The 70,582-nt window shown below is 34.1% G+C and overlaps 1 protein-coding gene across 1 annotated transcript; it reads left to right on the top strand.

Moving 5' to 3' along the window:
• The first annotated feature begins 34,468 nt into the window (after positions 1–34,468).
• LOC143235648 (uncharacterized) lies at positions 34,469–60,529 on the top strand. The gene is made up of 2 exons (XM_076473873.1): positions 34,469–34,540; positions 60,257–60,529. Exons 1-2 carry the CDS (start codon positions 34,502–34,504, stop codon positions 60,527–60,529), a joined length of 312 nt encoding a protein of 103 aa, XP_076329988.1. The 5' UTR covers positions 34,469–34,501.
• The last annotated feature ends 10,053 nt before the right edge of the window (positions 60,530–70,582 follow it).

A 70,582-nucleotide genomic window follows, 5' to 3' on the forward strand; every position in this document is an offset into this window, starting at 1 on the left:
GCTACTGTTCAAGTTTTATTTTGTGTGTGTGTGTGTATGTTGTGTTAAACAAAAACGTTTTATAATGTTATGTTGCTTGAAGAAGTGGTAAATCTGAAACCAAGTTATCCAATAAAGCAGTAATGTCATTTTGTGGGTGGTGCTGTGCTAGCCGTCCCTAATTTAGCAGTGTAAGACTAGAGGGAAGGCAACTAGTCATTACCACCCACCGCCGACTCTTGGGCTACTCTTTTACCAACGAATAGTGGGATTGACCGTCACATTATAACGTTCCTACGGCTGAAAGGGCGAGCACACTGCTAAATTTGGGACGGCTAGCACAGATAGCCCTCGAGTAGCTTTGTGCGAAATTCCAAACAAACTAGTTCAGATTATACAAAATGTAATAACATCTACAGTATGTTAAAAAAGAATGGGCCAGCTCCGGCAACAAACCTTGCTCCAGTTCCAGAACCCTTAGCTCCAAATCTGCTACAACTCCAGAACACAGCTCAATAAAGTTGCTGGTTCCGCCTGGAGGCTAGAGAGCTAGCTCCGGAGCCATAGCATAACTAGTCCTAGTAGAAACTCATTAAAAGTTAGAATTTTCTAAACAAAAGTCACATTATAACGCCCCCACAGCTGAAAGGACGAGCATGTTTGGTGTGACGGGGATTTGAACCTGCGACCTTCAGATTACGTGTCGAACGCCCTAACCACCTGGCCTGGCCGGGCTTCAAAAGTAAAAATATCTGTTCATGAAGAAGAAAAGTCACATTTGTAAAAAAACCGAACCCATAGCAAAAGACGATCTTCACAGCAGGATAAGGAATACCTGTTGCTTATTGTCTGCTTTATCTTTCATCCTTGAAGTTTTCTACGTTATATCTGATAAACACGGTATCGTCACTGGTTTGATTAGCTATTGGTGTTAGTACTTTATGGAAAAACAGTGTACATATTAATTGTTTCTTAGTCTTTGTTATTCGTAAAATGTTTTAAACGCTAAATATTATTTTCTTTTATACGCACGTGTATGTATGTATGTCTTTGTGTATGTACATATACTGCTTTGTCACTTCTGTTCAACCAATAAGAATTAAGGGTTTTGTGGTGGGTAGTTTTTAAATCTTTCCTGGTCAGAATTGCAAACTTCGTATTGCTGGTCAGTTAGGTCTCGGACGCCATGATACCTTTAATAGTCTATTTGTAATAATATATTAATAATATATTAATCGAAAAAAGGACTTAAAATAGTTATCCTGTCAAATTTTGTAATTTTATTGATAACAAAGAAAGATGTGGATGACTTGTTTCTATTACAAACATAAACTGGTTTCAGGTACATTACTCGTCATGATATTAGATTTAATGCCCATGTTTAAAAATTTATATCATTTCCATATTTGTCATTCTTCGAGAGAATATTTTGTTTCTGAAAGTGTTTTATCTGCATTTTCTAAAATTGCATCTTTTTCAGTTGCAGTTCAAACATCTTGTGTTCGTTTTTTATTTGTTTATGTTTTCATTGCGAGTAACCAGTTGCCACATTAATCCTTTGAGTTATTCACCAGAGGTGGATAGCGTTTCCACACTGCTATTTGTCCCCAGAGTTCTTGGGTAGCGCTTTTACTGATTCAGGTTCCATTTTCAACTGGACAGTTTACTTTAAAATTAAGCACTTACTTGGCTCCACCCTGATTCGTATATTCTCGCGCAGTATGGCATCTGTGAATCGGCTACGTGCCAGTGAATTCACCATTTCATGCGTAGCATCTAGATGAGATAAGTGGGCAAAGTCTCGACCTTCCTCCCTACCCTGGGCTTAGAGTCTTCTTTAAGCTGTTCCTTCTGAATGGACACTCCAAATTTTTTTTGATAGGGCCTGGTAGTTGTGGGTTAAACCTGTTAAAGTTAGAACAAGATATTCACTAATGCTCTAACTGTTTGGTTTATAAATTATTTCAAGATGTACCTGATATACCCACCTTGGTTCCTTTTCATCATAATCTGTTGGTTTCTTGATGAAACAGTGTAAATGGACAAACATGCAAAATTCCTTAACTTGATGAAGTTGTGATGCAGCTGGAGTAGTCCAGGAGGGACCTACAATCATGGACGACACAGGATCAGTAGTAAAAGTTGGTAGACCAGACTAGTTCACATATTACATATGGTATATTTAATTATGTTTAAGGTTGGATTATTGCGCAAATGTAATCACACGTGTCACTACTTTTATCTTTAGGTATATTAGTTAAGTTTCGATATGCCTAACTTTGGCATTGATAGCCTTTTCATTTTGTCGATTCTGTTATTAAAATTCTTTTGTATTTCATGAGTGTCCGTTTGTAGTTTCCGATGTTGAAATCAATAACATAAGCAAATGGAGGTTACCACTAAGTACGAAACCAGAGATTGATAGCAGGAGGGTTATACAAACAGGGAATCATGTTACTTTGAACACATGTCGATCTCGTGTTAGTCGATGTTAAGAATCGTACCATACAATAAACGTGATCGTATTAGAGTTCTGATTTTTTATCTCTTTCTTATACGTACTGTTTCGTTACTAACAATTCTGAGCCTTTATACACAAAATAGCGCCTTCTTTCGTCAGCGAAAAGTAAATTGAGGAAATAACATGTTTTTTCTTCTTCTAACTAACACATGATTGGTGGCGGAATAACTTTCATGAGTGATCAAAGAACAGAACATTATTCTTTAGTCATGCTTAAGTTTAGTATTTATCTGTACTTGATTCATTCTGAACAGAACAGAACATTATTCTTTAGTCATGCTTAAGTTTAATATTTATCTATACTTTATTCATTCTGAACAGAACAGAACATTATTCTTTTGTCATGCTTAAGTTTAATATTTATCTGTACTTGATTCATTCTGAACAAAACAGAACATTATTCTTTAGTCATGCTTAAGTTTAGTATTTATCTGTACTTGATTCATTCTGCAGGCCAAAGATAATTCTAATATGAACGCGTGTGACAGCAAAAGTAAATCCTATGTTTTTAGGCTACTGTTCAAGTTTTATTTTGTGTGTGTGTGTGTATCGTGTGTTAAACAAAAAAACGTTTTATAATGTTATGTTGCTTGAAGAAGTGGTAAATCTGAAACCAAGTTATCCAATAAAGCAGTAATGTCATTTTGTGGGTGGTGCTGTGCTTTATCGTCCAGTTTGTGACAGAATTTATGCGGATATTAATATACGGAGCTTTAATTTGATAGAGATTACTTCTGTGTGTGTGATGATGTTTTTCACAACATTGTTTTGTATAAAATATACTGTTGTTACTTTTTAATGTCACAGTAGATTTCATAATTTGTTTGTCATGAAAATGTAGTACCTAACATTGGTCTATTGCAGATACTGTTGGTCATGAAAGTATAGTATCTAACACTGGTCTACTGCAGATACTGTGGGTCATGAAAGTATAGTATCTAACACTGGTCTACTGCAGATACTGTGGGTCATGAAAGTATAGTATCTAACACTGCTATATTGTAGATACTGTTGGTCATGAAAGTATAGTATTTAACACTGGTCTACTGCAGATACTGTTGGTCATGAAAGTATAGTATTTAACACTGGTCTACTGCAGATACTGTGGGTCATGAAAGTATAGTATCTAAAACTGCTATATTGTAGATACTGTTGGTCATGAAAGTATAGTATCTAACACTGGTCTATTGCAGACATTGTTGGTCATTGAAGTATAGTGTCTAACATTGGTCTATTGCAGATACTGTTGGTCATGAAAGTACAGTGTCTAACACTAGTCTATTGTAGACACTGTTGGTTATGGAAGTATAGTGTCTAACATTGGTCTATTGAAGACACTGTTGGTCATGGAAGTATAGTGTCTAACATTGGTCTATTGAAGACACTGTTGGTCATGGAAGTATAGTCTCTAACATTGATCTATTGTAGACACTGTTGATCGTGGAAGTATAGTGCCGAACACTTGTCTATTGCAAACAGTGTTGGTCATGGAAGTATAGTGTCTAACATTGGTCTATTGAAGACACTGTTGGTTATGGAAGTATAGTGTCTAACATTGGTCTATTGTAGACACTGTTGATCATGGAAGTAATGTACCTGAAACCAGTTTATGTTTGTAATAGAAACAAGTCATCCACATCTTTCTTTGTTATCAATAAAATTACAAAATTTGACAGGATAACTATTTTAAGTCCTTTTTTTTCGATTAATATATTATTAATATATTATTACAAATAGACTATTAAAGGTATCATGGCGTCCGAGACCTAACTGACCAGCAATACGAAGTTTGCAATTCTGACCAGGAAAGATTTAAAACTACCCACCACAAAACCCTTAATTTTATTGGTTGAACAGAGTGACAAAGCAGTATATGTACATACACAAAGACATACATACATACACGTGCGTATAAAAGAAAATAATATTTAGCGTTTAAAACATTTTACGAATAACAAAGACTAAGAAACAATTAATATGTACACTGTTTTTCCATAAAGTACTAACACCAATAGCTAATCAAACCAGTGACGATACCGTGTTTATCAGATATAACGTAGAAAACTTCAAGGATGAAAGATAAAGCAGACAATAAGCAACAGGTATTCCTTATCCTGCTGTGAAGATCGTCTTTCGCTATGGGTTCGGTTTTTTTACAAATGTGACTTTTCTTCTTCATGAACAGATATTTTTACTTTGAAGCCCGGCCAGGCCAGGTGGTTAGGGCGTTCGACACGTAATCTGAAGGTCGCAGGTTCAAATCCCCGTCACACCAAACATGCTCGTCCTTTCAGCTGTGGGGGCGTTATAATGTGACTTTTGTTTAGAAAATTCTAACTTTAATGAGTTTCTACTAGGACTAGTTATGCTATGGCTCCGGAGCTAGCTCTCTATCCTCCAGGCGGAACCAGCAACTTTATTGAGTTGTAGCAGATTTGGAGCTAAGGGTACTGGAACTGGAGCCAAGGTTTGTTGTCGGAGCTGGCCCATTCTTTTTTAACATACTGTAGATGTTGTTACATTTTGTATAATCTGAACTAGTTTGTTTGGAATTTCGCACAAAGCTACTCGAGGGCTATCTGTGCTAGCCGTCCCTAATTTAGCAGTAAGACTAGAGGGAAGGCAGCTAGTCATCACCACCTACCGCCAACTCTTGGGGTACTCTTTACCAACGAACAGTGGGATTCACCGTCACACTATAACGCCCCTACGGCCTGGAGAACGAGCATGTTTGGCGCGACTCGGGCGCGAACCCGCGACCCTCAGATTACGAAGTGCACGCCTTAACGCGCTAGGCCATGCCAGGCCTAATCTGAACTACCAAAATAAATATTCATACAGGTATGAACACATACACCAACTAATAAACTCTCCAAATATGTTTTCAGAATTACTTAATGTACTATTGCTATCGTCACGATGTGCAGAGGACAGTGTGGAAATTAAATAGAAAATGTTTCCCTTTGTAGAAAATTCTGTTTATTTAGATTAGAAATCCATGTTTATAGAGTGCTAGGTAGACTAATATCCCTGACAAGTAACACAACACTAACTGACACAACAAATAAATTTAAAGAGTAGAATGGGGTGTTATTATGCTACATTTTAATGTTTCTGGTATTACAGGTGATTGAAACTGGAAGGGATAGAAATATGAAAAACTGAGTCACAATAAATATTACAACAAAATGTTTGACTAGTAAATATGCTCGTTAACTGAATTCTAACTAAAATATGTTTTTGTGAACTTAATCTTAAAGTTGTTTACAAAGCAAACGGTTCGCAATTTGTCATTGTTTCATTTTATGTTCTTACTGTTTTCCGTTTTGGTTATTTATTTATAAGAAAACTGGTAGCATATCAACGTGAACACTAGTTTTGTTGAAAACTTACGGCTGAAAAGTGTGTAGAACTCAATACGTAATATTTAAACTGAGATTTAACACTTTTTTTTTACTAAGAACCTTTAAACCATTTATCCTTACAGATTATTTCAATTCTAAATAACACTCAAACAAAATGATATAATACTAACACAGAGAGACACAGGGTTTTTTTTATTTCGAAACCGGATTAAAAAAAATAGAGCAACTATGGAGCTAGAACAGAGTTTGTTGGAGCCAGCAAGAACCTGGAATAGGGGGTCATCTTTCAATCTCGTTACCTTCTAATATTATAAGAGAGGAAATAAACCCCCAGATTAACACTCATGAGTAAGAACTATTTTCCAGAATAAAACCATGTTACGTATATTAGACTTACCCGTTACAGATATTCTTAAAAATATGCTTCACATTTCAGAACTTCTTTCAGTCGTGGAGATTTCTTCTGCGATACTCATCGTGCGTTAGATATATTCTCCTTCCCAGAAGCCATGTGGAAATAAGAAGTGTTAATGTCCTTCTACGTTTTTGCTTTTCTCCAACGAAACTCCAAGAGTATTTGGGGATCTGGTTGCAGTTCAAATCACTTACAGCTGAAAGCCTAAGACTTGTTCAAAGGCACCTGTCTCGAACCTTGGACCATTCGATCCAGAAGCACGTTTAACCATTTTGATAATGAATTTGAACAGCCTGCATTATGACAATTTTCTCATTACAATATTCAGGCAGTAACCATTTGTAACGATAATAATTACTTCAGTGAAAGTAAAAATAAAATCCAAGTATCTCATTAGTGGCCTGGCATTGCCAAGTGGTTGAGACACTCGACTCGTAGTCTGAGGGTCTCGTTCGAGTCCCAGTCACACCAAACGTGCTCGCCCTTTCAGCCGTAGGAACGTTATAATGTGACTATCAATCCCACTATTCGTTGGTAAAAGAGTAGCCCAAGAGTCGGTGGTGGGTGGTGATGACTAGCTGCCTTCCCTCTAGTCTTACACTGCTAAATTAGGGACGGCTAGCACAGATAGCCCTCGAGTAGCTTTGTGCGAAATTCATAAACAAATAAAAAAATTGTTAATTTTAGAATTAATTGAACTTTATGATCAATAAATGTTCCTGAAATTGAACGTCGTTTTGTTTAAAAGTTAGTTTGTTTTACAGAAAAGTTAAGTCTATTAAATCAACCTAACAGGTTTATCTTTGGAATTATTTCGACAAGTTTTAGGTTACTTGATAAAAACAGGGACATTGAAATCTTCTGTTCTTACGAATCGTCAAGTGGCGTTTTTCTACCAGTGTTTAATTCAATGGATTAGCTCATTCAAAACATATGTTAACAAGCTGTACTAGTAAATCACCACACACAGTTTGATAAAGAGCCAAAGTCAATAGAAAAAAGATAAAATCAGGTTGAGGTGTTTACATTACAAAAGGCTTAAGTTACTCATGTAATAATTAATCAAATCATATGAAAAAGAAATAACACAAATTATACGGTATACTTTCGTCTAGTGAGTAAAATTATTGCACGTGTACTTGATTTTTAAAAAATATATTAAATAAAACTCGAGGACGTCAATAAAAAAAGAAAGAAATTAAATCTATGATGACCAGTGATAATCGTGGAACGACCTGAGGAAGTAAAACTTATCGAAACTCGTCTTTGGATTCGTAACGAACAAAGTTCATGGAGACTGAATGAGGCATTACGTCTTCAGCAGAGATGATGAAAAGACACGATTTACTTATGTTTAAGTAATCTGTTTCCGGTAATGCTAAATCTAACATGATTACTTTTAAATAACAGTGAACATTAGATAACGAACACGAACTTTATAAATACCAGCCTCAGAAACGTGATCCGTATGTTAGGTTAGTTCAGTCTAATATTGTGTTTGATTCAATTCGTAAAGAAGTCAGGAGTTGAACAAAGTAAGTAGAAGAAACTCGTTTTTTTTTTTATAATTAATATGTTTTATAACACCATTCTTCAAGATAAGTGAGTTAAGAACGGTTCTCGACTTTTAACTTTTGCTTTATGTTGGTCTTTGGTCTTGTATATTGAAAACACGATCAACACATGGCAGGAAGAATGTAAGCATGTTTAACACATGGCAGGAAGAATGTAAGCATGTTCAACACATGTCAGAAGGAATGTAAACATGTTCAAAACATGACAGAAAGCATGTAAACACGATCAACACAGGACAAAAATAATGTAAATACGTTCAACATATGACATAAAAAGTAAACACAATCAACACAGGACAGAAAGAGTGTAAACATGTTCAACACATGACAGAAAGAATGTAAGCACAATCAACACATGACAGAAAGAATGTAAACACAATCAACATATGACAGAAAGAATGTAAAAAACAATTAACACAGGACAGAAAATTTGTAAACACAATCAAAACATGATATTAAAGCTCTTCTAATTGCATTTTGTTAAGACTATGCAGCTCATCTATTTAACAACTAGCTTAAATGTTTTATAAGTTCATTCAGGATAAAGAGATATGCGGTCATCAGGATATTCAAAATATTCAAAACTATTTTGATCCAGATAAAGCAGAGCTAAGCACTGGAATTGATTAGTCATCCTCTTTTGTGACGCAATTACCTTTTGTTTATTCACGCTGAATGTTTTACTTTTGAATTTCGCGCAAAGCTACCGAGGGCTATCTGTGATAGCCTTTCCTAATTTAGCAGTATAAGACTAAAGGGAAGGCAACTAATCATCACCACCCACAGCCAACTCTAGGGCTACTCTTTTACCAACGAATAGTGGGATTGACCGTCACATTATAACGCCCCCACGGCTGAAAGGACGAGTATGTTTGGTGCGACCGGGATTACGAAACGTTGTTCTCTACTTTATTTTAATACCCAAACCAGCCTTCTTGAGATATATTTTCACTTCAAGTGGGTTTCTCGTCATCACGTATATACCTTTTATAATTATGCAATTAAACGTTTTATCATTGTAAGATTTGGACTTTCTGACGACTTTCATACCTTTTTTATCGTTAACGCATTTATTTTATCATTAAACTTAGTTAGATTTCTCTATTTTGAATCATAATTATTGGGTGCTGGTTACTGGCCAATAAGACTTAGAAACATAAATTTAGCGTCTTTTCACACACACACATGTGTACACGTGCATGACAAACATTTGCATTTAATAAGCTAGTCTGAGCATTATGTTTTTTGTTTGTTTTGAATATTTTATGTGCATTTTCATATAGTAAAGCCACTTCGGGCTATCTGCTGTGTCCACTGAGGGAATCAAACCCTTGATTTTAGCGTTTTAAATCCGTAGACTCATCGCTGTCCCAGTAGGAGAATTGCTTATTTTGAATTTAGCGCAAAACTAAACGAGGACTGCTTGTGCTAGCCGTTCCTAATTTAGGAGTGTAAGAGTAGAGGAAAGGCAGTTAGTCATCACCACCCACAGTCAACACTTCGGCTACTCTTTTACCAACGAATAGTCGGATTGACCGTCACATTATAACGCCCTCACTGCTGAAAGGGCGTACATGTTTGGTTTGAGGAGGATTCGAACACGTGACCATCGAATTACAAGTCGAGTGCCTTAACCACCTGGCCATGCTTGACCTTGTTAATTTATATCTTTATTGTTTAGAAAACATGGTGTTTTAGTTAGTTTCTACCTTCAGTGTTTACAACTAAAACCTTTGAGCTGTAGTTATACCTTACTGGTTTAGAAACAACAGTGTTTTAGTTTCTTTTTTACTGGTTTAGAACTAACGGTGCTTTAGTCAGATTATATCTTTTGTTTAGAAAATTCTAACTTTTAATGAGTTTCTACTAAGACTAGTTATGCTATGGCTACGGAGCTAGCTCCATAGCCTCCAGGCGGAACCAGCAACTTTATTGAGCTGTGTTCTGGAGTTGTAGCAGATTTGGAGTTAAAGCGCTGGAACTGGAGCCAAGGTTTGTTGTCGGAGCTAGTCCATTCTTTTCTAACATTCTGTAAGTATTATTACATTTTGTATAATCTGAACTAACAAAATAAATATTCATACAGGTATGAACACATACACCAACTAATAAACTCTCCAAATATGTTTTCAGAATTACTTAATGTACTATTGCTATCGTCACGATGTGCAGAGGACAGTGTGGAAATTAAATAGAAAATGTTTCCCTTTGTAGAAAATTCTGTTTATTTAGATTAGAAATCCATGTTTATAGAGTGCTAGGTAGACTAATATCCCTGACAAGTAACACAACACTAACTGACACAAGAAATAAATTTAAAGAGTAGAATGGGGTGTTATTATGCTACAGTTTTATGTTTCTGGTATTACAGGTGATTGAAACTGGAAGGGATAGAAATATGAAAACTGAGTCACAATAAATATTATAAGAAAATGTTTGACTAGTAAATATGTTCGTTAAATGAATTCTAACTAAAATATGTTTTTGTGAACTTAATCTTAAAGTTGTTTACAAAGCAAACGGTTCGCAATTTGTCATTGTTTCATTTTATGTTCTTACTGTTTTCCGTTTTGGTTATTTATTTATAAGAAAACTGGTAGCATATCAACGTGAACACTAGTTTTGTTGACAACTTACGGCTGAAAAGTGTGTAGAACTCAATACGTAATATTTAAAATGAGATTTAACACTTCTTTTACTAGGAACCTTTAAACCATTTATCCTTACAGATTATTTCAATTCTAAATAACACTCAAACAAAATGATATAATACTAACACAGAGAGACACAGGGTTTTTTTTTATTTCGAAACCGGATTAAAAAAAATAGAGCAACTATGGAGCTAGAACAGAGTTTGTTGGAGCCAGCAAGAACCTGGAATAGGGGGTCATCTTTCAATCTCGTTACCTTCTAATATTATAAGAGAGGAAATAAACCCCCAGATTAACACTCATGAGTAAGAACTATTTTCCAGAATAAAACCATGTTACGTATATTAGACTTACCCGTTACAGATATTCTTAAAAATATGCTTCACATTCCAGAACTTCTTTCAGTCGTGGAGATTTCTTCTGCGATGCTCATCGTGCGTTAGATATATTCTCCTTCCCAGAAGCCATGTGGAAATAAGAAGTGTTAATGTCCTTCTACGTTTTTGCTTTTCTCCAACGAAACTCCAAGAGTATTTGGGGATCTGGTTGCAGTTCAAATCACTCCAGCTGAAAGCCTAAGATTTGTTCAAAGGCACTCTGTCTCGAACCTTGGACCATTCGATCCAGAAGCACGTTTAACCATTTTGATAATGAATTTGAACAGCTTGCATTATGACAATTTTCTCATCACAATATTCAGGCAGTAACCATTTGTAACGATAATAATTACTTCAGTGAAAGTAAAAATAAAATCCAAGTATCTCATTAGTGGCCTGGCATTGCCAAGTGGTTGAGTCACTCGACTCGTAGTCTGAGGGTCTCGGGTTCGAATCCCTGTCACACCAAACGTGCTCGCCCTTTCAGCCGTAGGAACGTTATAATGTTACGGTGAATCCCAATATTCGTTGGTTAAAGAGTAGCCCATTAGTTGGTAGTGGATGGTGATGAATAGCTGCCTTCCTTCTAGTCTTACACTCCTAAATTAGGAAAGGCTAGCGCAGATAGCCCTCGTGTAGCTTTGTGCGAAATTTAAACCAAACCAAACTATTTGATTACATTTTTATTTTCTTCCATTTTCCTTTTCTTTTTTAATACACAATAATTAACGTTTTGAAACCATCTTCAATGAATTTGTATTAATTTAGTATTTTCATTTCTTCGGGAAAGATAGCAGACAATAATACTCAAACCAGCCGTCTTGAGATATATTTTTACTTCAAGTGGGTTTCTCGTCATCACGTATATACCTTTTATAATTATACAATTAAAAGTTTTATCATTGTAAGATTTGGACTTTCTGACGACTTTCATACCTTTTTTATCGTTAACGCATTTATTTTATCATTAAACTTAGTTAGATTTCTCTATTTTGAATCATAATTATTGGGTGCTGGTTACTGGCCAATAAGACTTAGAAACATAAATTTAGCGTCTTTTCACACACACACATGTGTACACGTGCATGACAAATATTTGCATTTAATAAGCTAGTCTGAGCATTATGTTTTTTGTTTGTTTTGAATATTTTATGTGCATTTTTCATATAGTAAAGCCACTTCGGGCTATCTGCTGTGTCCACCGAGGGGGAATCGAACCCATGATTTTTGACGTTTTAAATCCGTAGACTCATCGCTGTCCCAGAAGGGGAATTGCTTATTTTGAATTTAGCGCAAAACTAAACGAGGACTATTTGTGCTAACCGTTCCTAATTTAGGAGTGTAAGAGTAGAGGAAAGGCAGTTAGTCATCACCACCCACAGTCAACACTTCGGCTACTTTTTTACCAACGAATAGTGGGATTGACCGTCACATTATAACGCCCCTACGGCTGGGATTCGAAACTGCGTCATTTAGAGTTGAGCGCCCTAACCACCTGTCCATACCAGAGAGGCGAGGACCTCACTGTACATTCTTTAATGCCTCCTGCACAGATGCTACAGTCGGACCCAAGCCTCGCCTATTAGAAACTCGGGATATTTTTTTTTCTCAAGCGTGTAACCTAAGCCTATCTTCAAGAGCTGCCCTAAGTTTATGATCTCGTAAACGTTAAATACATGTTTGTTTACATTGCCGCTCAACACCATTACCCCATTTTCTCAGTTGCAGTGAAGTTAATGTTTTTTGTTTTTCTGTTTTTTTACCAGATCGTCCATCTAACTTACGAGAGCAGCTTTATTTTTAGCCGAAATGTCATATAAGAAAAGAAACAACTTCCTCAGAACTGTGTATGCAATGTGTTAAGGAACACTATTTCTCTTATGTTCGAATAGCAATTTTCTGCTACTTCGATTGTTTAGTCCTAAAAGCTTTTGTTAATGGCTGTACTACTTAGAAACACTGGTTTAAGGCAAATATATATTCTGTTATGGTAAGAATTCCCTATTCATGTTGTTCTAGCATGATTATAGTTTGGCAGATTAGGCCTATTACATTTCAAAACACTGCATTCTATAACTAGTCCATTACGGATTTTCATGATTTAAAATAGTGTATACTAACAGTATTTCAACCACGACAGACCCGGCATGGTATTAATTTCATTCCCTATGAGATATTAATATCCAATGTAGCTAATTGTGACCTGAACTTACATGATATTAAATTGAAGAGACTAGTTTTGCGGATTAAATGTATTAGTAATTATCTCAACGCTAGAAAATCAATATTATATAAACCTTTTACGCAGTACTATCTCAATTTATGTGGAAATCTTAACTTAGATTGGATTGTTTTTAAATGTCATATTCAACCTAAATACATGACAGGTCTGCTTTCGTTTTATGAAGAACTACTATCGGATTGTTCTGAGATAGGTAAACCTGGTTCAGTATTTCCGGAATAATTATTATGGAAGAACCATTATTTTTAAATCCACAAGTTAAAACATTGGAAGGTAATTATTTTTATAGCGAATTCATGATTCAGAGTGATATAATTTGTATGAAGGATTTTTGTTATGAGATACTGCCAGGATTTTTTTAATAATAATTTATTAATTAAATGTTTACTGACATCTTATCCATATTTGAATTTCATCACAATTAATAGTTTTGAAAGATATTTTCACATATTACGAAATGCTATTCCTCAGAGTTGAAGAGAAGCCATTGAAAACCTTGCATATTCTGTCGCACATTCTATGGGAACGTAACATCATAAGATTTATATCCTTGTTAATAATAAATTAATAAATGTTGCCAATACTTCCTTAACATTTATTTATAAAGATCGCCAAAATCAGTTAAGTAACAACAGAGTAAAACTTGTTTGAGATCCATTTTTCAACGCTACTGAGAGCCCTCAAGGGCGATCTAGTGGAAGAATGTGTATTCCAAGTGTAAAGAAAAACTCACTAATACAAAACTAACAAATATGAATTTAGTTGATCATGACACTTGTTGTCCTTGTAGCAAATTTAGTAAAACTCTTAAACATCTTTACGTGGAATGCAAAGAAACGGTGTCACTTTGGACTTATGTTAAGACTCTTTTTGAATATTTAAAAAAGAAACCGGTTGATCCTGACTAGTTTAAACTAACCATGATATCTGGATGTTATAATATCGAAAACTCATTCCAACCAATTATGTGTTATGCAATCTCATTAGTCAAATACGTTGTATTTGCATCCAGGAAACTAATAAGAAATGGTAAATTAAAGCCAAATCTTTTGCGTGTTACAAAGCCAAACTTAATAATAAAATCTATTTTGATTGGCTGAGATTTAAAGTTAAAGACCAATTACAAAGGTTTGTTCATTGGTATGTGGAAACAGGGGTAGCAAATTTGAATGGAGATCAAATGCAAATTACGTTACCATGAAGCAATATTGTTTTTTGTTATATAAGATTGAGAATTTTTTTTTTTTAAATGAAGATTTCTTGATAAAGTCAAAGGTCTCTATGTATGTTTTGTTGTATATATGTAAATATGTATTGGATTTTACCTCTCATCTTTGATAAGAGTAATAAAAAAAAGGTACTCGACTCGTAATCTGAAGGTCACGGGTTCGAATCTCCGTCGCACCACACATGCTCGCCCTTTCAGCCGTGGGGACGTTCTAACGTGACAATTAATCCCACTATTTATTAGTAAAAGGGTAACCCAACAGTTGGTGGTGGGTGGTGATGACTAGCTGCCTTCCCTCTGGTCTTACACTACTAAATTAGGGACAGCTAGCGCAGATAGCCTCATGTAGTTTTGAGCGAAATTTAAAAACAAACAAACAAACACGATATAATTGCCATATCCGCTGCCTAATATTAATGTTTATTGAGACGTAAGCTAATTAAGATTATCTATTATCTAAATTTGTTCTGAGATAAGATAATTAAAAAAATCACCAAAGTAATCACACAACGTGTTCTGAAAAGAACCGATAATTTTACGTATTTGATAAATAGTAAATTAGGATAAAAACATTTCTTAGCTATATACGGTTAAACTGTTCTAAATTCTCGGGAGAATTTTCAGCATGTAGTTTGGACATTTTTGCAAATCGATGTACGAAAAATTGTTATAATCTTTTGGCTTAGGTAAAAGTTACACAAGTCTAATGCTTGTTTGCCCCTGTGTCTGTGTCATTTTTGTTTTTCCTACTGCCTCTGCATCATACTAATTTCGAAAAATGGCTCATTGACTTGTGCAATTGAGGCTTTATATCTTTGGATCTTATTATAATTCACACTTTCCATCTCTCTGTCTTCTCCTTTTCTCCTTTCACGTTGTTTCGATTATCACTACAATGTTCTAGAGTAGTAAACATGATCCGGGAAGTATCCTACTGAGGTAGTCAAACGTATCACCTTGGCCTTAATAATCAGAAAAAATCTTCATTGCTGGCCAACAGCAAAAGACAGGTTGCTAACTGTAGTACTTAATGTAATTATAATGCACATTTCGGGTTAGATAATACAGATGAAAATACATGTTCAAAAATAATTTGTTTGTGTATCATTGTACTCGTTCCTATTTTTCATACTTCCCTTATACTGCTGAATTACTGTCCGTGGGTTGGACGTATCTGCTCGTACATCCAGTACTCTACAAAAGTATTAGGACAAAAGAATATTTTGCCATTCTTTCCATTTTATTGGGCTAATTCTTTCATGTCATTACAGAATGTAAATTTCGACAACTGTAAGAACCAGGGTGAGAATGCTTGTATTCTTTAGAATTCCCATAGACTTGTATTAAGGGCATGTCATTAGGGTTCTGCTTGAATGGACATATTGATCAAATTTAGGGTCAGAAATAAATGTCGTGGTACCTTATGCAGTGCCTATGGAAATAAGCTAGCAAGAAGCTAGTATAGGGTACCGGCGATGGGCAGTACACAAAATAGCTCACTGTGTAGCTTTTCGTTTAATTACAAACAAACTGTGGTTTGGGGGACTAAAACTTTACAAAATTTTGTTTACGACCCAAAATAAAAACAAAACAATTTTCACCATCTTTTATGCACACTTTACTATTAGATAATATAATACGTGCAAAAATAATTTAAATAGTTCCAAGAATTATAATTAAACGCATTTATTAATTTACTCTATGTGTCGTTTTACCTCTCGATATAACAGACACTTAATGGAAAACAAGATGGCCGCCATCACAGAGAGGTAAGAAATCACTTTGAGTTTTTTCTAAAACATACTTTGAGAGAAAGGTTTCTACCAGAATATTGTGATCACTTATAGCCCAATAAATACTTTAGAATTAGGCCTAACTTTTTCTCTACAATTTTTGTTATTAATAAAAATAATCCACTTATCCAGCAACAGTGGTCTCACCTTAACATACAACCCTTTGTTTTGTTGGGATTTATGTTTCCTTTATTTATTACATTATGTTAAGCCTAATTATATTTTTAACACTGTGTTCCTAATCTATTCCATTAGAGGTTTTCAATAGTATTTCATCATCACTATAACCGACACATAACATACGCAGAACACTTCGCAGCAAACTTTCAACAAGTTATAGCTTAAACCTCAACTGCCTACTGATTATTATCACAAAAAGATTAAACGAAACGTAATCGATACGAATTACATGCCTCAGATGTTGTGAAATAGTTGAAAATCGTAATCTAAGAACCTTACATATCTATGTAAATAATATGCTTACGTTTCTCTGTCCGGAACTTTTCTCGATCAAACCATACATATTTCTTATCATGAGAAAGGCCTTTGTCCGAGAAGTCCGGATTGCATATTGGCTTTTATTTTCAGAATCACTTTATTTATTTTTTTGTTTAGTCAAACATTTCGAGATGACGAAAGTAGCAAAATGCTGTTATCATCATACAAGACTAGTTTCAATTTCAACTTTAGTTTTTTATTTGCAAAGTATTGCACACAAACAATTCTTAATCCGCGTATAATTTTCTAAAAGAATGAACATTATGGTCTGTTTGGGATTTCGCGCAAACCTACACGGAGGCTAACTGCGGTGGCTGTCCCTACTTTAACAGAGAAAGACTACAAGAAAGGCAGCTAGTCATCACCACCCACCGCCAACTCTTCATCTGCTCTTTTATCAACTCATTGTGAGATTGATCGTAACATTACAACACCTCAACAGCTAAAAGGGCGATGGCGATCGTGTTTGAAGGAATGGGGATTCGAATCCGCGATACTTAGATTACGAGTCGACTGCCAGTACACGAACATTACACTGAATACAATTTCTATTAGCTCTTTTAACTTATTTAGATGTTAAACACGCATTAACAGTTCATTCAACACCACAAGCTTATCATTTAATGAACATTTATTCAGATATTTCTGCATACTCAGCTAAGTTTGCAATAGTTTAGCTCCGATTCGTTTCATAGACTACTATAAACACCACATAACTACCTTTTCCTTTACTGCTGGTTTTATTCTTCATTTTTGCGAGTTTCAAGTCGTAAAACTGTGTCATACACTGAACTCTCGCAATAGTTTCATGTTCTGAACTTTATTATAAATAATGTTACTTTATTTTATTGCTTATTTACGCGTATTGTTTATACGTAAATTTACATTTACTTGAATATGTTTATCTGACCACATATTTGTTTCTGTCAAATAGATCAGGATTTATCGATCTAAACGTGTAAACGACAGCATCGGGAAATCTCAAGCCAAAAGCATGAAAATTGTTGAAAGCGTTCAGAAGGTCGCTGGTGTATATGTGTTATTCAGAGTGGGCGTGGACAGCTCACTACATGAGTGGTCGGATAAACATTAATGTTTTGAAGGTCGGTATCATATCTTTGATATTAAACCAACCACATTTAGAACTTATACAACCATGATTTATTTTTAACATGTAGGGTAAGAGGTAGATACATCTCTAATAAGAGGAACCGGCATGACCAGGCGGTTAGGGCGCTCAACTGGTGGTCTAAGAGTCGCGGCTTGCTTCGAATCCCCGTCACATCAAACATGCTCGCCCTTTCATCTGTAAGGGCGTTATAATTTACAGTCAATCCCACTATTAGTTGGTAAAAGAGTAGCCCAAGAGTTGGCGGTGGGTGGTGATGACTAGCTGTCTTCCTTCTAATCCTACACTGCTAAATTAGGGACTGGTATCGCAGATAACCCTTGTGTAGCTTTGAGTAAAATTCAGAAACAAACAAACAAACAAACAAAACAATCTAATAAAAACATGTTAATCGGTCTATTTAATTATGAAGTTTCTGTCTATATTTTTTAAAGATCTACTAATGAATTTAAAAGAATGTAATCTCCAACATTATACCATTATATGGAGGGGAAGAGAAGGTGTTAGCCCTCTATGTTTCTTTTAAATAAAAGCCATTTTTCCTGGATCGTAAAAGTACCTTCTTAATCTATATATGTAACCAGAAAATCACCAACGTACCTCATGATTGATATAGATAGCAACGTAATCTCCAACAACACATCGTGAGGATACACATAATTATGGTTTCACCAACAGTGCATCAGTATTAATATAGATAACACTATTATCTCCAACAATACATCTTAATTGTTAACATATTATCGGAGTTCTTCTTCTCAACGTATAATATTATTGATATATTTATAAATATAATACTAGCACACAGCCCGTTAAAAATAACAATTACCCCCACTCTATAGTATACCTTAATATTAGATTCTATAGTTAACAGACACAAATAACGTTTGCAAAATCAGGTTTGACCCAAGAAAAGAAGGAAATGTTCAGCCGAGGTCGCCAAACGTCGGTAAATTCCTATTAGAGTCAATCAGAATTAAGATCATTAATAAAATGAATTCGTGGCGTATTCACAGAATAATTATCAGGATAAAGTAATTAAATTAATAACTTCTAATATAAAAGCCAGTGACTTTTATGTCATGTTGCTTAGTATTAAAAATATAACCTAATATTTTTGTTAGTTTATGTACTGAAAGCATAAAATGAAATGTGTAGGTAACAAAACTGGAAAAAAAAACTGTTGATATCTTGATTTAGAGTCTTTGTTGATTAAAGAAGTTTGTTGTTTATTAAAAACGTTGGCTATGAAACAGAAAATAGCTTTATTCAAAATTTAAGTCTAAAACTGAATCGATATTTTTACTTTTTGATAAGTTTTATGCACATGACTCTAAACCAGGTGATCCCACACTACGTCTTTACTTTAGGCTTATTATGTCAACACTCACAAAACATATAATGTTTCACGGCACCCACCTCTCACGGTCCCATTTCATCTCATTACTAAAATCATAATGGGCAGACAGTAACCGAATTAATATATTTGAATAAATGCATTTGACCTTTTATAGATTATCCTATTGCACCCCAATTGCACAGTGGTATGTTTGTGGACTTACGACGCTATAAACCGGGTTTCGATACCCGTGGTGGGCAGAGCACACATAGCCATATGTGGAGCTTTGTGCTTAATTGCAAAGTTATCCTATTACGAGAAATCAAGCGTGATGTGACAAACACTGGTTTTTATATAGGTTGTCACCAATGAACATTCCTTCATAATATTCTGAATAAGGTAAAGAAAAACCTAAGTTTTATTAGAAATTAACTTTGTATTTACTGCCACAAATGAAACTATCGAAAAATAAACAAAATCTATATTTGTTTGTTTGTGTGTTTCTTACAGCAAAGCGACATAGGGTTATCTGCTCAGCCCACCGAGGGGAATCGAACCCCTGATTTTAGCGTTGTAAATCCGAAGACATACCGCTGTACTAGCGGGGGGAAACTCTATATTTGTTGTTGTTGTTTTGAATTAAGCACAAAGCTACACAATGGGCTATCTGTGCTCTGCCCATCACGGGTATCGAAACCCGGATTTTAGCGTGTAAGTCCGCAGACATACCGCTGAGCCACTGGGGGGCCTATATTTGTTAGTCTTTTTTTTTAATTTCGCGTAAAGCTACACGAGGGCTATCTGCGATAGCCGTCCGTAATTTAGCAGTGTAAAATTAGAGGAAAGGCACCCAGTCATCACCACCCACCGCCAACACTTTACCAACGTAAACTCACTATTTGACCGTCACTTTATAACACCCCAACGGCTGAAAAGGAGAGCGCCTTAACCACCGTCTCAGATTAACGGGTTAATATTATGTTATTGTTGGATTAGCTGTATGTGGAAGATTATCAAATTATCTGTGTTTTCACCCGACAAAAAAGTCGATATTGCTTTTCCGAGCTGTCCGGCCTTGTCTGCCTTCTGCCTGTTTAAGTTGTCAAACAAAAGGTTGAGAAGGAAGTGGAGTAATCATGGGGAGCATATTTAATCTCTGCTATTTGTCGAAAACCGGAAACTTTTCCGATACACACACACATACAAAAGACAGGAAATCGTTTTCCCCAGGTCCTTCACTTACAATTTAGTTTCCCATTTACTTGGAACAACGATTCTGCTAAATTAAAAATTTCTGGCTGGTTTGGTTACATTTAAGTAAAGGTTAACTTGGTATATCTGATTTATCTAACCTCCTCGGGTCTACCGTATAAGCAACGGCTAATGACGTTGGAAGAAAGCGACTATGATACTCTGTTTGTGTTAGCACCTGGCAAGATTAAAAGCCAAGACGAGTGTTCGGAATTCTAATCTTTTATTTAAACACTTGATATACTGGATTTCACTTATGTTCAAGAGCGTTTGTTTGTTTGTTTGTTTGTTTTTGAAATTCGCACAAAGCTACTCGAGGGCTATCTGTGCTAGCCGTCCCTAATTTAGAAGTGTAAGACTAGAGGGAAGGCAGCTAGTCATCATCACCCACCGCCAACTCTTGGGCTACTCTTTTACCAACGAATAGTGGGATTGACTGGGTTACATTTAAGTAAAGGTTAACTTGGTATATCTGATTTATCTAACCTCCTCGGGTCTACCGTATAAGCAACGGCTAATGACGTTGGAAGAAAGCGACTATGATACTCTGTTTGTGTTAGCACCTGGCAAGATTAAAAGCAAAGACGAGTGTTCAGAATTCTAATCTTTTATTTAAACACTTGATATACTGGATTTCACTTATGTTCAAGAGCGTTTGTTTGTTTGTTTTTGAAATTCGCACAAAGCTACTCGAGGGCTATCTGTGCTAGCCGTCCCTAATTTAGAAGTGTAAGACTAGAGGGAAGGCAGCTAGTCATCATCACCCACCGCCAACTCTTGGGCTACTCTTTTACCAACGAATAGTGGGATTGACTGGGTTACATTTAAGTAAAGGTTAACTTGGTATATCTGATTTATCTAACCTCCTCGGGTCTACCGTATAAGCAACGGCTAATGACGTTGGAAGAAAGCGACTATGATACTCTGTTTGTGTTAGCACCTGGCAAGATTAAAAGCAAAGACGAGTGTTCGGAATTCTAATCTTTTATTTAAACACTTGATATACTGGATTTCACTTATGTTCAAGAGCGTTTGTTTGTTTGTTTTTGAAATTCGCACAAAGCTACTCGAGGGCTATCTGTGCTAGCCGTCCCTAATTTAGAAGTGTAAGACTAGAGGGAAGGCAGCTAGTCATCATCACCCACCGCCAACTCTTGGGCTACTCTTTTACCAACGAATAGTGGGATTGACTGTAACTTTATAACACCCCCACAGCGAGCATGTTTGATGCGACGGGGATTCAAACTCGCGACCCTCAGATTACGAGTCGAACGCCTTCACCCACCTGGCCATCTAAGAAGGTGTCCACCTCCATCAGGTCAGTTGTTCAACATTAGGAACGCATAGCTCGCGTGCACATAAAACTCTTTTTAGGTTCAAAATTTCAGATCTATCAAAGTATACAAATATTTTAATATGTTAGTCCTGAAATAACGTACTAGAACAACGTTTGTCAGCACAAACTGTTCAGTAAAGACCGAAAATAAGATGGCTAGGTAGATAGTCTCTTTTGTCTAATTAACTTAACATTTTACAGATGTTTTTAAATACGAATGTTATGCTTTAACCATTGAATTTTCATTATGCTCAATTTTCTTATAAACACTTTATCACAATTATGCTTAATTGTACTGATTACAATAATAAAATTATAGTAAATATGTGAGATAATTTAATGACAATAAAATAAATCATGCTCTATCCTTTACACGAGTTACAGGCAGAACGTTGTTGTATTAATGGAATTCTTCTCAGATGTTCCGCACTGGCGACGAGGTTTTAATATTAATCTGTTTGTTTGTTTTTTTAAATTTCGCACAAAGCTACTCGAGGGCTATCTGCACTAGCCGTCCCTAATTTAGCAGTGTAAGACTACGTAACTAGGCTATTTGTTAATGTTTCTTATAGCATTAACTAGTGCTGTATTATTGGTTTATTATATTAATTTATAAAATTGTAAGATGTTACTACCTACAAGGACATAGGCTGAGAGTTGAGTATCTCAAGCGACTGTTTTCACTTGTTGTTGTTTTTGAATGTCGCGCAAAGGTACTCGAGGGCTATCTGCACTAGCCGTCCCTAATTTAGCAGTGTAAGACTAGAGGGAAGGCAGCTAGTCATCACCACCCTCCGCCAACTATTGGGCTACTCTTTTACCAACGAATAGTGGGATTGATCGTAACATTATAACGCCACCACGGCTGAAAGGGCGAGCATGTTTGGCGCGACGGGAATGCGAACCCGCGACCCTCAATTTACGAGTTGCACGCCTTAATATTAATCTACTAATAGAGAATTTTAAGTCTGTAGCTTAATTGTTTGTCTGTCAGTTTTAATAGTAAGTAACGATACCCAAGCAGACTAAAACGTAAACATAAATATTTATATAAAGACAGGTTAAAAGGTAAAATTTAATAATATTAAGACAGGTCAAAAGGTAAAATTAAGTAATAATATCAAGACAAGTTGCAAGATAAAATTAAATGATAATTCAAGAGAGGTTAAAAGAAAAAATTAGGTAATAATATCAAGACAGGTTGAAAGATAAAGTTAAATGATAATATCAAGAGAGGTTAAAAGACAAAAGTATTAATATCAAGACAGGTTAAAAGGTAAGATTAAGTAATAATATCAAGACAGATTAAAGTGGACACTTAAATATGTGTCAGTGCGTGTTTATTTCATTAGTACACTTATTAACCGAGAAATAATGCAAGTTATAATGCAAAAACGAATAGAATAACCCGGAAATAAGGCAAGTTATACTGTACTGTACCAGTTTGTAACTCTGGAAACAATGGTCGATAAAACTGGAAATGAAATGCTAAATTTAGTTTAATTAGAAGTTAATAATGAGATAAAAATTTAACCACCAATACAATGCAATTATGGCTACCCCACATAATGCTTACCATAATATTTAAAAAATTTGTACAAAAAACGTATTTTAATACTTGACGATCCCTAAGGTATGATTGTAGAATCTTCCTATCACAGGTATCATGTAGACATGAAGAGTAAGTACGGAATGTTTTTATAGTAAGGTATGATTGTAGAATCTTCCTATCACAGGTATCATATAGACATGAAGAGTAAGTACGGAATGTTTTTATAGTAAGGTATGATTGTATAATCTTCCTATCACAGGTATCATGTAGACATGAAGAGTAAGTACGGAATGTTTTTATAGTAAGGTATGATTGTAGAATCTTCCTATCACAGGTATCATGTAGACATGAAGAGTAAGTACGGAATGTTTTTATAGTAAGTTATGATTGTAGAATCTTCCTATCACAGGTATCATGTAGACATGAAGAGTAAGTACGGAATGTTTTTATAGTAAGTTATGATTGTAGAATCTTCCTATCACAGGTATCATGTAGACATGAAGAGTAAGTACGGAATGTTTTATAGTAAGTTATGATTGTAGAATCTTCCTATCACAGGTATCATGTAGATATGAAGAGTAAGAACGGAATGTTTTTATAGTAAGTTATGATTGTAGAATCTTCGTATCACAGGTATCATGTAGACATGAAGAGTAAGTACGGAATGTTTTTATAGTAAGTTATGGTTGTAGAATCTTCCTATCACAGGTATCATGTAGACATGAAGAGTAAGAACGGAATGTTTTTATAGTATTGTTGTGGAATAATATTAAACAGAAAACCAAAATAATATAATAAAATATTGTTATGATAGATCTTGTGATGTGTGCGTTAAAAACTCGGATCTCGGAAGCTACAACACAGATTACCACCAATCATAACCGTGTAAATTTTTTATAATTAGGCAGTATTTCTATAACTGAGTAATAAGTAAAACAACTGAAATTTTAGAAAATTATATGTTTGAGATTTAACCAATAAGTCCTGTAGTGCCACAGCGACACGCCTGCGGACTTATAACACTAGAAACCGGACGTCTATACCCATGGTAAACAAAGGACGAACAGCCCAATGAGTAGCTTTGTGCCTAACTTCAAACAAACAAATTAATCAATAAAAATTACAAACAAAAAGGAGTAAGTTTCAAATATAAAACAATAAAAAATAAACTTGAAAAAAACCATTGATAACTAAATCTACCAAGAAACACTTTACTAAAATTTATTCACTGATATAATACTGTAATGATAGTTTGTTTTAAAACTGAAATTTCAATAAAATAATATTTTCCATAGATGGTGGGCATTATTGAATGCGGAGTAAGAGTTCTAGAACTATCAGACAATTTCAGAAAAGGTCACAGGCCAAATAGCCTTCCGCGGGAACTAGCAGTTATATCTGACTGAACGGCGGGTATTTCTGCTAGTACTAATAATGAATTTTTGAAACCTAAATAACTATACGTAACAAAATAACAAGTTGAAATATACTTAATTTGTACTAGAATGGACAAATATATAAACTGACTTGTATACACTTTCATAATTTTCTTAATACAGGTTATGTTTTTGCTGTAACAGATGTGTTTCTAAATTTTTTATAATGAACTTAGCAAAATTTTCGGTTAATTCTGTTTACATTCATTCTTTGTCAAGTGAAAAAGTAAGTCAAATTAGAGATTTCTTAACACTAAACAAATGCAATATCTTTATTGTTCATAACATTTATGGAATGCTAAACAAAGTGGACACCCCTAAAATTCCACAGTTGGACGTTCATAACAACATTTACAATATGTTCAGAAAAGGAAATTGGTTCCTCTGACAAGGGGTGTCTGCAAGTAAAAACTGATATGAATGTAAAACAGTTTTTAGAACCATACTTACTTGTTTTTAACGGTTATCTGCACGCAGACACTCCTGTTTTGAGCTGACAGACTAGAGGAAAGATAGGTTAGTCAACAGCACCCACCGTCAACCTTTGGGTTACCCTCATTAGATCGATAGGGTTATTAGTGGGCGATAAGATGGAATTATAGAAAAAAATGCAGAAGCTATTAGTGAATGATAGGAAAAACACAGACGAAAAATTAATAAACAGGAAAAAAGTGTGAAGCAACGATAGGACGTAAACGTTGAATTAGAAGAACAAAGGAATCGAAACCAGTAAAGGACAAAACACAGATCAGTAAGAGAAAAGGATGCATATATTTAGAGAATAAAAAGAGACTTAAAGAGAAACTCCGAGGTATTTGTGTTTATAAGATTAAAATTTCTCTTAGTATTTTCAGTATCTATAACATATCATGGAAACATTTACCAGGAGAGAACTGAGAAAAAGGAAAAGATAACAGCAGAGAAGTGGAAAAAAGGAAAGATTTACCAACAGCGAGCTGGAGCCAAGGAAAATATATATACCAACATAGAACTAAAAAGTAAAGAATAGATATCTCAGAAAAGAACTGGATACAAATGAAAGATATAGCAGAAGAGAACTGGGGGGAAAGTTGTTTCAGAAGAGAACTGGAAACAAACAAAAGATATAGCAGAAGAGAACTGGGGGGAAAGTTGTTTCAGAAGAGAACTGGAAACAAACAAAAGATATAGCAGAAGAGAACTGGGTGAAAGTTGTTTCAGAAGAGAACTGGAAACAAACAAAAGATATAGCAGAAGAAAACTGGGGGGAAGTTGTTTCAGAAGAGAACTGGAAACAAACAAAAGATATAGTAGAAGAGAACTGGGGGGGGGGAGGAAAAGTTGTTTCAGGAGAGAACTGGAAACAAACAAGAGATATAGTAGAAGAGAACTGGGGGAAAGTTGTTTCAGAAGAGAACTGGAAACAAAAGATATAGTAGAAGAGAACTGGGGGGAAGTTGTTTCAGAAGAGAACTGGAAACAAACAAAAGATACAGCAGAAGAGAACTGGGGGGAAAGTTGTTTCAGAAGAGAACTGGAAACAAACAAAAGATATAGCAGAAGAGAACTGGGGGGAAGTTGTTTCAGAAGAGAACTGGAAACAAACAAAAGATATAGCAGAAGAGAACTGAGGGGAAAGTTGTTTCAGAAGAGAACTGGAAACAAACAAAAGATATACCAGAAGAGAACTGGGGGGAAAGTTGTTTCAGAAGAGAACTGGAAACAAACAAAAGATATAGCAGAAGAGAACTGGGGGAAAGTTGTTTCAGAAGAGAACTGGAAACAAACAAAAGATATAGTAGAAGAGAACTGGGGGGGAGGAAAAGTTGTTTCAGAAGAGAACTGGAAACAAACAAAAGATATAGTAGAAGAGAACTGGGGGGAGGAAAAGTTGTTTCAGAAGAGAACTGGAAACAAACAAAAGATATAGTAGAAGCGAACTGGGGGAAAGTTGTTTCAGAAGAGAACTGGAAACAAACAAAAGATATAGCAGAAGAGAACTGGGGGAAAGTTGTTTCAGAAGAGAACTGGAAACAAACAAAAGATATAGCAGAAGAGAACTGGGGGAAAGTTGTTTCAGAAGAGAACTGGAAATAAACAAAAGATATAGTAGAAGAGAACTGGGGGAAAGTTGTTTCAGAAGAGAACTGGAAACAAACAAAAGGTATAGCAGAAGAGAACTGGGGGGAAAGTTGTTTCAGAAGAGAACTGGAAACAAACAAAAGATATAGCAGAAGAGAACTGGGGGGAAAGTTGTTTCAGAAGAGAACTGAAAACAAACAAAAGATATAGCAGAAGAGAACTGGGGGGAAAGTTGTTTCAGAAGAGAACTGGAAACAAACAAAAGATATAGCAGAAGAGAACTGGGGGGAAAGTTGTTTCAGAAGAGAACTGGAAACAAACAAAAGACATATCAGAAGAGAACTGGGGGGGAGGAAAAGTTGTTTCAGAAGAGAACTGGAGAACAAGAAAAGTTTGAACAAAGCTCTTCTCTGAATGCCCGAAACGTTTTAACACATAACGTATTGAAGATGGCGAACATTAAGCCTTACTTATTAGCTTCTTCTTTGTGTCTGTTTGTGTGTATGTTCAGTTTATATTTCCTTTCTCAGTACTTTAATTTGTAGGAGTCACTTCAATTACTTTAACGACCCGCAGCTTTAGAGGAGGAACAGTTATTTGATGAGATTAAGAAGAGACTCGTCTGATACAGTTTAATTATTTACAACATCAGGTCCAAAGTTTTAATTCATTTATACATCCTGATTATGTGATCTAGGATGTTAGTTCAGATAATTAAGATAAAAAAAACAACTAATGGTTTGCTATGGAACTCCGAGTAGCTTTCTGATAAGAGATATTTTCTAAAAAAAACAAACAACAACAACCAGACCAACGTTACATCGACTTATTATTATGAAGTATTTCGTTTATTTGTCGTTAAGTGCAAAGCTACACAATGACCTGTCTCTGCTGTGCTCGGGTATCAAAACTTATTTCTAGCGTTGCAAGTACAGTTGTGCCGCTGAGCCACTAAATGACTTTATGAAATAACTGTGCACAACTATTACTACGTTAGATCGATAAGCATCAGAAACTTAAGAGTTGCTAACATTAAAAGTTAGGAAACGTTTTCAAAACAAACACCTACCAGATCAATTTGTACATAAACACTATCCTCTGTTTATTATAGTGTAATTGATAATACGTTATGAACCAGATCACTCTATTTGGATATAATATTAAGCTACTTGACGTCGCTTGAATTACCTTATTAAACTTTGCGTAATTACAAATGATACATAAACATACTTTAACTAATATTATAAATAATTTTTATACCGCGTTTTGATACAAGTAATCTCAAATATAATAATCTATGCAGTGGTCTAACTGTAAAAGATGTAATATTTAAATTTACAGAAGTTCTAACCGCTGAAGCCTGCAAGATAACCTTAGAACTCTATATCCGAGACCCTAACCCATCTATAGACGTTCCCAGCAACCAATTAGCAACCCTCATAGAATTTACCACGATGAAGACAAACTTCATGTTCAACAACCACAACTATATACAAACAAATAGCCTAAGCATGGGCAACCCAGTATCACCAGTTCTAGCCAATATTTTTATGACACAAGTTGAAACACAAGCAATTAACACAGCATTACATCCACCACCATACTGGTACAAATATGTAGATGACACGGTTGCGGAATTCACATCTACAGAACACACACTAAATTTTTTCAATCACATTAACTCTATACATCCTAACATTAACTTCACATGTAAACAGGAAGAAAGCAATCAAATATCATTTCTTAATCTCAAAATTACAAGACCCGAAACACAATTTAAAACAGAAATCCACCGAAAAATCACCCATACTGAACCATACATTCCTTGGGACTCAGCACATGAAACAAAACAAAAACTCAACACACTAAGAAACCAAATAAACACAGCCATAAAACTATGCTCACCAGATAAAATTAACGATGAATTAGACAAAATAAAACAATACTTCACCAACATCAATAAGTTTCCTCCACAAACCGTTGAAAATATTATACGCACACACCTAGACAGAAAGTAAAATCAACCAACAAAAGTAAATATATCTCACGAATAAAAAAATCACGAAACCATATACTGCTGCATACCATATATTCCTGACATCAGCAGACAAATAACCAACATTTGGCAAAAACTAGTAACAAAATATGACATTCCAGTTAATACCAAATTTATTCAAAAACCAGGCACAAAACTGAGATCTATACTATGTCAAAACTACACTGACAAACACCACACCAACATTATTTATAAAATACAATGTGATAACTGCCACGACTTCTATATTGGAAAAACAAGTAGAAAAATGGAAACCAGATTCAAAAAACATAAAAAGTCACCTTCACACGTTTTCGAACACTGCAAATCAAATAAACACAACATAACCATAGAAAACACTCAAATACTAAATAAAGAAACAAACATAAACAAACGCAAAATTAAAGAAGCCTTACTTATACAACAACTTAAGCCCAAAATAAACCAATGCAAAGGAACACCTTTATACCTATATTAAAAAAATAAATAAAATAATAATAATAATATAATAAATAATAATAATATAATAATAATAATTTAATAAATAATACTAATTTAATAAATAATACTAATTTAATAAATAATAATAATATAATAATAATAATTTAATAAATAATACTAATTTAATAAATAATACTAATTTAATAAATAATACTAATTTAATAAATAATAATAATTTAATACATAATATAAAATTATATATTCAAATATCTAAGCCCGCCCACTACATTCCGACACTCAGTTACACAACCCCTTTCAAACATGTGGTCAGCTTCCGGTCAGTTACCTCTTTCTTTGTGAACCTGACGATGACCGAAGAAGGTTCGCTCCTCTACGTAAAAGATTTTCTCAACCCAAACGAGCCGTTTTTACATAAATATTTTTCGTCCCACATCTTGCTAATGTCGTATTAATCCGCTATTGAAATACAACTATATAGTAATAGATAAAACGTGTTTCCATTATTTTGTCCTTAGAAGACCAAGTTTGATACCAGTGAGAGGCATAATGAGTTAATTCAGTTTAATATATCTGTGATGGGTATATTAAACCAACTCGATTCAGAAGCTGCACAGGGAAAATGACGTACTTTGTCTTAGTCAAAACTTCGAACTTTCAAAACAGATTCTGCAAATTTCTTATGATAGAATATAATGTTAGATTTAGTTCACAACAAAAAAATGAGACCACGAGCTTTCTCTTTGGAGAATGGCCACTGATTATCAACATAGGAACTTTGATCTCATTGAATTTAACGTATTATACGGCCAAACTACAACTCAAAGTAGTCTAAGTACTCGTCAGGATACAGTTCTAATTTGGATACAAACATAAAGCAACATTTGCGCGTGTGGCTTGTTTTTATTTAGGTTGGGCGTTATTAATGTATTCTCTCTTCTTTCATATTTAATAAAAAGATGTCTATCAGCTACAAGGTTATTTTGTGCAGTGAATGTTTATAAATTTAACACTGAAGTTTTGTGAATTCAGACGCAGTAATTAAACTTCATTTGTATTGTTTGATTGTACACATAAAACACAGCGTGCACGAATATACTTCTATGACCTACTTTTTTAAGGGAGGAAACACTTTATAAAATAAGAGAGGGCAGGTTTGGAGCAACGCGTATCAGCAGAATAATCCATAGCTGCCTATAGTGTATATCAGGTTTCATAAAGAATTCTGATCAGCGGTGTATTTGATATCTCAAAGAAATTCCAAAGTAACCACTCTGCTAAATGGAAAAGGTTTATGTTTTTTATAAACATTAATGTGTTTGATTCTCTATCGTTGATACAGATAGATGTAGATCAAACGAAGCAAGTTTGTCTGATAAAACATCGTCTGTGTTTAATTTTTCTTTAACGGAACCATGAACATACTAAGCCTACTAAAGTTTCATCTTAGTTTTAGTATTGCTTCTCCATTTCGTTTGTTTTTCTTAAAGCAAAGTTACGTTCGATTACCTGCTACGTCAACCACAAAGAATCGAACCTTGAATTTTAGTATCATAAGTCCTTAAACTTACCGCAATCCTACCGAAGAACTCTTCTTTTAGTTAACAATTTTACAAAAATATTCGTTTCACTCTACACACTCTTTTTTTTTTTTTTATCGCACATGCACTAGTGTTAAAATGTACGTTTACAGAGATACAATAATAATGTGGTAAAATAAAACAAGTTAAACTTGTAAAAGCTAAACTCTGGTATTTAACAATATACTTACTCTTTGTAAGCACGTATCTTGCAATCTACTAAATGAAGGTTTAATTTGGTTTGAATTAATGTACTCAAGCTATCCCTAAGTTAGCAATGATAGACTAGAGTGAATTCAACTAGTAAACATCACCCACCGACAACTTTTAGGCTACTCTTTTACCAACTAATAGTGGGATTTACCGTTATATTTAACGCCCCCACTACAGCTGAAAACGTGAACATGTTCGGTGACTTGGTTTTGAACCCCTGTTTCAGGAAGAGAAGGTACAGTTCTAATTTTGCACAACCAACAGACTAGTGCTGAGCTCTTATTAGCCCATTAAAGTACTTTACGTATTTCTCATGCTATTACGAATAGTTGAGGACTAGTTCAAAGAACACGAGGTAGAGCTTGGACAACATGTTTGAGGACTGGTTCAAAGACCATATAGTGAGCAGATGTAAATCTTATCGAGCCTCTGTGGTCAGTTCTTGATAGTGGTATTCAAAACAGATTTCTACTACCGTCAACGTCAATTCAACGATTACAATAAGTCTTAATAAATAATTGTTAAAACCATCACTGCTTAATACACAAGGCATTGTTCTATTCGTCCCACATGTTGCTAATGTCATATTAATCCTCTATTTAAATACCAATTATATAGAGTGGGCTTATTATTAACTGTCTTGTGTAGGATCAACATAGAATGAGTTTATTATTAACCGTCTTCTGTAGGGTCAACATAGAATGAGTTTATTATTAACTGTCTTGTGTAGGGTCAACATAGAATGAGTTTATTATTAACCGTCTTCTGTAGGGTCAACATAGAATGAGTTTATTATTAACTGTCTTGTGTAGGGTCAACATAGAATGAGTTTATTATTAACTGTCTTGTGTAGGGTCAACATAGAATGAGTTTATTATTAACTGTCTTGTGTAGGGTCAACATAGAATGAGTTTATTATTAACTGTCTTGTGTAGGGTCAACATAGAATGAGTTTATTATTAACTGTCTTGTGTAGGGTCAACATAGAATGAGTTTATTATTAACCGTCTTCTGTAGGGTCAACATAGAATGAGTTTATTATTAACTGTCTTGTGTAGGGTCAACATAGAATGAGTTTATTATTAACTGTCTTGTGTAGGGTCAACATAGAATGAGTTTATTATTAACTGTCTTGTGTAGGGTCAACATAGAATGAGTTTATTATTAACTATGTTCTGTAGGTTGGAGTTATTATTAGTTATTTTGCGCATGACAAACATGGGATGGGTTTATTATTAACTCACTTGCGTAGGGTTAACATAGAATGGCTTTGTTATTAACCGTCTTCTGTAGGGTTAACATAGGTTGGGTTTATTATTAATTATCTTGTGTAGGGTTAATGTCGGCGGGGTTTATTATACTGTTTGTTAAAATTTTTCACTAAAAGAAATCATAGTAAATCTACTGTTTCTCAAGTCAAAAAAGTTGTTGACCTTTCAGTATAATAAGTAACCCAGTTGTTTTGATTGTTAGTACTAAAAGAACACCTAATAACTCAGACTGCTTGAAAAAGTCAACAAGCGAGATGAATTAATGGCTAGCAATTTGTTGTACCTGATGACTTAATTAACAACATTTGTGTTCTTGATTTCTTTGCGATTCACTCTCTAACTCGACATAAACATAAAGTAAATATTATTTTAAAAGTTTTGTCTGTTTGTTGATTCAGTATCAAACACTGAACGAGTTTTGATATCTCGACAGCATTACTTCAGAAGGAGGCATTTTAGATGCAGAAATCGACAACAGATGCATGAAAACAAATCAGATAACAGTACACTTAACACCATTGTCACATCGCAAACAAATATCCCTCGAAACAAAACGAATTCTCCACCACATCTTTTTCATGTCAACAATAGTGCCAAATATGGGCATTTACATCAAGACATTAAAGGAAGGTTTTCAAAGTAAAGAAAAAAAATGCTCTCGAATTAGTTTTGATGTTAGCATCAGAGACAAAACATGTAACGATGAGGTACAAGAGAAGGTGAAAAACAAGTCAGTTGGGTCGAACACCTAATTTGTCAACATTTACGTTCTCTGCCACAGAGTCAGTACACAAATAAGTAGGTGGAAAGCAAATGGACGATCACGCAGATGGTGGACTGAAGAGGTTCTTAGCGTCCTATAAAAAGATGACAACACAAGAGGGGAACAGGGACCATTCCCTCTGTCTTTCCTAAACGCTAAAAATACGACGTCAGAGGAGAGGAATAAGAAACCATTCCCCGTGTCTTCCCTCAAGACATTGAAGGAAGGTGAAGTGAAATGAGTGACGATTAAACCATTATTACTTAGCAGCTTGGTCAACTTAGCAGTTGTATATTAATATTTACCAAGTAACACAAAACTTCACAGTTCTACATAAAATTACTTGTTTAGACATATCAAGGCCTGTCATGGCCAGGTGGTTAAGGCACTCGACTCGTAATCTCAGGGTCGCAGGTTTGAATCCTTGTCACACCAAACATGCTCGCCCTATCAGCCGTGGGGGCATTTTAATATGACGGGCAATCTCACTATTCGTTGGTAAAAGAGTATCCCAAGAGTTGGCGGTGGGTGGTGATGACTAGCTGCCCTCTTTCTAGTCTTACACTGCTAAATTAGGGAAGGCTATCGCAGATAGCCCTCGAGTAGCTTTGCGTGAAATTCAAAACAAACCAAATCAAATCAGACATATTACGTCGAACGTGTCTTATTGGTTAATGTGTTGTGAATTCGATGATTTGTGGTTCATGGCCCGTTACTGTAAAATATCTTATAGTCTTTTAGTTCTAGAGTTGAGATGACTGTATATAATTTGCTGTGATAAAATTCTGAAACAAACAAATAAAACCATCTGTTTTTTGTTGACGTATTATTAATGCTGTTACAATGTATTATTTTTTCTTCGCAACGACAAAATAAAACTTTGTTATGTGAACTAATCCGTCTTTTTATAACTTCAAGAAAAGCCTTCTTATACCAGTTAAAGCTAATGTTACGTTAAATTGTTTGCATACAGGAGCGTTAAGCTACACCATGGCTTATCGTCGCTGTAATCAACTTACATGTCGAACCCTGAAATTTAACATGATAATCCCTCCAGTTTACCACTGAGCCACCAGAGGAAGTCAGGTTGATGTATCAATTAAGTTTCCGAATGACTGTTGTGTTATTACGAAAGAGAAATAAACTGATGACAGTTGTTAATAAATATGTAAATTTTTGTGTTTAGACTAGGGCTCTAACAAATTACCTTGTTAAGTTTCTTCATCTTTACCTGTTGCCATTTGTATAGTCCTAATTGATTATTTTCAACTATTTGGGGTCGTAGACTGTATCTCCCTCACTAAGAGAAGTTAGCGCCATCTAGCAAGCCTTGTTCGAGGTAATTGTCAGAATATTACACAGGTGTTCGCACAAAGATCTCCAGTGCACTGTTGATCGTAGTTTGAAGTAGACTAGTTTAAGACTGAGACGTCATGTTGCACGTGCGTTTAGTGATGCCTTTTCTTCTCAAGGTAGGTGAAGTTCTGAGGATGATTCGATAATTAAATGATTCTTAAAATACAGCTGAAAAGGGATTTTAAAATGTATATAATAACATTTACTGAAATCGTTTTATTTCGTTATTACATTATTACCTCATTTCATATCAAAAGTTATAAAATCTTTTTGAATGCTTCACAAATTCAACGAGTACGTTACCTTTCTATGTCTGTAAAGTATCGATTCATGTCGTTGAGTTTCCTGGTTCACAAACACGATCTGCTGTAAGACAGTTTCACATGTAATTAAAACCGTATCATATATATAAAGTATTTACTTTAGCGCTAAAAATAGAGGTGTAATACTTGTGGTGGACACAGCATAGATAACTCATTATGTAGCTTGTTTGTTTCAAATTTGGCGCAAAGCTACACGAGAGCTGTCTACGCTAGCCGTCCTTAATTTAGCAGTACGAGATTAAAGAGAAGGCAGCTAATCATCGCCACCCATTACTAACTTTGTAGGTACTCTTTTACCAAAGAATAGTGGGGTTGATCGCCACCTCATAACGCCCCCACGGCTGAAAGGGCTAGCATGTTTTGGTGGGACGGGGACATTGTGTAACTTTGTGTTCAAATATAAAATCAATCAATATTTCAGATTCATTTCAGGTAATGTTTTACACCTAATCATTTCTTTAGTGAAACAAGCGTATGCAACTTGGAATTATGTTTCAAAGCTTAAGAATTCACAGTGTAAACTCAGTGAAACAAGCAAATGAACAAAAAATACGAACCCCTCTTTAAATCTTCCATCAGTGTTTTATGGTGAATGAAAATTTTTTAAACTGAAACATCAAAAAGGCTCAGATATTAAGAAGTAACAAAATAATTATCTTTTTTTTTTCTATTCTTCGCGTATTCAACTTTGTGTATTCTAAAATAGTAAACGGAATCAAAATATTTATTACAACTAGTAAACGGAGAACATAGAGTGCGTAGTTATGCACACTAAAGGAGAATCTTCGTGGAGGAAAGTGGCTAAAAACGCACTTGAATTTAATACGCCAATTCGTTTTCTCTGTTCAGTTGATAACATTGCGTCGTATTCTCTTACAGCATTAGTCCGCCGTTACATCCAATAAACGTCATAATCGACCACTAAAGGATATTATGGTATCAATCCTTTTTAATCTCAGTGCTGTATACTACTGAAATATCCTGTCGGGCAGAATAGACCTTACTTTCTATGAAAAACAAAGAAACAGAGCAACTAGAACAAGGAAATCTTATAACGTTTCAGACCACACGCTAATGCCATTACAGTATGAAACTAGACAACCAAAACATTTTTAACATTTCTTAAAGAAGAGGAAAATATATATATGATGCGCCAATATATCATTCTTATGTATAGTTATTTGTACAACTTAAATAAATATATTCATTTATCTCGGGATAAATCGATAGCAGTAGGCCATATATAAATTGTAATGTTCAAGATAGTACTGAAAAAACTCTTAGAAATAAAATTATATGTTAGTTCTGAATCCTGAAATAGACTATTTCTTATTTCATCAGTTTTGGTCTTGGCTCATGTTGAGGTAGTTCGTAATATAAGGCTTAAAAGTTAAAGTTTTATTAAGATTTTTTTAGAAATTTTATTAAATCGATGGGAAGGAAGGGAACAGGGTATGTATTTTACAAAATACTATTTTATACCGTGTAACTTTTAACAGTATATTCGTAGCTCTAAATCTAACAAAAGATGTATCTTATTATATATACATGTTTAACTATGAAGTGTATTAAAGATGAAATATTTCGTTTTTTAAACTTAAGGAACTTTTTCTTTGTCGGAACAACTTCTTAGAGCCGTTATTCTTTAATATTCTACAATGGACGTGAGATGAGTGTAGGTGTGATTAGGTTACATCGACATGCATTGTGTTCTTAAACTACAGTAGTGAGTTCGTGTGTTTATTCAATTTACAGATGTTAGAGATTTAGTTACAATAGAAATATCTCTTTACGTTTCAGGACTCGACTGTTTACTTTGAATATTTGCATAGTTACCAATTTTGAACTGGACAGTTCACTTGGTCATTCAGAATCTATACGGTCATCACTTAGATACGAACAGTAGAAAATAATACTTGACAGGTACACCAAACTTATTAAACTGTTATTTCTAAAATAAAACTTTAAGGTGATGTAATGTTTATTCTATAACCGAGCAATCTCTGATCGAAGCAAACTACCTACATAGACCAAAACTAAAAATCAAGCTAATAATTACAGCTTTAGGCTTATTAGTTTCTTATGCTTTGTCAGCTTTTATAATGTCATACTCCATAAAGAAATAGCTTTTCGGAGAACACTATCTCTGTTCTGACGAGTTTTGATATTGAACGAAAAGCCTTTTAAACAATAACCTGTAATAAAAACAAAATAGATAAATCTAAAGTTTTAATTTGAAATGGGCAAATTAAGAAGAATGGGAAAAACAAATATATCCAGTTTTCAAGATTTTTGTCACAAATTTTAGGCCTAATGGCTTTTGATGCTTTACTAGTTTACGGCATTCATATCATAACTTGTATAGAAATGAGCACTGCTAATTAAATGTATTGTTCTTACTTTCTTATAAGTATTAGAATCCTTGTTATATCAGTTGGATCTCTCGTTGCTAATGGTATTTTCGGCCGTAATCCCAATAGTACCTCACGAATTCCCTGCTTAGAGATTTAGGTTAGTATTAAATTTATGTACAAAAGTAACGATAATCCCTAGAAAAATTTAGTGAAAAATTCAAAATGTTAAAAATTGATATATTAAACTTCTTAAATAACGGTGTTAAGAAAAGTAGCAATAAAGAAAGAATATAGTATTCTTTAGTTAACTGTATTTGCCATAACACATTAATATTAGGCCTATTATATATGTTAATACTACATTCATTGTCTATTCTCTCAGGAATTTTCAAGAATAAAAGAGTGTGTGATAACAGTATTTCAAACGCACTGTGTTCTATCCGTATTCACTGCCAACGACGTAACTTACTCAATCCAGAACTCATTAGTATGTCTTATTTATTGAACATATAAACACTAGCGGTTTGTTTCTTTTCATATTATCTTCATAACATCGTCTTGTGACCAATAATAGTCTATTCAACTGCTCCGACATGGTAACTTTTAGAATACCATAATACCGAAATATTTCACTACAATAAATGAATGTTTGCTTATAGAGTCAGAAAGCAGTACGGTAAAGATGGTGCTGGGAAAAAACATATTAAAAGATAAATGCTCACATAATTGTACAATAACTAAGAAGAGTAATGACAATATAATTAAAATAAACCAATTATTACAATTAAATGTTGTTATGATTAAAGTTTAGTGTAATTCAGTGTCCTCAGTGCAATGTCAGGGTTATTAAATGATACTGTCCGTTAACACTGTGACGAATCGACTATGTACCAATATTTTAAAAACAGCCATTATTCTATTCAAACAGGTGTAAACGGTGTATCTTAACATCAAATGAATGCTGCAGTAATAAAACAGCTTTGTTTCAGAAAATTACTTTAGTATAACAATATCGTGAATAAACACTGCTTTAATGTAACTACTTGTATCAGATAATTACTTTAGTATAACAATATCGTGTATAAACATGCTGTAATGTAACTACTTGTATCAGATAATTACTTTAGTATAACAATATCGTGTATAAACACTGCTGTAATGTAACTACTTGTATCAGATAATTACTTTAGTATAACAATATCGTGTATAAACACTGCTGTAATGTAACTACTTGTATCAGATAATTACTTTAGTATAACAATATCGTGTATAAACATGCTGTAATGTAACTACTTGTATCAGATAATTACTTTAGTATAACAATATCGTGTATAAACACTGCTGTAATGTAACTACTTGTATCAGATAATTACTTTAGTATAACAATATCGTGTATAAACACTGCTGTAATGTAACTACTTGTATCAGATAATTACTTTAGTATAACAATATCGTGTATAAACACTGCTGTAATGTAACTACTTGTATCAGATAATTACTTTAGTATAACAATATCGTGTATAAACACCGCTGTAATGTAAATTACTTGTATCAGATAATTACTTTAGTATAACAATATCGTGTATAAACACTGCTGTAATGTAACTACTTGTATCAGATAATTACTTTAGTATAACGATATCGTGTATAAACACTGCTGTAATGTAACTACTTGTATCAGATAATTACTTTAGTATAACAATATCGTGTATAAACACTGCTGTAATGTAACTACTTGTATCAGATAATTACTTTAGTATAACAATATCGTGTATAAACATGCTGTAATGTAACTACTTGTGCCAGATAATTACTTTAGTATAACAATATCGTGTATAAACACTGCTGTAATGTAACTACTTGTATCAGATAATTACTTTAGTATAACAATATCGTGTATAAACATGCTGTAATGTAACTACTTGTATCAGATAATTACTTTAGTATAAAAATATTGTGTATAAACGCTGTTGTAATGATACGATTTGGATTAGATAATTACTTTAGTATAACAACATTGTGTATAAACACTGCTGTAATGTAACTACTTGTATTAGATAATTACTTTAGTATAACAATAAACGCTGTTGTAATGTAACTACTTGTATCAGATAATTACTTTAGTATAATAACATCGTGCATAAACACTGCTGTAATGTAACTACTTGTATCAGATAATTATTTTAGTATAACAATATTGTGTATAAACATGCTGTAATGTAAGTACTTGTATCAGATAATTACTTTAGTATAACAATATCGTGTATAAACACTGCTGTAATGTAACTACTTGTATCAGATAATTACTTCAGTATAACAATATCGTGTATAAACATGCTGTAATGTAACTACTTGTATCAGATAATTACTTTAGTATAACGATATCATGTATAAACATGCTGTAATGTAACTAATTGTATCAGATAATTACTTTAGTATAACAATATCGTGTATAAACATGCTGTAATGTAACTACTTGTATCAGATAATTACTCTAGTATAACATTATCGTGTATAAACATGATGTAATATAACTACTTGTATCAGATAATTACTTTAGTATAACGATATCGTGTATAAACATGCTGTAATGTAACTACTTGTATCAGATAATTACTTTAGTATAACAATATCGTGTATAAACATGCTGTAATGTAACAACTTGTATCAGATAATTACTTTAGTATAACAATATCGTGTATAAACATGCTGTAATGTAACTACTTGTATCAGATAATTACTTTAGTATAACAATATCGTGTATAAACATGCTGTAATGTAACTACTTGTATCAGATAATTACTTTATTATAACAATATCGTGTATAAACATGCTGTAATGTAACTACTTGAAAGATAATTACTCTAGTATAACATTATCGTGTATAAACATGATGTAATATAACTACTTGTATCAGATAATTACTTTAGTATAACGATATCGTGTATAAACATGCTGTAATGTAACTACTTGTATCAGATAATTACTTTAGTATAACAACATTGTGTATAAACACTGCTGTAATGTAACTACTTGTATCAGATAATTACTTTGGTATAACAATATCGTGTATAAACATGCTGTAATGTAACTACTTGTATCAGATAATTACTTTGGTATAACAATATCGTGTATAAACATGCTGTAATGCAACTACTTGTATCAGATAATTACTTTATTATAACAATATCGTGTATAAACATGCTGTAATGTAACTACTTGAAAGATAATTACTCTAGTATAACATTATCGTGTATAAACATGTTGTAATGTAACTACTTGTATCAGATAATTACTTTAGTATAACGATATCGTGTATAAACATGCTGTAATGTAACTACTTGTATCAGATAATTACTTTAGTATAACAATACCGTGTATAAACACTGCTGTAATGTAACTACTTGTATCAGATAATTACTTTGGTATAACAATATCGTGTATAAACATGCTGTAATGTAACTACTTGTATCAGATAATTACTTTAGTACAACCATATCGTGTATAAACATGCTGTAATGTAACTACTTGTATCAGATAATTACTGTAGTATAACATTATCGTGTATGAACATGCTGTAATGTAACTACTTGTATCAGATTATTACTTTAGTATAACGATATCGTGTATAAACATGCTGTAATGTAACTACTTGTATCAGATAATTACTTTTGTATAACAATATCGTGTATAAACATTCTGTAATGTAACTACTTGTATCAGATAATTACTTTAGTATAACAATATCGTGTATAAGCATGCTGTAATGTGACTACTTGTATCAGATAATTACTTTAGTATAACAATATCGTGTATAAACACTGCTGTAACGTAACTACTTGTATCAGATAATTACTTTAGTATAACATTATCATGTATAAATATGCTGTAATGTAACTACTTGTATCAGATAATTACTTTAGTATAACGATATCGTGTATAAACATGCTGTAATGTAACTACTTGTATCAGATAATTACTTTAGTATAACAATATCGTGTATAAACACTGCTGTAATGTAACTACTTGTATCAGATAATTACTTTGGTATAACAATATCGTCTATAAACATGCTGTAATGTAACTACTTGTGCCAGATAATTACTTTAGTATAACGATATCGTGTATAAGCATGCTGTAATGTAACTACTTGTATCAGATAATTACTTTAGTATAACAATATCGTGTATAAACACTGCTGTAATGTAACTACTTGTATCAGATAATTACTTTGGTATAACAATATCGTGTATAAACATGCTGTAATGTAACTATTTGTATCAGATAATTACTTTAGTATAACAATATCGTGTATAAACATGCTGTAATGTAACGTTTTGTATTAGAACACTATTTTAACGCTAACTATATTGGCACTAAATCAAGGTGATATCATGCTATTGGTACTAGCTTAGCATAATATCATTTTTTTGGTTTATTGGTACTAAAGTAAAGTAATATTATTTACCGAAGATTTCCAAATAAAACCGAATAAGACATGAATTTTGTAAACGTATCAAACACTGAAACCCTTAGCTATGAACGTGAGATGCTATAATTAATGAATGGTGTTTTAACGTGGCTTTCGCCCGACAGCCAATGTACATGTTGACTCAAACCGAGGGCATATTTTATTTTTAATATCAGTATTTGTAAGTAATTTTCGATCAAAATATGCTGCCTACAGAGACCAGAACAACAACAACAACTAATGTAATAATAAATGAGGAAATTTCTTGTATAGGCCTAACTGAAAGTGTCGAATGTAACGATTAAAATGCACTGATTCACCAATTAGGTTCCCACTCTGTATTCTAGATTTTCTACCGTTGTCCTAATAACATCTCACAAGATTTCAGTCAGGCTTAGAAAACTCAGGTTATTCCTAGCTTCATATACTAAGTTAACAATGCAAAATAAAATGAAAAACTATATATGTGAGATGTTGCTCCACCTTCAAACACAAATCTCAGTTAATACTAAACTTAGGTTTTTTTTTCACAAATTAAAATTATGACGCAACGAGAAGTTATAGACGTCGCTAGTTTGTCCAGTTGTGTACGAGCAATATTTGCCCGCTTTTACTCAACAATTGCGTTCAAGAGCTATAACACAAAATATTTTTGTTTGATAACTGCGATGAGCACAGAAAAGTTAGCCCTTTATGTAACTTTGCGCTTTGAAAAGAACAACAATGTTAGACGGTTCTTAAAACTTTCGGGGCTCATCACTCACTACGTAGACCTTATTTTTCCGAGTTGGAGTAGTAGTTTCTATGTTGACCTAACGTTAACATTTATTAAACAGTCAACAGTTTTGACACGTAAATGTCACTGTTTTTGTAACTTTTTAAGGGCCATTTCAAATCAAAAAACACTTGTAGTTCATATATCCAACATCGGCCATTAAAAATAGGACCTAGGCAAACGGAAGGACTAAGTCTGATGGAGAGTAAGGACACCCAATCAGGTACCTCTCCATAACTTATCTGATTCTCCACAACTCACTCAGGCTAATAAATAGCCCAACAGTAATTTGACATGACATGTAGGCTTAACTGTGTCATGATTGAAATCTTCGTAGTAAGTCATCCAGGAAAAGGTGTGTTTTATTATAGCAAAGCTACATCGGGCTATCTACTGTGTCCACCAAGGGGTATCGAATCCCTGATTTTAGCGTTGTAAATCCGAAGACTTATTACCGTTGTCCCACTGGGGGACTCCTGAAAAGGTAATTTCTCAAAATGTTTAGTTTAGCTTAAGACAGCCCCCCATAATGGCACAGTGGTATGTCTGCAGACCTATACTGCTAGAAACCAGGTTTCGATACCCGTGATGGACAGAGCACAGATAGTCCTTTGAGTATCTTTGTGCTTAACAAAACAAGTAAGCTTAAGACAACTGAGACTTATGTTACATCTCTAACTAAGTGTATTAACACTGCAAAAGCTAATCACTGAAAGTTGTGCAATGTTTTTGTTTTACCCTAAATTTCTTTCCATTTTCCTCTTAATTTTATTATATAAACAAAGGAGAAAAAATTTTGAAAAGTAATCGAGATAATTAAACTTTTAGCGATTGTGTATCATATAACTCATGACAACGAAAAACCAACTTGGAGCAAAAAATGTATTTTAAAGACGGTTGGTATGAGTTTTAAAACTTTTGTTAAAATAAAGAGGAGAACAACGTTTCGGCCTTCTTACGTCATCTTCAGATTAAGAATACAAAATATAACTCATGAAGTTGGTTTCCTTTCGCTTGGCCAGTCTGTCTACATGATTGTTTGTTTGTTTTTGAATTTCGCACAAACCTACTCGAGGGCTATCTGTGCTAGCCGTCCCTAATTTAGTAGTGTAAGACTAGAGGGAAGGCAGCTAGACATCACCACCCACCGCCAACTCTTTTACCAACGAACAGTTGGATTGACCGTCACATTATAATGCCCCCACAGCTGAAAGGGCGAGCATGTTTGGCGCGACGGCGATCCGAACCCACGACCCTCAGATTACGAGTCGCATGCCTTAACACGCTTGGCCATGCCGGGCCCTGTCTACATGAATAACTACTATTTATAGTATATCTTTGTTAAACAAATCCCGAATTTGTTAACACTAACACCCACCGCCAACTCGGTTTTCTCTTCTAACAACGAAGAGTGGGATTGAGCGTTACGTGGTAGTGCTCCCATGTCTGTAAGGACAAGTACGTCAGGAGATTCGAACCCCCCACATTTAGACGATTTTTCAAATAAAAATGTATCTGCAAATATGAAACGATAATATCATTTAGGGCTAAAACAAATCCTTTATAAAGGCAAATGTTATAGAAACAGAAAACTCGAATTGGAACACGTATACTTTACGAATCCAAAAACCTTTGAGATAGGTCTCGTCTTTTTGGAGGAACATTTTGGTCATTTTAATTATTATTTAAAAACTAATTAAAAAGTTATTTGTTTCACACATCATAGGTACATTTCATTTTAACGATCAAAGAAGCAAACAGAAATCGATTCGACCATATACTCCTGTTTTGTAGACACGTTAAAAACACTTTGAAATAAAACGTTATTTGGATTCCTTACTCGTAGCTTTACACGTTCTACCACTAAATTTACCTTTATTTTACAGCACAATTTCAAGAAACATAAAGTATAGTGTAATAAAATTATATTCAATCTCGCAATAAGGGCTACGCTAGTGGCTGTTTAATGGAATTTATCACGACGCAATTACACTATAAAACTTTAACAAACTTAAAGCCTGAGCGGAGCCTTTAAATTAATTAAAATTATATCCAATGGAATATCTGGATTTACCATCTCGTTAGCTAGCGATTGTTATATATTATTACCTATATTTAAGCTCTGAAAGCCTAAATCCCATTTTCGAATCCTCCAAAACAGGGGTTTCCAAATTTGCCAACCAGCAGACCCCGTTTAACTTCTTTACCGTGTTGGTGGACCGCCTATGGTTAAAAATAGTTTCTATCATGTGTAACTGGTATATCGTATGCCTAGTTTACTATCTCTTACAGCTTAATTTCAGTTGTAACAACGAACATTGAAAATATATTTAAATATTGAAAATGTTTTTAAACCTTACAACTTACTTTACTGCGAAGGATGATACTGCTTTGTTGAAACAATTCAGTGAATTTCCTGGTCAATGTCTGACAGTTTCAAGCAAAGATTCGACTCCACATTTATATTATTTCTATATTTCAGTTTTCTATGCGTCAATTCAACTGGAAATCGGCCCGGCATGGCTAGGTGGTTAAGAAACTCGGCTCGTAATCTAAGGATCGCGAGTTCGAATCTTTGTCACACAAAACTTGCCCGCTCTTCCAGCCGTGGGAGTGTTATAAAGTTTCGATCAATTCCATTAATCATTGGTAAAAAGAGTTGTCCAAGAGTTGGCGAGGGGGGGGGTGATGACTAGCTGCCTTCCCTCTTGTTTTACACTACTAAATTAGGGACGGCTAGCACAGATAGTCCTTGTGTAGCTTTGAGCGAAATCAAGAACAAACAAACTAAATGTAAATCAACTGTCTTGTTTTTTTGCGATCGGAAGGGCGCACAACGAATTTACATAATTCTATTTGTGTTTACAATTGTTATTAGTTTTGGATTTATATGTATTACGATATTAGTTTCATAATGTCTTAGGACTTTATTTTGCTTGTTATTCTTTCAGTAAACTGTAATTACATAAATTTGATGCACTACCGCTGGCACCCAGGATGTTTCAGACTATAGTTTCAGAATCTCTGTCCCAGAAGATCAGCGGTAAATTCTTGGAGTTACGACACAAACATTCGAGATTCGACTCCTTGAAATGGGAGGGTCACAGATAGATTATTCTGTAGCTTAAGGTTAAAAGAAACAATTACATTTTCCGATATACTGGCCTCCACTGACTCAGCGGTAAACCCACAGGCGGCCTAAAACAATACAAATTATGTTTCGATACCCGTGGCTCACCACATAATAGCTTTACGATTGGCAATAAGTAAGTTCAAATGTTGTGTTAACTTGATAGATATCACATTTATACGTGATACAGTTTTAACTTGATAAACATCACATTTATATGTGTTACAGTTTTAACTTGATAGAGATCACATTTATATGTGTTACAGTTTTAACTTGATAGATATTACATTTATATGTGTTACAGTTTTAACTTGATAAACATCACATATATATGTGTTACAGTTTTAACTTGATTAACATACATTTATATGCGTTACAGTTTTAACTTGATAAACATCACATTTATATGTGTTACAGTTTTAACTTGATAAACATCACATTTATATGTGTTACAGTTTTAACTTGATAAACATCACATTTATATGTGTTACAGTTTTAACTTGATAAACATCACATTTATGTCTTACAGTTTTAACTTGATAAATATCACATTTATATGTGTTAGAGTTTTAACTTGATAGATATCACATTTATATGTGTAACAGTTTTAACTTGATAAACATCACATTTATATGTGTTACAGTTTTAACTTGAAAACATCACATTTATATGTGTTGCAGTTTTAACTTGATAAACATCACATTTATATGTGTTACAGTTTTAACTTGATAAACATCACATTTATGTCTTACAGTTTTAACTTGATAGATATTACATTTATATGTGTTACAGTTTTAACTTGATAGATATCACATTTATATGTGTTACAGTTTTAACTTGATAGATATTACATTTATATGTGTTACAGTTTTAACTTGATAAGCATCACATATATATGTGTTACAGTTTTAACTTGATAAACATCACATTTATATGTGTTACAGTTTTAACTTGATAAACATCACATTTATATGTGTTGCAGTTTTAACTTGATAAACATCACATTTATATGTGTTACAGTTTTAACTTGATAAACATCACATTTATATGTGATACAGTTTTAACTTGACAGATATGACATTTATATGTGTTACAGTTTTAACTTGATAGATATCACATTTATATGTGTTACAGTTTTAACTTGATAGATATGACATTTATATGTGTTACAGTTTTAACTTGATAGATATCACATTTATATGTGTTACAGTTTTAACTTGATAAACATCACATTTATATGTGTTACAGTTTTAACTTGATAAACATCACATTTATATGTGTTACAGTTTTAACTTGATAGATATTACATTTATATGTGTTACAGTTTTAACTTGATAGATATCACATTTATATGTGTTACAGTTTTAACTGTTACGAGTACAAATAGTGTAATTTTGAGTTATTCAATCTGTCTCTTTGTGCGAGAAAAAAGAGTGTAATGTTAAGTTACTTGATCTGTCTCTCTGTACGAGTACAAATAGTGTAATGTCGAGTTATTCCATCTGTCTCTCTGTACGAGTACAAATAGTGTAATGTTAAGTTATTCCATCAGTCTCTCTGTACGAGTACAAATAGTGTAATTTTAAGTTATTCAATCTGTCTCTTTGTGCGAGAACAAAGAGTGTAATGCTAAGTTACTTGATCTGTCTCTCTGTACGAGTACAAATAGTGTAATGTCGAGTTATTTCATCTGTCTCTCTGTACGAGTACAAATAGTGTAATTTTGAGTTATTACACCTGTCTCTCTGTACGAGTACAAATAGTGTAATTTTGAGTTATTCAATCTGTCTCTCTGTACAAGTACAAATAGTGTAATGTTAAGTTATTTCATCTGTCTCTCTGTACAAGTACAAATAGTGTAATGTTAAGTTACTTGATCTGTCTCTCTGTATAAGTACAAATAGTGTAATGTTAAGTTATTTCATCTGTCTCTCTGTATAAGTACAAATAGTGTAATGTTAAGTTATTTCATCTGTCTCTTTGAACGAGTACAAATAGTGTAATTTTAAGTTATTCAATCTGTCTCTTTGTGCGAGAAAAAAGAGTGTAATGTTAAGTTACTTGATCTGTCTCTCTGTACGAGTACAAAAAGTGTAATGTCGAGTTATTCCATCTGTCTCTCTGTACGAGTACAAATAGTGTAATGTCGAGTTATTCCATCTGTCCCTCTGTACGAGTACAAATAGTGTAATTTTGAGTTATTCAATATGTTTCTCTGTACGAGTACAAATAGTGTAATTTTGAGTTATTCAATATGTTTCTCTGTACAAGTGCAAATAGTGTAATGTTAAGTTATTCCATCTGTCTCTCTGTACGAGTACAAATAGTGTAATTTTGAGTTATTCATTTTGTCTCTCTGTACAAGTACAAATAGTGTAATGTTAAGTTATTTCATCTGTCTCTCTGTACGAGTACAAATAGTGTAATGTCGAGTTATTCCATCTGTCTCTCTGTACGAGTACAAATAGTGTAATTTTGAGTTATTCAATATGTTTCTCTGTACGAGTACAAATAGTGTAATTTTAAGTTATTCAATATGTCTCTTTGTGCGAGAACAAAGAGTGTAATGCTAAGTTACTTGATCTGTCTCTCTGTACGAGTACAAATAGTGTAATGTCGAGTTATTCCATCTGTCTCTCTGTACGAGTACAAATAGTGTAATTTTGAGTTATTACACCTGTCTCTCTGTACGAGTACAAATAGTGTAATTTTGAGTTATTCAATCTGTCTCTCTGTACAAGTACAAATAGTGTAATGTTAAGTTATTTCATCTGTCTCTCTGTACAAGTACAAATAGTGTAATGTTAAGTTACTTGATCTGTCTCTCTGTATAAGTACAAATAGTGTAATGTTAAGTTATTTCATCTGTCTCTCTGTATAAGTACAAATAGTGTAATGTTAAGTTATTTCATCTGTCTCTTTGAACGAGTACAAATAGTGTAATTTTAAGTTATTCAATCTGTCTCTTTGTGCGAGAAAAAAGAGTGTAATGTTAAGTTACTTGATCTGTCTCTCTGTACGAGTACAAAAGTGTAATGTCGAGTTATTCCATCTGTCTCTCTGTAATGAGTACAAATAGTGTAATGTCGAGTTATTCCATCTGTCTCTCTGTACGAGTACAAATAGTGTAATTTTGAGTTATTCAATATGTTTCTCTGTACGAGTACAAATAGTGTAATTTTGAGTTATTCAATATGTTTCTCTGTACAAGTGCAAATAGTGTAATGTTAAGTTATTCCATCTGTCTCTCTGTACGAGTACAAATAGTGTAATTTTGAGTTATTCATTCTGTCTCTCTGTACAAGTACAAATAGTGTAATGTTAAGTTATTTCATCTGTCTCTCTGTACGAGTACAAATAGTGTAATGTCGAGTTATTCCATCTGTCTCTCTGTACGAGTACAAATAGTGTAATTTTGAGTTATTCAATATGTTTCTCTGTACGAGTACAAATAGTGTAATTTTAAGTTATTCAATCTGTCTCTTTGTGCGAGAACAAAGAGTGTAATGTTAAGTTACTTGATCTGTCTCTCTGTACGAGTACAAATAGTGTAATGTCGAGTTATTCCATCTGTCTCTCTGTACGAGTACAAATAGTGTAATGTCGAGTTATTCCATCTGTCTCTCTGTACGAGTACAAATAGTGTAATGTCGAGTTATTCAATATGTTTCTCTGTACAAGTGCAAATAAAGTAATGTTAAGTTATTCCATCTGTCTCTCTGTACGAGTACAAATAGTGTAATTTTGAGTTATTCAATCTGTCTCTCTGTACAAGTACAAATAGTGTAATGTTAAGTTATTCCATCTGTCTCTCTGTACGAGTACAAATAGTGTAATTTTAAGTTATTCAATCTGTCTCTTTGTGCGAGAACAAAGAGTGTAATGTTAAGTTACTTGATCTGTCTCTCTGTACGAGTACAAATAGTGTAATGTCGAGTTATTCCATCTGTCTCTCTGTACGAGTACAAATAGTGTAATTTTAAGTTATTACACCTGTCTCTCTGTACGAGTACAAATAGTGTAATTTTGAGTTATTCAATCTGTCTCTCTGTACAAGTACAAATAGTGTAATGTTAAGTTATTTCATCTGTCTCTCTGTACAAGTACAAATAGTGTAATGTTAAGTTATTTCATCTGTCTCTCTGTATAAGTACAAATAGTGTAATGTTAAGTTATTTCATCTGTCTCTCTGTATAAGTACAAATAGTGTAATGTTAAGTTATTTCATCTGTCTCTTTGTACGAGTACAAATAGTGTAATTTTAAGTTATTCAATCTGTCTCTTTGTGCGAGAACAAAGAGTGTAATGTTAAGTTACTTGATCTGTCTCTCTGTACGAGTACAAATAGTGTAATGTCGAGTTATTCCATCTGTCTCTCTGTACGAGTACAAAAAGTGTAATGTCGAGTTATTCCATCTGTCTCTCTGTACGAGTACAAATAGTGTAATTTTGAGTTATTCAATATGTTTCTCTGTACGAGTACAAATAGTGTAATTTTGAGTTATTCAATATGTTTCTCTGTACGAGTACAAATAGTGTAATGTTAAGTTATTTCATCTGTCTCTCTGTATAAGAACAAATACTGTAATGTTAAGTTATTCCATCTGTCTCTCTGTACGAGTACAAATAGTGTAATTTTAAGTTATTCAATCTGTCTCTTTGTGCGAGAACAAAGAGTGTAATGTTAAGTTACTTGATCTGTCTCTCTGTATAAGTACAAATAGTGTAATGTTAAGTTATTTCATCTGTTTCTCTGTATAAGTACAAATAGTGTAATGTTAAGTTATTTCATCTGTCTCTTTGTACGAGTACAAATAGTGTAATTTTAAGTTATTCAATCTGTCTCTTTGTGCGAGAACAAAGAGTGTAATGTTAAGTTACTTGATCTGTCTCTCTGTACGAGTACAAATAGTGTAATGTCGAGTTATTCCATCTGTCTCTCTGTACGAGTACAAATAGTGTAATGTCGAGTTATTACATCTGTCTCTCTGTACGAGTACAAATAGTGTAATGTCGAGTTATTACATCTGTCTCTCTGTACGAGTACAAATAGTGTAATTTTGAGTTATTCAATATGTTTCTCTGTACAAGTGCAAATAGTGTAATGTTAAGTTATTCCATCTGTCTCTCTGTACGAGTACAAATAGTGTAATTTTGAGTTATTCAATCTGTCTCTCTGTACAAGTACAAATAGTGTAATGTTAAGTTATTCCATCTGTCTCTCTGTACGAGTACAAATAGTGTAATTTTAAGTTATTCAATCTGTCTCTTTGTGCGAGAACAAAGAGTGTAATGTTAAGTTACTTGATCTGTCTCTCTGTACGAGTACAAATAGTGTAATGTCGAGTTATTACATCTGTCTCTTTGTGCGAGAACAAAGAGTGTAATGTTAAGTTACTTGATCTGTCTCTCTGTACGAGTACAAATAGTGTAATGTCGAGTTATTACATCTGTCTCTCTGTACGAGTATAAATAGTGTAATTTTGAGTTATTCAATCTGTCTCTCTGTACAAGTACAAATAGTGTAATGTTATGTTATTTCATCTGTCTCTCTGTAAAAGTACAAATAGTGTAATGTTAAGTTATTCCATCTGTCTCTCTGTACGAGTACAAATAGTGTAATTTTAAGTTATTCAATCTGTCTCTTTGTGCGAGAACAAAGAGTGTAATGTTAAGTTACTTGATCTGTCTCTCTGTACAAGTACAAATAGTGTAATGTCGAGTTATTCCATCTGTCTCTCTGTACGAGTACAAATAGTGTAATGTCGAGTTATTACATCTGTCTCTCTGTACGAGTAAAAAGAGAGTAAAGTTGTTTATAAATCGAACTTATTTTACATTAAAGTGTAAACGTTATTATTCCACGTTCTCAAAAGATAGAGAATAAAGTTGAATATTTCATGCACGTCATTATGTTGCCCAACTAATTGGTCCTATTACAGTTGAATATTTCATGTTCGTCATTACTAAATGGTCCTATTATAGACTTCACGATCATTAAAGTATGGATTTGTTTTCTTTCAAACTCATCTCTGACAAACAAGAGCCTCTTCATTCCTTTTTAGGAAGAAATAATTCATTTGAAACTCCCCAGATTAATATTGCATAATGTACGCGTGACTTCTTTATTTTTGTCTCTTTCCGCTGGTCATTAAGCAAATAGTTATAAACTTCAAACGCACATAAAAATAACATAAGAATAAAATTACTAGGCTACAAAACTGGAAAGTGTGAAAAATATCTTCCAAATTCGAGACCTCAAAAAATAAATAAAATGACAATCAAATATACAGAAGGAATAGTGGAAAATGAATAAAACTTTGTTAGTAAAATGAATGCGTAAGGGAAGGAAAGATATGAGGCAGAGCCTGAAGTAAAACCCCTGATTTAGCGGTAAATCTGAAAGGTTATAACGCCAAATATCGTGCTTCGATACCAGCAGTGGGCACGGCAGATTAAGAAGCATTGTGTTTAATACACAACATGTATGAACGTAGGACAGAAAATAGAAAAATTAGTAAACGAGAAACGAATAAATAAAAAGGACAATAACAGAAGTTAAAGAACAGACAACATAAAAGATAGAAATTAAAATATAAAAAAAACAGTGGTAGAAATACAAAAACAAATATATAGACAAACAACATGAAATGAAGTGAAACTATGGAGATAAAAACAATCCAAAGAAAATTGTGAACAAGAAGAAATAAAGAAAGCTCTCTCTACAACTAAGAAAAAATGCAAAGGCCAAAAGTATCAGAAAAAAACAGTGTTTCTGATAGTGAGATAACGTATAAAATACAGAAGAAAAGTTGGTAAACTCAGACAGAAGCACTGCTTCTGATAGGGAGATTGTTTTTTTTAATTTTCGCGCAAAGGTACTCGAGGGCTATCTGCGCTAGCCGTTCCTAATTTAGCAGTGTAAGACGAGAGGGAAGGCAGCTATCATCAGCACCAACCGCCAACTCTTAAGTTACTCTTTTACCAACGAATAGTGGGATTGACCGTCACATTATAACGCCCCCACGGCTGAAAGGGCGAGCATGTTTGGTGCGACTGGGATTCGAACCCGCGACCCTCGGATTACGAGTCGAACGCCTTAACACACTTGGCCATGCCGGGCTGATAGTGAGATAACATGTAAAATATAGTAGTAAAGTTGTTAAACTCAGATAAAAGCACTGTTTCTGATAGTGAGATAACACGAAAATATAGCAGTAAATTTGATAAACTCAGATAAAAACAAAGAAAAGAGTAGAGAAAAGACTAAAAGACTGGAATTACAAATATTTTTCGAAACTCAGTAATAAAATATTGTACAGGGAGAAAGTTATACTTGTTTTTGTTAAATTTCTCGTTCAGCTACACAAGAGTTATCTATCTTAACCGTTCCTAATTTGGAAGTGATAGAGTAAAAATGACAGGGAACGTGTCACAAACCATGAATCCCAATGTTTCAGCCCATTCTAACGGCTAAAACAACTAAACCTATACATCTAAGCTTACCATAATAACATTATAGGCTAAGTTGTAAGGTTTGGAAGGTCCAAGGTTGGGGAGACTGATGGCTACAATGTGGCGCTCTAAATTGGTATAACTTAACCCAGCTCGTTGTTATAATAGTGAGCTGTATGATACTGTTTTTTGTTGTTGTTTTGTTTTGTTAACGGACAAGCCACGCTTAACTGCGGAAAACAGAACCCAGAATTTATCATTGTAAATCTGTAAACTGACAAACCGATGGGTGAAGGGAGCTTTATAGAACTAAAATGCGCACTGTGATGTCCGAGATTGAACTGTCACAAATATCAGATAGTGCTATATAAGATGAAATGGCACTAAGCAGCAATGAAATTTTGTTATATGTTTGAAATAAAAAGATTGATAAACAGTTCATAAGAAAGATCAACTTAAACACAAAATTTACATTATAGACAACAATATAATACAAAGATACAAGTATTTAAGTGGGTTCTGTATGATGCAGGAAATCGAACTCCAGAATTTAACTTTGTAATTCCATAAACTTACCGCTTATCCACCAGGGGACAGGTGTTTGTTAGTTTGTTTTGGAATTTCGCACAAAGCTACACGAGGGTTATCTGCGCTAACCGTCCATACTTTAGCAGTGTAAGACTAGAGGGAAAGCAGCTAGTCATCACCACTCACCGCCAACTCTTGGGCCATTCTTTTGCCAACGAATAGTGGGATTGACCCTCACAATATAACGCCCCCACGGTTAAAAGGGTGAGCATGTTTGGTGTGACAGGAATTACGAGCCGAACGCCTTAACCCACTTGGCTATGCAGGGTCTTTCTACTTTGTCCACCGAGGGAAATGGAACCCCACATTTTAGCAAGTCATTAGACTTATCGATGGTCTCCTGGAAAGGGCGCTTTGTATTTATCAGGTTTGAAGTATTAATAAAATAAATAACTTAAGCTAATAAACTCAAGAAAATGTTAGAGATCACATATGTATTTGTGATAAATAATAAATACGCTACTTTTTTTCACCAAGTGAAATAATCAGGAAAATTGTCTAAAGAAGATAAATTTTTCGATTAAACGTTAACCAAAATTTTTACCCTGAATAATCAAAACTTATCACTGAATGGGCAACCGCTGTGAGAGATATCTAACGGGAGATTAATGAAAATATGCCGTCTTTTTATGGCTATCTCCTGGTAAGGCCCGGCATGGCCAAGCGTGTTAAGGCGTTCGACTCGTAATCCGAGGGTCGCGGGTTCAAATCCCAGTCACACCAAACATGCTCGCCCTTCCAGCCGTGGGACCGTTATAATGTTATGGTCAATCCCACTATTCGTTGGTAAAAGAGTAGCCCAAGAGTTGGTGGTGGATAGTGATGACTAGCTGCCTTCCCTCTCGTCTTACACTGCTAAATTAGGGACGACTAGCGCAGATAGCCCTCGAGTAACTTTGCGCGAAATTAAAAAAAAAACCTAAAACAAAACAAATCTTCCGGTAGGATTTACAACACTAAAACTTTGGGTTTGATTCCCAGCAGAGAATACAGCAAATAGCCCAATTTGGCTTTGCTCGAAAACAACAAAACAAATAAAAGTTTATGATTGGCTAACTTTCATGATGACAAGAAACCCACTTGAACTAAAAATGTATTCTAAAGACGGCTGGGATGGGTATTAACACTTTATTTAAAATAAAGTACAGAACAATGTTTCGACCTTTTTAGATCATCTTCAGATTAACAAAGTGAGTTTGCAACTGACCGTTGGTGGACGCATTTCTTAGGGACAAGAGTGTAAACGGGTACGTGTCTTGTATTAAATTCTCCAAAATAATATTTCTTGTATATCTTGTAATAAAACCTCGAGACGAATTCTCCTCTCACAATTTGTTCCTAAACCTTCACAATAATTCCCTTTCATTTGTCTTGTATGAAAGTCCAAATAATGAAACGCAGCCAACAAAATATCTTGAACATTTTCAATTGCTTATAATGTGCAAAAAGCTTCTTATTACGTATCTGTTTGGGCCTTTCCGATATTATAATTAGTATGAAACCACTTGTCATGATTGACTTGGAATTTACAGATCCTCCAATCAGGAACTACGCATGAAAGTTTTGTGTGCTTCAGTTGTTAGAAAGTTGAGTTTTTCAATAAAGACGCGAATAAAGTAGTAAATAGCAAAATATCTGATCTTTCCTTTTAAACACGGAAGTTGGTTTGATCATAACTTGATTTAAAAAACATTTATAAACTTTTTTATTTTATTTTAAAAGGGCTTTATTGAGTTAAACAGTCAATTATTATTTTACAATCGAAAACCACATGGAGACGATACGTGTGCAGGTCTTCTATGAGCCGACGTTTGAACAGAACTGAGGTTTAACCTTTTCTTTGTAAATAGAGACTGAGAGATGTCGGACATCCATTTAGATTGAAACTTAACCCTAAGAAAGACAGAACACGAGTAATTTCAAATAAATTCATTCTCATTTTTGAGAGGAGCTAACATAATCATAAATGATTTAACACAACATAGAAATCGTTGAATTCAAAATCGTAGTTCAATAAAGAGAAGGTTTTGTTTGTTAATTTTCATTGTTGCCCTACTAACGGGTCCCCCGCTGATACAACGGTAAGTTTACAGACTTGCAACGCTAAAATTAGGGGTTCGATTCCCCTCGGCGGACTCATCAGATAGCCCAATGTGGTTTTGCTATAGGAAAACACGCACACACCCAAGTAACGAATAAAGTTGTCGTAATCTTAGAAACTTTATCAATGCGATACTGCCACCAACAAATACAAATCTCAAATAAAGGACCAGGACTCGTTCAGTGAATTTTATTAACAATTGAAGAAAATAATTTCATTTTTTCTTCTTCTGCGAAGGCTGAATTTCCCAAATCTAGACTGACCATGATTTGACTCCATGTTTACCCCCAGTAAAATAGCGATAAGTATACGGATTTACAGTGCTAAAATCCGGGATTCGTTTCCTCTAGGTGATAGATGGAATACTGTGTAGATTTGCGCTGGAAGCAAAGACACAGTCATGTTTTTTTGTCACTAAGAGAATTCAAGGTTTCGATTATCTCTCATTCTCAGAAATAAAAGCTCTCTTGTCGACTACAGTTATGCCATTACTGTTTCAAATCTTATTTCATTTTTATTGCGTAAATTCTCTTCTTGCTGATTAATGCCGGATTAAGACACTTGCTTCATGTCCCAGTTCTTGTTTTGTATCTGTCTTCCAGGTATTTCAAGCAATATGTTTGACGTGTTTTTATTTATAGATAATTGAAACTTCTAATTAACCAACATCTGTATCCTGTAGTTAAATGTAAAATAGGCTAAGTTACATTAGTTCTATATCCAACTTTTACATCTTAATCAGTCCAGGTATGCCCAGGTAGTTAAGACACTTGACTCGTAATCTTTCAGTCGTGGGAACGTTATTATGTAACGGTCAATCCCTCTATTCGTTGGTAAAAGATTAGTCCAAAAGTTGGCGGTGGATGGTGATGACTAGCTGCCTTTCCTCTAATCCTACACTGCTAAATTAGGGACGGCTAGCGCAGATAGTCTTTGAGTAGCTTTGTGCGAAATTTAAAAAAAACAAATAAACAATCCTATTCTTATCAATTTATAATGTATTAAAGTTTGACCATTAGTAGTTTATTCTGTTGGGGTTAAGTTTGTAGAGTGATGAGCCATTAAATAAGTGCTGAATTTTATGTAAGGTTATGTCATCTTTGTTTTAAAATGTGAAGCAATTTAATTCATTCATCATATTTTGTTGTTCATTTAGAATTAAAACTAATTCAGGATTTTTGTTTTCGGCCCCCTGTGAAGCTGCGGCTCACACTTTGGGAAACAACTCATTAGACATTAGACATATCACTGAACATATCATTTTCGATACGGATAATGGCCCGGCATGGCCAGGTGGTTAAGGCACTCGACTCGTAATCTGAGGGTCGCGGGCTCGAATCCCCGTCACATCAAACCAAACATGCTAGCCCTTTCAACCGTGGGAGCGTTATAATGTGACGGTCAATCCCACTATTCGTTGGTAAAAGAGTAGCCCAAGAATTGGTGGTGGGTGATTATAACCAGCTGCCTTCCCTCTAATCTTACACTGCTAAATTAGGGAAGGCTAGCACAGATAGCTCTCGTGTAGCTTTGTGCGAAATTCCAAAACAAACAAACAAACAAAGTAGAAAACCCAGTATGGATTTACTATAACACCCCTTTCTGGGATGATTAACATGGAAGATGTAAATACTTATGTTTTGGGGAACATTATGATTAGAATAACACTGTTAAGAAAAACGTCACCACTCTGGTAGGTTTAAAAAACAATTCTATAATTTCACTCTAGTTTTATTTACTTATAAAATATGTTCGGGTAGGGATTTCTAGACATTTTATCAAAACATAGAAAGTAAAAATTAGGATTGGGGGATTTCATATCTAAAAGCAACACCTAGAAATCACGATCTGAGAGTTTCATATTGACAAACAGCACAGTGTGGAGAATGAATTGAAGCTGATACATTACGTAGCCAGTAACTCTAGTACACTGTACATATCATCAGTCTCTCTGATGGCGTTACATCTGAAGGCTTATGCCACTAAAAATTGGATTTTAACATCTGTGATGTAGCAGTGCGATTATCACCACCACCAACAAACAAAAAAGGTATCTTAACTGTAATAATATAATTTAATAATACAACTTAAAGATCCTGATGTCTCAGCGGCACGTCTGTGAGCTTATAACACTAAAAATCAGGATTCCAAAGCAGTGATTGACGGAGCATAGGTAGTTTATTGTGTTACTTAGGGCCCGGCATGGCCAAGCGGGTTAAGGCGTTCGACTCGTAATCCGAGGGTCGCGGGTTCGAATCCCCGTCACACCAAACATGCTCGCCCTTTCAGGTGTGGGGGCGTAATAATGTGACGGTCAATCCCACTATTCGTTGGTAAACGTATAGCCCAAGAGTTGGCGGTGGACAGTGGCCTTGCACTGCTAAATTAGGGACGGCTATCGCAGATAGCCCTCGAGTAGCTTTGCGCGAAATTCAGAACAAACAAGTCTTTGTGTTACTTTGGGCTCAACAGTAAACAATAATATCTAACACGTGTATATGTAGAGAGCTTGAAGAAAAGTTTTCAAAACACTACTGATTAAATTTTGAATATATATATTTTTTTCCTTAAAGTTAATTGGAAATATGATGCCTGTTAAAAAAAAATCGCATGTGTCCCCCTCTATCGCAATCATTAGTATTACCTGTGACTGTTGACTTGTTGCGCAAGATTCTGTTTCAAAATGCTACCTTGCATCATTAATTTATTCCAAATCAGTTAACGAACTCAAAGCTAGACTCGGCTCAGTACAATTTATAAAGATTAATTAAATCAAAACTGAACTCGGTTAACAACAACTTTAAATTATAATTAATTACTTTCAATATTAATAAAACTAGTTAGACAAATTTTATTAATACGTGACTGTCCAATTTCTGCACTAGAACCAATCATTTATTCATCACAAAATATCCTTTATATCATATTGTAAAAGCTATTCTTATGTGGTTCATTAATATACACCAAACTACAGAAATTAATTTGCATTTAACTAAAGGGAATACTTGTTTGAGATATTAAAGATCTAGATTAATTAATTCTCATTAATTAAAATTGTGATGTCGAACACCAAATCCCCATTAATAAAAAAAACACGGAATTAAGTGTTATAATGTTAAAACTGTAAACATGTTTACAGCAAATATAATATATTTTCATTATCAGAATGGATCTTTAAAAATGTCACTTCTCAATTATTTTTGTGAGATCTTGAAGAATGAGTATCACAGTGGGTAAGCGATAAGTTTCAAGCTTACACTGCTGAAATCCGGGATTTGAATCCAGCATTAAACAGAGAGCAGAAAAGTGAAATACGAACCCTGAAAATGGCGGGAGAGCGTTGAACGAACTCATGTTGTCGTTTTATTTTTTTCTGTGAATGTGATTATGAGGAACGGAATACCAAATTTTTACATAATACTATGGATCGAAACGTTGTAATCATTAAAATAATAAATGTTCGCTGTAAAAGTCCCTGTTGTTGTACATTTGAACTAACAATTATTTTATCTTGTGAAATGACAAGTATGTATGGAAAGGAAGCAGTCATATATTAAGTAAATATCATATCATCGGTTCTTAAGCGTTCAGAGTACCCCCCTCAAAGTACCACAGTGGTGTGTCTGCGGAGTTATACTGCTAGAAACCGGGTTTCGATACCCGTGGTGGGCAGAGTACTTAACTTCAAACAAATAAACTTTCACAGTAGTTTAGAAAAACTGCAGGATATCAAAAGTTGGGTCGCTCAGTAACTTCCAGACCCAGCATGGCCAGGTGGTTATGGTGCTTGACTCGTAATCTGAGGGTCGCGCGCGAATTCGAATCCCCGTCGCACAAAACATGCTCGTCATTTAAGCAGCGGGGGCATTATAATGTGACGGCCAATCCCATTATTCGTTGGTAAAAGAGAAGCCCAAACGTTGGCAGTGGGCGATGATGACCAGCCGCCTGTTCTCTAGTTTTTTAGTGCTAAATTAAGGAAGGCTTGTGCAGATAGCCCTCGTGTAGCTTTGCGTGAAGTTAAAAAAACTAACTTTTAAACACAATGGAAGACAACACAGCAAAAGTGAGCGGAATAACTCTTTATTTTTTCTATTTAAGAAAAATCAGAGGAAACGTAATTTTATTATTGAGTTTATGCTTTCTCTTTAAAAATTTACGCACACTTCTTGTGTTGATAGGAGGAGTGTGATATTCAAAGTCAAAGGGTTATAAGCAGCTTGGAAATTAAGCATTTTGGAAAATAACTTAAAATCCGATAACTTCGACTCCGTCAGTCCCACTATTCGTTGGTAAAAGAGTAGCCCAAGAGTTGGCCATGGGTGGTGATAACTAGCTGCCTTCCCTCTAGTGTTACACTGCTAAATTAGGAATGGCTAGCGCAGATAGCCCTCGTATAGCTTTGCGCGAAATTCATATCAAAAACAAAACAAGTTAATGGAATTAATTGTATTGTTGATTTTACATAAAAAACAAACTTTCTTACATATGGAGCAGTATAATCAACAAAGTTAGGGGCCTATGAGCAACTTCGTGCATAAATATATGTATATTTGTTAATTATTTATAAAACCGAAGAGCTAAAGCCCCATCAATAATCTAGGATTTACAGAAAAATTATTACATCCTTTTCAGGGTATCTCTGTATACGCCGACCTTACCTCATGCAACTCAACACAAGACGAAGAAAGAATGTCAAAATGGTGGAACATTTCTCCAGTAGAATCAGAAGGAACGTATCAAAAGTGGATCTTACAAAGAGAATTAAATCCACCACGAGCAGCGAAGTGTCGGAACCAGATAGGATATTTGTCTAGAGATGTTTTGTGTATGACTCGTGTGCCTGGTGTTACTTTTATATGCCAGATTCGACGTTTCGTAAAGAGTATCCCCGGTTTACGTAAATAATTATTTTTTTAGAATATTCATTACGTAACCTATTAATATAATTCATTTGTGTAATAAGTTGAAATAGTGTAGAATTATATGAAATAGTGATGTGTTATATGAAATAACGTAGTATTATATAGAATAATTTGGTAATATATAGAATAGTGTGGTGTCATATAGAATAATGTGGTATTATATGGAATAGTGTGGTATTATACGGAATAGTGTAGCATTATATAGAACAGTGTGATATTATGCGAAATAGTGTAGTATTATAAGGGATAACGTAGCATTATACAGAATAGTGTGGTATATAGAATAACGCAGTATCATATAGAATAACGTGGTATTATAAGCGAATAGTGCAGCATTATATACAGTGTGGTATTATATGGAATAGTGTGGCATTATAACGAATAGCATAGCATTATATAGTTTGTGGTATTATGCAGAATAGCGCGTTATCATACAGAATAGTGTGGCATTATGTGGAATAGTATGGTATTATAAATAATAGTGTAGTATTATATGGAATAGTGTGGTATTATAATGAGTAGTGTAGTATTATATATAGTGTGGTATTATATGTAATAGTATAGTATTATATATAGTGTAGTATAGTAAGGAATAGTGTAGTATTATATATAGTGTAGTATTATATATAGTGTAGTATTATATATAGTGTGGTGTTATAAGGAATAGTGTAGTATTATATAGAATATAATTAGTAGAGGTTGAAAGGAGTTCTGGTACAACTGTACTTAATCACACATTGCCCGAAGATGGTCCCTCATAGTTTTAATTACTAAAAAACATTTTCCACCTTAAAGCTGATACACTATTGAAATAATTCATCTAGACGGGTTCTTGTACTTTAATAATTAATAACTGAGCTCTAAATTTTCAAATTTTACTTTCTTTATTGAGATGGGATGGAGGGGTCAGTAGGTCCTCAGAGTGAGAAGTATGTGGAAGCTGGCGGTAGAAGATGTCAAAAGTGCTTTGTATAACTGTCGGATTTTAGTGGGTAAATTACTGATATTTATATACCTGAACACTGTAATCACACTGTTAACGTTTGTTTTGTTTTAACTTTCAGGTATTTCGGTTTAGGATCGTTAATAAACCCATTAACAAATGTTGTCTACCTAGCAGAGATAAATAATCGAAGCCATCCTGTTTTTAAAACGTTTATGTCAGAACGTTATGCTGACAAATGGGTATCCTGTTGTGAGAGCGCAGTTAGATGCTGTGATGAAATGATTGCAACGCCACCTAGTGGTAATTATAAAATACTATGGTTTTAACGTATAACATTCAATTCTGTTTGCTTATAAAATAATCTGAAACTGTAAAACATAGTAAAACGGTGTGACTTAAATTCATGAAGTTAATGTGATAGTCGTCACTATACACAATATACCATCTTCAGGTTTGTTATGTTCCAGTCTTGATATACACAAAGTTCTAAACAATCAGCCTCCTAACTTCAAATTTTACAAAACATTCTACTTGTCAGGAATGGTCTACATTATCTTTGTTTCTTTAAGATTATTTTGTTTAGAATTTTCTACATCCTTCCTGTTGACCGTGAGACTCCGTTTGCTAAGAATGGCGTAACTCCTCCTTGATGTCTTTACGAATCCCTTGTTCAGAATGGCCTAACTCCTCCTTGATGTCTTTACGAATCCCTTGTTCAGAATGGCCTAATTCCTCCTCGATTATTAAGATTCTCTTGTTCATAATGGCTTAAATCTCCTTTGACGTTTTTAAGATTCCTTTATTTAGAATGGTTAAAATCCTTCTTGATGTCTTTAAGATTTCCTTGTTCAAACGGCTTACATCCATCTTGTCATCCTTTTCATCAAAATATTTCAACTTGTGATTGAGCAACATATTTATTTATAAAGCTGGTCTCATTCTTGATATCTGGCTAACAATCCGAGCTGCGGAGAGATAAGATTTAAAGCGCCACATGGTGTACTTTACCTATAATAATTAGTGTTTTAACTGTGCCAGCTAATTGAAGCAGCATAGATGGCAGATGTTGCTGACTGGTTTTCTTCTCTGCAGTCAGCAGTTCTGAATTATAAATGATTAACCATTCGAGAACTATGGCCTAACCATTTAATCCCTAATAATGGTGTTCACGATGAAAAGACCAAACATCGACCATTTAAAAAAACAACATCCAAATATCAAAATGTACTTTAAAAGAATGACAATAATCACTTTGATATGAATGTTGATGCAACCAAGTTAAACCAGGACAAGGACCAGAAATTTTTGTTTTCCAAATTTTTAGTGCATACTGGAGGGACATAAACATTTCCACAATAAAGTTTTGAGAAAAATGTTTTTCACTCTCTAGTCAATAATAAGAAAACTTTTTATATGAGCCAACGTTTCACAATTAGGGTTTCATCAGGACTAATACTCCAAAATTTTTGTGTAAATTATAAGAAAAATAAAGTTCCAAACAGAGGTTCTATAATTTCGCTCACATTTTGTAAATACTGTCACATCCTTTTTCTGCTTTCGTGAAGTTTACTGTTGACTAGCCTGTTGTTGAAAAGTACGGACATACTTGTGTTACAAATGTATTTCATGACACTTTGATATTTAAAACTTTGTTAATTCTGATATTTGAAGTGTCCATGTAAAGCGGTGTTTTTCATTGTTAAACAAACCTACTGTTGCACCATTGTTTTTATTAATATAAATATTTGTGTTTTACAGACAAACCGCACTGTCCACGGACGTGGGACGGATGGAACTGTTGGCCAGATACTTCTGAAGGTCATACAGCATTAGCTGTCTGCCCTAATCACGTCTATTTTAAGAGTGACCCTCCTAACTGTGCTCGTAAGGACCTTTTTCATTGTTATTGTCAGTTCCCCTTCCACCTGTAATACTAAAGACCTTTTTCTTGTTATTGTCCCTTCCATCTGTGGTCATAGAGATCTTTTTTTGTTAATGACCCTTCTAGGTGTTTCTCTTAAAGAAAACCTTTTTTTTTCTGTTAATGACCCTTTCATCTGTGGCCATAGAGACCTTATTTTTGTTAACGACCCTTCTAGGTATCTGTCTTAAAGTGAAACTTTTTTTTTTTCTCTTAGCGATCCTTCCATCTGTGGTCATAGAGACCTTATTTTTGTTAATGACCTTTCTAGGTGTCTATCTTAAAGAAAACTTTTTTTTCTGTTAACGACCCTTCCATCTGTGGTCATAGAGACTTTATTCTTGTTAATGACCCTTCTAGGTGTCTGTCTTAAAGAAAACCTTTTTTTTTTTTCTGTTAGCGACCCTTCCATCTGTGGTCATAGAGACCTTGTTTTTGTTAATGACCCTTCTAGGTGTCTGTCTTAAAGAAAACTTTTTTTTCTCTTAGCGACCCTTCCATCTGTGGTCATGGAGACCTTATTTTTGTTAATGACCCTTCTAGGTGTCTATCTTAAAGAAAACTTTTTTTCTGTTAACGACCCTTCCATCTGTTGTCATAGAGAATTTTGCTAGTGACCTTTCTAGATGTGCTTGCAAGAATCCCTTTTTTGGTATTAATTTTCCTGGCTGCTCTTAAAGACCTCTTTACTTTTTTAATGAGCGTAATAACTTTGTTGAAGAAGTCGTCATGTTTTCTTTCTTCGGCTTAGTAGTTGAATAAAGAATTTAATACTAAGTAGAGAAATGAAAAGTCTTTTCAATGATAGAACGAACATATGAAAAATGATGTAGGATACTTCTTAGTTCAAGATTTTTAGTTTATGTAAAAACAATCACAATTGTATAAAGTTAGAGGATTTGTAGTTCAGAGTAGTTTTGATTCGACAAAAGCTTCTGTTCTAAAATTATATAATCTGTTTATGTGTGTCACTTTTAATCTGACTAAGGCCTCTAACATCATATAATTAGTACATGTGTGTCACTTTTGAACTGACTAAAGCTTCTAAAATCACTTCTGATCTGGTTAAAGCCTCTAAAATCATATAGTTAGTACATCTGTCACATTTTATTATAATTGTTTACGGTCCCTCGCTGGTACAGCGGTAACACTACGGATTTACAACGCTAAAATCAGGGGTTCGACTTCCCTCTGTGGATTCAGCAGATAGCACGATACGGATTTGCTACAAGATAACACACACAGTTTGCTTTACAATCGTATATATAAATAAACACCTAGGAAGATCAATTAATAATTATTTTAACAGTCAGGTAACAACTCGTGTATAAGAAAATATAACCATATGGAATAAAAAAAAATTATATAGACAAATGTGAAAGGAGATATACTTAGCTAAATGCTAATCATCCTAATGTAAACTACTACACTACTGACGAAAGATTCTTGACAACGATAAATAGTTTAAAAATATGAAAGTACATCTTTCATAAGGTTTGGTTATACATTCAGATTTTGGTACTGGTCATTCACCACCACGAATTTGATAATAACCATATTATAATTATTAAAACCCTCTCGAAATAGAGGTTTCAATTTTCCTACTCAAAAGGCTAAATTCATGATTATTTTATTTCTGAAAACCAAATTAATTCCGGCAGATGTCACTAAATAGCAGCCTTTGAATCATTTTTGTTATGGCTCTTGTCTTTTATTATTGTCTTATTATCCAATCGAATATTTGTGTGTGTGTGTGTGTGAGGGGGGGATAACTTAATTCCATATAGATGGCCAGGTCATCAAATTATTTTGTGTTAACGAAATAAATCTTCTTGATGGATACGCTGATCGTGGCTGAAATAAACTGGTTTCATGCATGGTTAAATAAAATATTTCCGTGTTACATAAATGGTTTATTCATTGTTCATTCATCCTTAAAATATGAAGACCGAAACATTTTGTTGTTGTTGTAACTAACCAAGTTTCATTCACTTTTATTTTCATATCCAATATTTATACAGTCTATCACTTCCTTTCCTTCGTTTATTTCTTTCATCTCTCATTGCTTACACTTCTGTTTATTTCACGATTGTTATTCAAGCTGATTTTATTATTCCTATTTGTATTTCTTTCTGTCACGTTTTCCATCTTTCTGGTTTCATTCCTGAATTAATGTAGTTTCCACATACCACTCTTTCCGCCTTATGTAAAACATTTCATTTATTATTAGCCCGGAATAGCCAGGTGGTTAAGGCGCTCGACTCGTAATCCGAGGGTCGCGGGTTTGAATTCCTGTCACACCAAACACGGTCGTCCTTTCAGCCGTGAGGGCGTTATAATGTGACGGTCAATCCCACTATTCGTTAGTAAAAGAGTAGCCCAACAGTTGGCGGTGGGTGGTGATGACATCACAAGCTGCCTTCCCTACTCTACACTGCTAAATTAGTGACGACTAGCGCAATAGCCCTCGTGTAGCTTTGCTCGAAATTAAAAACAAACAAACCATTTATTATTACCTATTAACTTTCAATCTTTCATTGGATTTGTTCGTTTATTTGTTGACTTTCGCGCAAAGCTACACGAGGGCTATTTGTGTTAGCCGTCCCTAATTTAGCAGTTAAGACTAAAGGGAAGACAGTTAGTCATCGCCAGCTATTGGGCTACTCTTTTACAAACAAATAATGGGATTGACTGTAACATTATAACGCCCCCACGGCTGAAAGGGCGAGCATGTTTGGTGTGATGGGGATTCGAACTCGCGATCCTCAGATTACGAGTCGAACACCCTAACCACCTGGTGGTCGTCGGCCTACTAACTGGTCGTTACTTAAAATATTTATTTTTCCTTCTTATGCAGCTGTTCATCATTGGTTTCACCATTTAACATACTCGCTCTTTCAGCTGTGGGCGTGTTTTAATGGGACAGTCAATCCCACTATTCGTTGGTGAAAGAGTGGCCCAAGTGTTGCCAGTGGGTGTTGATGACTGTTTGCTTTTCCTCTAGCCTTTCATTACAACATTAAAACTGTGTATAAAAGCAGCCCTCGTGTAGCTTTACGCGAAATTCAAAACAAAGTAATAAAAAAATGTAACTTTTAATTACCTCTTCTTCCCCTGTAGTAGTTACATCGTAACGTTAGTCGACTTGGCAAGAGGAAGAACTATATGTAGTTTTACTAAAAACGTCCTCAAAAACAAAATATATTTAATATCACCACTCTTCAAAAAAATTAAAACAATAACCTATTTCTAAGACTTTACATGATATTGTGGCGTTCAGAAGGTACATCTGTTGTTTTTTGTGAAACTTCTCACAAAATCTGAAGTCAGTTCCATGTTTCTATCCATATTGTAGAAAGTGTATGTTGTTTTACTCCGAGTAAAATTTAGTTATAAAATAGTTTTAGACTGTCTATCAATTCAACCCTCGCTGTTATGCATTAATATTAAGGTAGATGCGTTAGTGCAAGAGCTGCTTAGTGACTGACTTGTACAGTACCAATCTGAGAATAAGATACCCAGTAAGCTGTTTGTACAGTGCCAATCTGAGAATAAGATACCCAGTAAGCTGTTTGTACAGTGCCAATCTGAGAATAAGATACCCAGTAAGCTGTTTGTACAGTACCAATCTGAGAATAAGATACCCAGTAAGCTGTTTGCACAGTACCAATCTGAGAATAAGATACCCAGTAAGTTGTTTGTACAGTACCAATCTGAGAATAAAATACCCAGTAAGTTGTTTGTACAGTACCAATCTGAGAATAAGATACCCAGTAAGTTGATTATACTGTACCAATCTGAGAATAAGATACCCAGTAATTTCATTGTACAGTACCAGTTTGAGAATAAGATACCCAGTAATTTCATTGTACGGTACCAGTTTGAGAATAAGATACCCAGTAATTTCATTGTACGGCACCAGTTTGAGAATAAGATACCCAGTAAGCTGTTTGTACAGTATAAATTGTCTATTCCAGTGGTTTACACTTTGATCTGTTTTCAACAGGTTATGCCAACAAATTCTGCTGGCCAAACGGCACCTGGTTTATCAACGGAAACAACACCGAATGGTCCGACTATTCAGGGTGTGGAATTGTGAAGGTGTGACGTTACTGGTGATGATATATTAGTACTAGATTAAATTCTCTATTGTAGTAGTCTTAAGACGTTGTTATATCTGATTGTGTTGGCAGAATTGTTACTAGTCAGGGTTAACCTTGCCGATGTCGTATTGTTATAATTAATTAAGCCATTTTAAAAACAAGCGGTTAAACACAGACAACCCACTACATGGCTTTAAAACAAATCCTACCACTTTTTTTAAATTTTACCTTTGATACAGCTATAATTTTTACCTTTATCTTCTTCGCTTTCAAAATCTGAAAGTCACTTAACCATACATTTTGTTTGTTCGTTGTTAAACATAAAGGAAATTTTTTCAGTGAATCGTTTGGCAGAGTAGACGCAATACGTTCGAGACTTTAAGAGACGACATTTGCCTGTTGAAAGAAAATAAGACAACTGTTCGGTGCCTTCATTGATGCCACCTTCAGTATAAAAAATCGAAACTTTCAACAGACAGTTGCATTCCCTTAGTATATCGAACCTACTAAATACAAAAGTACAGAATGGGCTATGTATATATAATGAGTCCGCTTCAGGTTTTGAGCCCCGGTTTTTAGCGTTATGAGCTTTAAAGCTTACCGCTGAGCCACTGGGAAAATATATTTCCCAATAAAGCCTGTTATTGGTAGTAATTAAAATTAATTGCTTTGGTACGACGATAATTAATGCCCAATTGTACATAAATAACAGTTTTAGTTACACCATTTAAATAGAATAGAACATAACTGTTACCAAAATTGCTCCAGGTTAGTTATTCTAGATGCCAAATTCTTAAGTATTTTTACTAAGACTTCGAAGTTATTAAGCTAAGTATGTTTCAAAGTAGAAATGTATTTGACTGTGTCACTAATGGCTACTGAGAGTTGAGGGGTACCAGGTGGGTCAACTGTAAATCAGTGGATTTATAACGCTAAATATCGAATTTCAATACCCACAGTAGGCATTGCACGACTAACCATATTTGCAACTTTCTGTTCAAAATCGAACAAACCACCGAAGTGTCTAACTATTATAGACAAACGTGTGTTAAATTTGTGAGTAACGTTTTTTTGTCTCCATAATGTTTTTCAGTAACTCATTCTTTTTCACTCACACCTTTTCCAAGAAAATACAGCAGTTATAAGTTACTGTTATCTCTTCTTGTAAAAACAACAGAAAAAAGTCGAGAGAGAGAGAGAGGCAGGGTTGATGTTATATGTTTTAACCACCTCCTAACATCTGCCCTTGTTTTAACCACCTCCTAACATCTGCACTTGTTTTAACCACCTCCTAACATCTGCACTTGTCGCTACATGTTTTAAAACTCGACAAAAAGAATCGATATATTCATTGATAATGAGTACTATTTAGACACCTCACACGGTAAAAAAACAACAACTAAGTTGTTTCTAGAACCAATCTGATGTCCCTTAAATTGGTCCCTTCAACCCTGGCAGTACTGAGTTAAGCCTTTTTCTTCCTCAAATCCTGGTCTCGCCATTAAACCAAATATAAAACCAATTCAATCGTTGTAGATATTTAGGTTTAATAACTGAGAGGTGGTGAGAAATTAGAGTTATTTCTCTTTTCCCCCTTTCATGATTTATCTAGTAATTCAGAGATTTTAGTAATTTAAGTTCGTGGAAATGAGTTATCATTTTCAGTGGTATTTCGATTATAATTTGATGAATTGCCGTGGTCAACCGAAAGTAGTTAAGACTTTTACTGAACCATAAAAAAAAGAAGAATGATTAACATTTAGTATAGTTAATATATTACAAATAAAATCATTATTTTACAGTAATGTCATTCGCCATCAGCCGCCTCTCAACCACCTGGAGATATCTGGTGTGACCTGAAGTGCAAATGATTTATCATTCAACCTTGTAAACAATTTTTTTGGGAGGGTTACTTTACACTTTTAAAGTTCATAACATTTCCTTACAATATGGTGACCACGAACAACAAGAACACTCAGCTTCGATGTTGCTTGTTTAAAATCAATATACTCATGGTTCAGATATATCCTTGACCGCTTCTCTAAAACACTCGTTTCAAAAGCCTCTCTGTTAAACGATTTCATTCAGTCGTTCCGTAAAACTGTACTTTGTTTAAAATACTTCAACTGTTTCTGTTCTGAAACGTATATCAACTGAAGAGCCTCATTGACAACCAACCTGTCGACCTGTAGTTCACTCAAACCACCGCTACTTTTTCTTATACGCCCTCTAGTGGCAGAGCGATAAGTTTAAAGGCTTATAAAGCTAAATACTATGTTTCAGTACCCCTAGTGGGCTGAGCTCAACTAGCCCATTTTATCGCTTTGTGCTTAACTATAAACACATTCTGGAGAATTAATTATTGTTATTTCTTCACTAATGTAACACTCCGCCTACTTTCCCTGTTTCATCAATTCAAACTGCTGAATTTCCATTTCTTAAAGAGCCCTCTAATCAGATCAAGTGAGTAATACTAAGGTAATATTTTTTTATTACATTAAAGTTTCGAACTAATTACTTGCTCGTATAAAATTCGTTTTTTCTTTCTGATTTTTTGGTGCTTGGTCTCTTGTATTCTAAAAAATGATATAACCTATGACAGCAAGTGCTGTTTAAGGATTTACAACATTCTAAACAATGATATAACCTATGACAGCAAGTGCTGTTTAAGGATTTACAACATAATTATCTCTCTCTTTTGTTTTTCCATTACGACTGAATGAGCATAAATTTATTGTTATTGTTGCTTTACAGTTTCTTTCTCTGATGGCAGTCAATAATTAATGTAGGTATAACGGATTAACAAAAAGTATACAGTTAAAATTTATGAATAAAAAGCATCAATTGAGAACTCTTGCTATTATCGACAGTTTCTGGCCATAATCCTTTTAAAATCTCATGATGTTGTCCAATTTAGGTTAATTCTAAATTTATATAATAAGCTAACAATGCAGGCTATCTTTATAATGATATATCGTGACGTTGTATTTCCTTAACTCAGTATCTCGTATTTTTTCCAGTTAATACCTTGTATTTTGTTGTTACATGCAAATATTATTTGTCAGT

This window comes from Tachypleus tridentatus, chromosome 12, assembly GCF_004210375.1.
Source record: "Tachypleus tridentatus isolate NWPU-2018 chromosome 12, ASM421037v1, whole genome shotgun sequence".
In the NCBI taxonomy this organism is placed as follows: domain Eukaryota; kingdom Metazoa; phylum Arthropoda; class Merostomata; order Xiphosura; family Limulidae; genus Tachypleus; species Tachypleus tridentatus.

Coding starts and splice junctions, on each gene's coding strand:
- LOC143235648 (XM_076473873.1), top strand. CDS start 34,502: ATGTTGCACGTGCGTTTAGTGATGCCTTTTCTTCTCAAG. Junction 34,541..60,256: donor TGATGCCTTTTCTTCTCAAG/GTAGGTGAAGTT, acceptor CATCCTTTTCAG/GGTATCTCTGTATACGCCGA.